Source organism: Prionailurus viverrinus, chromosome B3, assembly GCF_022837055.1.
Source record: "Prionailurus viverrinus isolate Anna chromosome B3, UM_Priviv_1.0, whole genome shotgun sequence".
Taxonomy (NCBI): Eukaryota; Metazoa; Chordata; class Mammalia; order Carnivora; family Felidae; genus Prionailurus; species Prionailurus viverrinus.
In genome coordinates, this window is record NC_062566.1 from 33,822,202 (window position 1) to 33,878,948 (window position 56,747).

The 56,747-nt window shown below is 52.7% G+C and overlaps 1 long non-coding RNA gene across 1 annotated transcript; it reads right to left on the reverse strand.

The window, feature by feature from the left end:
- Nucleotides 1–17,077: 17,077 nt before the first annotated feature.
- LOC125168592 (uncharacterized) lies at nt 17,078–24,805 on the reverse strand. Its single transcript, XR_007153211.1, has 3 exons — nt 23,628–24,805; nt 22,922–23,151; nt 17,078–17,203 (listed from the first exon to the last, which is right to left on the reverse strand). It is a non-coding gene; the product is annotated as an uncharacterized LOC125168592 (long non-coding RNA).
- Between the last annotated feature and the right edge of the window lie 31,942 nt (nt 24,806–56,747).

Here is a 56,747-nt window from a genome sequence, read left to right on the forward strand (position 1 = left end):
TCTTCCTCCTCCTGCTCGTCTTCACCTCCCCTCCCATTAAGCAACAGATGTTCTTAGGTAGGGTAGGTCAGCCCAGGGCATGCATGGAGTGCCGGTCTGGGAGTCAGGAGATACAAAGCTGGTTCCCACCCCTGTCATCAGACCAGTCACTTTCCTCTCCTGGGCCACAATTACCCCGTTGGTAAAATTGAGACAAGGATTGCTGCCCCACCCAGCACATAGGAACTCCCACGCTCTTTCAGGCCTCTGAGCCTTTGCAGGTGCTGTTCCCCCTGCGTGGACTCCCCTTTCCCCAGGCTTCCGGTGGCCAACACCTGCTGTGCTAACTTTTGGGTCCTCAGTACACCTTGCTCACTCAGTCACCCTTGTGCTCAGTTTGAGCGGGGGTGCAGCAACCTCTCGGAGCCCCCCCCCCCCAAACTGCCCTGGGCAGAGAGGTTTACTGTAGAGTTATTTGCAATAGAATAAGATTAGGTTTTAAACGTCCACAACTAGGAAATGGTAATCACAATAATGACGATGTCTAACACTCACTGAGTGCTTGCCGCGCATAGAACGACAATGAACCCTCGCAGGGAACTTACGAAGTAGGCAGGGGGCACTTCACCACTCCTCCGCTTTACGGATGAGGACACAAAGGAAGAGGCTTAGCGAAGCTAGGACATGATACATTCATTTCACGGCATATTGTGTGATCATTTAAAATTACGACGATGTGTTGGTTCAATGCCATGAGGAAATATGTATGCTATAATGTTAAGGGGGGGGTACATGTATATGTATGTAAAAATACACATATAGATATGTAGACAATAGATATATAAAAATAAAATGTAAATTAAAGAAGAAAGGTGAATGGAAAGACACCAAAGCGTTCACAGTGGTTTCCTCTGGGTCACAGGTTATTTCTGTTTTCTTCTTCGTATCTCCCTGTAATTTCCACCTTTTCTACAATAAGCAGACGTTCTTTTAAATCGTGAAACAAGGGGTGCCCGGGTGGCTCAACGGTGAGCGTCCGACTGTTGATCTCGGCTCAGGTCATGGTCTCCTGGTTGGTGAGATCGAGCCCCGCATGGGGCTCTGCGCTAACAGCGTGAGGAGCCTACGTGGGGTTCTCTCTCTCCCTCCCTCTCTCTCTGCCCCTCCCCCACTCATGCATGTGCATTCTCTCTTCCTCTCTAAGTAAATGAATAAACATTTAAAAAGTAAAATAAAATAAATCATGAAATGAAACAGGCATCATATATTGTCTGGGAGCACTTTAAAGACTAGCACTTCTGACCTGAATTGGATCTGAAGAGAAGGCAAAGGACAAAGAAACTTTGATCCTGGAGGTGCTTTTCCAAGCCCCTCTCTGACTTGGTTTCCCAGGCCGAAGGCAATTTTATCCTCACAAGATTCATTGATTCATTGATTCATTCATTCATTCCCTCACTCTTCACTTCCTCATCCATCTGGGGCTCGGCTCGTAGGGAGAGATACAAAGATAATCAGGCTCATTTCTGGGCCTTGCTGAGCTCGGACTGGGAGATGTGAATGGCCTGAGAGGGGCAAGACAGGGGAAGGGTGGTCACTGGGCAACAGAACAGGGGACAGGGGGGCAGGAAAGACAGCACAGGGAGGGGTTGGGGTAGAGAGCGTCCAAGATCAGAACCAGGTTCTAGCTTGGGCAGCACGTGATGGTGGGGCCCCCTTCAGGGACACTCTAGTCACAGCTAGATCTCCAGCTGGATCTCATTCAGATGAATGAGCCACTGGGCTTGAGATGAATAAATGAATGAATGAATGAATGAACAAAAAAGACGAATGACCAACTGAGGAAATACCTGAACCTTTATCACAGACAAGGGATTAATGTCTCCAATTTATAAAGAACTTCTGAAAGCGGAAAGGAGAGAACCGAGGACCTCTTAGAAAAACGGGCTAAAAATACTACCGAACAATCCACGGGAACAGAAAACGCAAATGGCCCTGAACCGTATGAAGGATGATTAACATGCTCACATAAAATAAATGCAAATTGAAACTACTCCGAGATACCACGTCCCACCTATCAGATTGGCAAAAATCCAGAAGTTTGGCAGCGCGTTCTGCAGGGGAGGCTGCGGGGAAACCACGCCTCTCCTACGCAGCTGGTGGGAGCCTGCCGTGGGGGGTAATCCCTCTGCAGGGGCGTTTGGCAAAAGCGAGCGACACTGCGTGCATTGAGCCTGTGACTCAGGAATCCCAAGGCTGTAAATCAACTCTGGCAGGTGTCCTGAAAGACGCAAGCAGAAGGCTGTTTACCGCGATTCTATTCGTAACGGCAAAAGACAGGAAGCGAGGAAGATGTCCCTCGGCGGAGGACTGTGGTCATCAGCCCAGTGGAGGAGTCTGGCTGTGAAGAAGCACAAGGGCATGCAGACGGACACCCGCGGGCGAGATCGCGGGCGAGATGCACCGTGAACGAAGCAAGGTGGATGGAAGTGTGACTGTGTGTTAATGTGGTAACATTCATCTGAGAAAAGGAGGGAGGGATGTGAATATATATGCATAGACACACGTACGATATACAATATGCATGTAGACATCAATGTAAGGAAGACAGCATAATTAAAATATATATGACATTCTTTTAAAAAAATTTTTTTTTGATGTTTATTTTTGAGAGAGAGAGAGACAGAGCATGAGCAGGGGAGGGGCAGAGAGAGAGGGAGACACAGAATCCGAGGCAGGCTCCAGGCTCTGAGCTGTCAGCACAGAGCCCAACGCGGGGCTCGAACTCACCGACCGTGAGACCATGACCTGAGCCGAAGTCGGACGCTCAACTGACTGAGCCACCCAGGCGCCCCTAAAAATTATGACATTCTTAAGGCAAAATTGGGGCAACGTGTGCGCTGGTTAGATATTTGAGGATATTAAGTATGATGATGTTAGGTGTGATAGGGTATCTCGGCTTTAAAGAAAAAGAATCCTTATCTTTTAGAGACAATATTGAACATTGTGAATAAAACAATAAGACCATCTGGAATTTGCTTCAGATATCATTTGGTCAGTGTTGGGCAGAGCCGAGAGCCGCCTCCCCCTCCCCATTGACTGAGGTGCTGCTCTGAGGGTCCTGATCCCAGCGTGTGAGGGGACATGGCGGGGGGGGGGGGGGGGGACATAGAACCTTCCCTGGAGAACCTTTAACCTAATCGCACTCCAAAGAGTTCCCTGGTGGTGGAAACCCAGACTCATTCTTGTGGGTCTTAAGCTTGACCACCTCTGTAATGTTCTAGCTGAGCCTCTCTAAAGTCCTCGTTTCTTGAAGATAAAGTCACAAAAAGCAAATGTCTTTAAACTATGGCTATGTGGAGGAAGGAGAGACAAGGTGGGTCCAAACTTGTGAGGGGAAGGCCCAGATGGGGAAACGGCCGGAGGTTTGGGGTTACAAAGGGGGAAAACACTTTTCAAGAAAAACTTTCTCAATGACCCAGCAGGGCGATTCAATGGCATTGACAGGCTGTAGGGGGCGCTAGAAGAACATAAGCATCCATGGGTGGCAGCAACAGAGCAACTCAAGCCTCGGGGAAGATTTTGGAAGTTCTGAAAGTCTCCCAAAGACATGTATGGCACTTCATCTGTAAAACCAAACGGTGGCCATACCTGCCTCCCGTGGTTATTAGAAAGCGTGATCACATAGATGAAGCAATACAAAGGAGTTACGTGCCAAAAAGAAGCCAGGACAACCAAATATCAGTGGGTCGTTAGACATGTCTCTGTGCTAAGCCCGCTCTTACAATGTAGAAGAAGGGGCACTCGGGTTCAGAGAACTCTCATTTCAATTCTGTCTGCACTACTGCAGGGCTGTGTGGCCTTGGGTAGGTCATGAGTATCAGTTTCCACATCTGCAAAATGGGCACAGCACCTCACGCTGTTGCTGAGGATTCAAGGAGAGAAATTTGTTGATGTGTCTGATACCCCCTAAGCACAGGCCTTGGGAGGGCTCGGTGAGCGAAAGAGAACTGACAGGAAGGTGAGCTGGCCTCTGGGTCCCATGGTGGGGAAGCTGCCAGGAGCTCCAGGCTTTGGGGGGACTCTGAGAGAGCAGACTGACTACAGTCTGGATTATGTTGGCAGAGTTGGGCCTCAACCCCGGGTTGGGGCAGTGCTCAAAAACCATGGGCACCAGTGCTTGGCATTGGCCTGGTTATGCTTCCTACAAACTAGGGGACCCTAGTCAAGTGGTTTTCTCTATACCTCGCTTTCCTCTTCCATAAAGTGGGGGATACCATGCCTGTCTCACAGGGTTCAATGTGTGTCTGCAGCTGGGTCAGTAGTTAGCATGTCCCCAGCAGCCTCTCCCCAAGTCCAGCTTTGCCCCCCCCCCAGTGCCTCCCACTGCAGGGAGACTTTGGGGGTACAGAATCTGAGAGTGGGGAGAAGGTAGAAGCCTTACATAATGAATTAGTTCCTTTCTCCAGGCCAGGGAGGGGAAGGGACCTAACCAAAGTCTCCCAGGAAACTGGAGGCAGAGCCAGGCTGCTTCCTGGAGGGGGTGGCATTCTGGAAAGCAAAGAGCGTCCTTGCACTTATTAGGGATTTGGTGTCTGCGTCGTGTCCTTGAACCTCATTCTAGGACTTCCAGTATGTTTCCCTTACCTTCACCTACAGCGCCTGCATTTCCTGAGTTCCCAGGGAGTAGTGTCTTTGAGGACGTGGGGAGCCTTTATGCCAGACACAGGACAGTCCTGTCATCAAGGGAACAAAAAAGGGGAAGCATCAGGCTGTGGCAAGGTCTGGGAGAAAGCAGGAGCTTCTAATGGAAAGTCAAGGCCAGTGTCCCAAGACCCCAACCTGAGGAGCATCCTGCTAGGAGAGTGCACAGACCCTCAGAAGACTCATCCCAGGGGAGGAAAAGCTAGAAAGCTTTAGGAGAAATCATCCTAAGATCAGGGAACCGACCGCACAGCAATGGGCCCAATAGGGTCAGGGGCCCTCCTCTCTTAAAAGAGCTGCTTGGTGTGCCTGGGTGGCTCAGTCGAATAAAGCGGCCGACTTCGGCTCAGGTCATGATCTCACAGTTGGTGAGTTCGAGCCCCGCGTTGGGCTCTGTGCTGACAGCTCAGAGCCTGGAGCCTGCTTCAGATTCTGTGTCTCTCTCTCTCTCTGGCCCTCCCCCACTTGCGCTCTGTCTCTCTCTGAAATAAACATTAAAACAAACAAAAAAAGAGCTACTTGAAGTCTTTGGGTAAATTCCTGGTGGCTGCAGCTTCAAAATACCTTTCAGTGACACTGACATATTTATGGGTGACATAATATGATATCTGGAATTTGGTTGGAAATAATCCATTTGCCAGGAGGGCTGAAAGGTTTTTCATGAAACAAAATGGGCCATGAGCTAATGATGCTTGAAGAGGGGGATGGGGACATGGGAGTTCCTTGTACTACTCTCTTTACTTTGGTACACTTTTGACGTTTTCCATAACAAAAAGCTCAGATGTCCAGAATCAGCCATTTCTCTCCAACTATCGCTCACTGCCCTGGTACCCTGGCCTGGAGGGCTGTGATAACCTCACAGGTCAGCCCGCTTTTTCGCGGTGCCCCTCCAGCCTATTCTCAACACGGCCACCAGAGGGAGCCTGCCACACCGTGAGAGTCCCCAGCTCAAACCCTCCAGTGTGGCCCCATCTCAAAGTACCAGCCCACAACTGGGCACTCCATCTGCCCCGTGTTACTTCTCAGGCTCTTCTCCAGCCGTGGTGGACTGTCTTCAAGTCTCCCACAGTCTTCTCCATGACCCTTAGGGCCCTATGTGCTGGGAGTGTCGGGGGGAGGTCTGACTTGACCAGACCTCACCCACCCCTCGCCATACTGAAACTTTATAATATTGCATGGGACATAATTATACTTAAAACAATTTATTTGTTGTTTATCTGAAACTGAAGCTTAACTGGACATCCTGTTTTAGATCAGGCAACCCATCCTTAACAGTCAATGAGCTCCTACAAAAGAACTATATCATCATCTTAACATCCCCAATGCCCAGCACACAAAAGGAGGTGACCCTCCTAGCAGTCACTAAAAAAGTGCCCTCTGGGCTGATGCAGTCCCTTGGCCAGTTGCGAGGATTTCAGGTCTGCTTTCTTCAGTGGCAAAGTGTCCTTTTGTAGTGCACAACCTGCCCAACCGTTCATGGCAGTCTCACCAGAGGCCAGAGAGGCAGGTGCTTCTGGAACGACAGAGGCTGAACCCGCCCTCCCAGCTTCTCCTCTCCCCAGCAGTGGGCAGGGACTGGGAGGGAGTGACTATGCCAAGGTCTAGACTGGCAGCCCCTCTGGGTGTTTTTGGATTTGGGCCCATCTGAGATGGTCTGAATCCTCACAGCACCCCGTGCGGGTGGGTAAAGGGGGCCCATGCCAGGCGCCAGCTGCCCCCATGGCCTGAGGGTGCCCACTTGAACCATTCCAAGTAAACATTTGACCAGCCCGGCCCCGGCCATCATCCCACGCCAACACTTGGCCCTTGTTCCCAGACAGGCCCCTCTGTGTCCCGTCCTTTGTGGCTGACATTTCAGCTGGGCCCTGGAGGGGCTGGGGTGACCCCGTGCCCCATCCGCATTCTGCAGAAAGGCCCTAGGGAGGTGGTCCCTGTGAGGCAGGCACTCGGCGGGGGAGTCCCAGCAGACGAGCCGTCGCCAGGCTGGGCCAGCCACCCCCTTGAATGCCCCACGTGGGCCGCAGGCCTGTGGAGCCCATGGGGCCGCCAGGCCTGTGGAGCCATGGGGCCGCCAGCTGACTCGGCTGCTTTGTTCCAGGCCTGGAGTGGTCTGAGCACAGCTGAGGACTGTGGCTCCTTCTTTGCTGAGAAGCCGCAGATAACGCAGGCGACAGGGCCTGATAAAGCGTCTGTCAGAGGCTTCCTCCCAGACAGGCCCCGCTGTTCCCGCCGGCCCCAAGGGCCCCTGTAGCCCAAGCCTGTCTCCAGAGGTCAGCCCCTCTCTGGGGTCTCAGCCTTCCTGCCAGAGGCTGAGGAACAGGCTGGCAGACCCCTCCCCACTCATATCTTCAGTCTGACTCTTGAAAGTTCCTAAGGCCTCTCTCTGGGCCCAAGAACAGAATAAATTAATCCTCTGATTTATTCCCATGAAGAGAATGTCAAGGAATGTGACTCTCTTAATGGAATTCCAGACTGTGGCTCCTGGGGATATAGGGGGGATGGGGTTGGGGGGGGGCACTGGAATCTCTTCCTAGAGCCCTTCAAATGACATCCTGGGTCATCTCTTTCATGTCACAAAAGTCCACTCTATGACAGGCTGTATGATGGGTGTAGGGGGCACAGGAGTAAAGACATGGCTCGTGACCATAGGAGCTTCCAGAAAGAGGGTACAGGAAGATCCACCCCACGCTGACCCACGTGGGCCTGCACCCCAGGCCTACAAAGGAGCCTGGCCTGGAGTAGGAGGTATATAAGGGGGCACCTAGGCAGCCTTGGGGGTATTGGGGTCCTGAGGCGAGACTCGATGTTGACGGGCAGGAGAGTGGAGACCCGAGGCGCCCATGAGCAAGGAGTCTCCAGTCCTATGGAGGCCCTGCCCTGGGGAGGATCAGGTGATGGGGTTCACAGTACCCGACACAGTACCCGGCAGACGGGGTTCACAGTACCCACTCCATGCCAAGCTGATAACAAAAGTACTTCCCCATTAATAATACAGAGTCCTTCCTCTTCAGAGCAGGAGGCCACACAGGAGGCCACTCCGAGCTTTTGCCCAGGAGGAGCCCAGTCCCCATGAGCATGAGAGGGAAGCTTGGCTGGTGGCGCAGGTGGCCCAGGCGTTCAGCCTCCCGTCCTTGTCTCTGCTTGCCTGGCTCGGCTGCAGACTTCCTGTGTGGCTTTGGAGAAGTCGACTGCCCTCTCTGGGCTTGGTGCAGGGTGGAAGGGTGGAAGTGGGGTAGCTGTCCCCAGCCAGTTGATCCTGGGGGCACTTGGATGTGGGTGAATGGGATATAGGGGGCTGGGGCCCTGCCGCTACCTTGCAGGGTGGCCCTGGGGTCCTCACGCCCTGCTCTGGGGACTCTCGCTCATCTCAAAGGGAGGGGGTAGCTCTCAATGCTGTGTCACAGGCTCCAGGCCTGGAAAGCTGAGCATTTCTCACTCCGAGTCTCTACCACACAATAAACCTGGGGACCTGACCTGCAGCTAGTTGCCACATTCCATAATGATAAAGACTATCGTTTTCTCGTCGTGAAGCAAAGCAACAGAAAAAAACAAACTAAAAGGCAAAAAGCAAAAAGAATTGCAATCCCATTCTGTTTCTCAGCTGTCCCCCACAGCATCATCCGGCCCTAAGGGACGTTTGGTCCCTGGTAGGACAGACGAGACAGGGACCTGGACACCAGAGGGCATTCCTTGTCCTGCAGAAAGCACTGGGGAAGTAGGGAATGTTCCCCCGGCGCCTATCCTGAGACAGGCATGACTACATTCTCGCTCTCTTGCTCTTCACCAGCTCTCGAGGCGGTATAGGACTTTTTTTCTTTTTACCTTTTTATTGAAATAGAATATACATATAGCACCATGCACACCGACCTCAAATTCTTCATGGAACCCGAGTTCAATGAACTTTTACATACGCATAAACCTGTGTGACACCAACCAGATCATGATGCAAAACACTTCCACCATGCTAGAAGTTTCCCTGAAGCTCCCTTGCAGTCAGCGTCCCGCACGGGTAACTGCCATCCCAGCCTCTCTCACTGAAGATTGGCTCCGCCTGTTCCTGAACTTTCTAACGGAATAACATGTACTCGTTCTTTGCGCCTGGCTTCTTTCGCCCAACGAAATGCCAGATTCATCCACGTTGTGGCATCTCTCGATGGTTTACATTGTTGTTGTGGGATGTGACAGGGCACAAGGATACCATACCTTTTCCATCCACTCTTCTACAGAGGGACATTGGGGCTGATTCCATTTGGGGCTATCGTGACCAACCCCTAGGAACTCCTAGTGCCTTTAGGACACGCGCGTTTATTTCCCTTGGCTGTGTACCTAGGAGTGTGCCTGCTAGGTCAGAGGGTGGGCATATACTTGTTGTCACAGCTATTTAGACGGTAGGTATATGGAGCCCCATTTTACAGATGGGGAGACGGAGGTTCAGAGAATTTAAGCAGCTGATCCAAGCTCGTGCAATTACCAAGTAGTGAGGACTGGTCTGGAATCCGGAGGTTGTTCTGACTCCAAATTCTTTTTCAGGAGAGGTGAGCGTTCCTGCCAATCTTTTCAGTTCTGCTTTCTAGAACAGGTAAAGGAGGTGCCAGGGTGGAGGGAACCAAATAGAAGGGGAGAGAAAAGGGTGACTCTGCTGGGCTACTTTGTAAATGGCTGCTGGGGATGTCCAGGCTGCCTTGGGAGGGACATCGAGGCAGACACAGAATAAGTGGGGCGACTGTGGAGTCACAAAGGCGGCCACAGCCCACCCCCTCTGCTCCCCAGTCTCATTGCCTCCCTCTCCCTCCCCATCACTCAGCCGCATGGTATTCCTTGCTCTTTCCTGAAAATGCCAAGCATACCCTGCTTCGCGGCCTTTCCACCTCAGCTCCCTCTTTCAGAACCAGACGACCACATGGCGCATCCCCCCCTTGGTTGTGGTCTCTGCTCAGTCACCCAACCTAAGAGAGCGCCCCCATCGCAGGCTGTCCCCTTTTTTAAACTCTATCTTAACTCCCATCTGACCTAACAGCTTGTGTATATTTGCTTTTTTGGGCCTGCCTTCCATCATAGAATGGGAGCTCTACGAGAGAGCCAGACCTCACCACCTTGTTTTGCTGCTCTACCTTCAATGTGCTGAGCAGTCCCGGCACCCAAAAGGCTCTCTGGAAATACTTAGCGAATGAATGAATGAATGAATGAGAAGCCACTAGTGGAGCAGCTAGTGGCAAAAATAGAGGGTATTGTGGGTGCAGACGCAGAGGCTGATGTGCAAGTTCTGAGATAAGGCTCCCAACAGGGCATTGGTCAAGAACCCCTGAGCAGGGTGAGGCAGAACCCAGTCCGATCATGGTGACCTCCAGACACTGCCATGGCCCAACCGTCAAAGCAAGTTCTCACGCGAGCCAGACGGACGAGGGCAACAACAGTGTGCATCTGGGCACCTTCCAGGAGGGTCCTGCAGGATAAGGGGAATTTAGGATCCTTGGGTGAGGAGCAGGTGCCAATGGCCACAGACCTCCTCAAATGCCTTTTTCATTGTGGAGGCTCAGGGATCATCTTTAAAACAGGTGGGGATGGGAATGATACGAAGGATCCAGAAAGGTCCCTATCTCCCCCACAACCCTTGTCTAGAAGATATTCTTCATTCCCCACTGCTACCTGCTGGCCTGGAAAGCCTTTGCTGATTCATGTTATGGCTCTGGGCCTCAGTTTCTTCCTTCTATAAGATGGGCGGAAGTTGGCCATGAAGTACAGTGAAGAAACAGCCCTCGATCAGAGGTCGCTGCCATGAATTCTCATATCCCAGGACTGCTGTGTGTTTCTGGCCAAGTTCTGCCCTCTCTGGGCTTCAGATTCCCCATGTGTCAAATGAGGTAGCGTGTCAGAAGTATCTCTGAGGACTGAAATCCTCCCTCAGGTGTGAGTAAAGTGGCTGACCCCCTGTCCTTTCCCAAGGAGGAGAAAATTTATCCAGGAAGGCAAGGAGACAGAACGGAGAGAAGAGATAAGAGAACATGAAATATGAAATTTGCCAATGTTACAGCTTTGCCCTGACTGGGGCTTGCTGGACGTTTCCTCTCTGAGCCTCACTGATTGCCTGGGCTGAGGCTTGGGCCGTCCAGGCAGGTGGTTGGGGAGCTGCGTTCCACTGCTTCTCTTTCTATACGCGGGGCTCTGAGATGCAGGTTACCAACTTCAGACTGCTAGCTGGGAACCATCGCCCAGAGTCTGTCCAAGCTGCTCACTGTTCTACTACTTGTCTGCCCGTGACACCAAGACGGGGCAAGGGTAAGTCCGCTTTTCACACCAATTCAGAAGGAGACCCATCCACCCATCCCTGGGGTCTTCTCAGGGATCCCACAGACCATTCTTTTGGCCACGCCTTCTGGGTTTATGACATGTAGCACTCGGAAAGATCGAGTGACTCGTGCAAGGTGACTGTTGCTCACACAGCCAGTGAGTAACAGGGCCAGAATTTAAACTCAGGTCTGTCTGACTCCAGAGCTGCCGACTGGTGCAGGAAAGGAGCAGTCTTGTCCTTCAGGAGCCCAGAAGCCTGAGACACTACCTTCTGCTGGCAAGGGGTGGGGGCGAGGAGCCAGGGCCTTTGCACCTGCTGTGTGCTTTATCCAAAGAGGCTTCCCCTAGATAATTAATCCCCTTGCTCACTGCCACACTTCACTCAGGTCTCAGGTCAAAGGGCATTTGACCATGAAGACTTTCTTTCTAGGACCACTGAGCCTAAAATAGAACAACCCCTCCAACTCCCATCGTGCCTCTTCCCTTTACACCATGACACTTATCACTCTCTGAAGCACTATCTTGTCTGCCGTGTCTATTTATTTCTTTATTGTTTATCTCCCCTAAGAATGTGAGATTTTATCTGTCTTACTTATCACTACAACCCGAAGGCCTAACACGGGGCAGGGCACGTAGTAGCTGTGCAATCAATAGTCGCTGATGGAAGGCATGCATGATTGGGTGCCTTTTCCCCTAATAAGTGAAAGAAAATGGAGCATCTATTATCTGCAAGGCGTGGGGGAGAGGACTGACCCGCCCACATCTCATTTCTTCCATAGCTGTTGTTAACCCATTTCACGGATGGGGGAACTGGGGCTCCCTCCAGCATCAAAGACCCCCGGAGGGGGAGTGGCAGAATAAGCAGTCCATCAGGACTGGGGCCTTTGACCCTTGGCGGTCTGTCTCCAAGCCCAGTGTTCCTTCTAAGAGTGGGGGCAGGGCCCAGAAAAGGGGAGGGATGCCTGCGGCCCCCCAGAGCCCTCGCAGAGGGTTGTCCCGAGGTGTGGCCACCAGGCTCTGGCCCGGAGCCTCACAAGCCACACCCCGGGCCGAGCCGCTCCGAATTCCTCCAGCCCCACCCCCGCCCCCGCCTGGCGCCGCCCCCCACCTTTCCCCCCGCCCCCCCGCCCCCTGCCCAGCAAGGCTGCCCCGGAGTAATGACAGGAGAACGGGGCCGCGGGCCGCTCGTGACCCCCCAGGTTCCCCTAGCCCCCGGCCTGCCCGCCCCGAGCCCCCAGACTCGGGGCGCCCGCAGGCCCCGCGGGTCAGCGGGAACCGGCAATTTCCCGGCCGCCCGCCCCGCCGCCCGCTCTGTACTTAGCCTGATGACGGGTTCCCGCGGCCCTAATGGCGGGGCGGGCGGCGGGTTCAGGGCGGGCGAAGCCGGCCCAGCCGGTCCCGTGCTCGGCTCTCAGGCGGCCGCCGGGCCTGTGTCATCCACCAGGAATTTCTGTTTTCCCCTCCGCGGGGCTGGAAGAAAAAACAATAATTAGGTCACTGGGCAGGCGGCAGAGAGGGTGTGGGACAGGCCAGTGGCGCCCTGTTGGGCAGGGAAAGGGTCTGGAAGGACGATGGGGAAGGAGAGGCCCCCACAGTGGCCCCTGTCCCCTTCCTGCCCTCCCCAGGATGCCAGATGATGGAAGCAGAGGCATTCCTGACCTTTTCCAGCATTCACTCGCGGGCCCATTCATCATAGGCATTGACTGGGCACTTCTGTGCACCTAGTTCTGTGTGTGGTAGGCGCTGGCGACTGAGCATTATGAATAAGAAAGAAGGAAGGACTGGGTAGTAAAATCCAATGGGCGGCTTGCACTGATATACAGTGGGAGGCCTGCTGCACAGTGCAGGGGAGTTTTAGGGGACTAAGTTTTGGTGGGGGGGGGCATGGGGCTGCAGGTAGTTAGGGATATTTCTTCCGGGAAGTGGCACCTGCACGGAGACCTCATAGAGGAATAAGGATTGGCCAGGCCAAGTGGAGGAGGAAGCAGGAAAGGAATTTGGGAGTGGAAGGAACAGCATGTGCGAAGGCTCAGAGGTAGAACAGTGCACGTCACAGGACCGCCTGTACAGTAAAGAAGCATCACATGAATGTTTCGTTCTGAATGTGACTTCAGTGATTACAGACACGTATTTTTGGTCCAGTGAGGCCCCTAGACACGAGGCAGCTACTCTGATGCTGAGCTGAAGATACAGCCACTTGTTTCCGCACTGGAGGGAAACCGTTCTGCATTTACTGAGAGGTGGTAGGTACTGGGCTCTGTACCTTTGGGCAGGTTAAAAGATTTTCAAGTGTCATTTGGACTTAGCACATTGCTTGCCTTTCACTGTGACCTTAGGACAGCTCCCTGGACCAGAGTAGGACCAGGGGAGGCCAGAGCAGCCCTGTCCGGCTGCATTGTCCCAAGTATAAGTGATGAGACCAGGGAGGTGGGCAGAATTGGTGCATAGAGGGTCTTATGAGTCATGGTAGCGAATTTAGACTTTATCTCACGGGAAATGGGGAACAATGGTATAAAACAGGGTGGGAGGGGACAGGATCAGATTTCTGAACACTAATAGCTGATAATAACCACCAGTGATTTAGCTCCCATTATGTGCCAGCACAGGGCTAAGTGCGTTACACATAGCATCTCACTAAGCTTGACGACAATCTTGTGAGAACGTTTCTCAGTCCCGTTTTATAGAAGAGGAAACAGCCAGGAAGGTCATTTGCCCCAGGACACCTGCCAGTGAAGGGCAGAACCAACACTGAAACTTGCTAGGCTATGTTCTGGGAGCTCTGGTACGAAAGGCGGAGGCTTTGTCCCTGTTCTCAAGGAGCCTGTCACCTGCTGGGGGGCATGTGTGCGTGATCTACTCGAGCCATGTCAGAGTGGAGGTTACTTCTCTCTCCTGTGATGACCCAGGAGTAGACTGTCCGGGACTGGAGCAGTGGTCCTACTCCAGGAGGTTGTCCGGGCACCCAGGACAACCTTGTTGTCTGCCATCTTGTGTCCAAATTGGCCCCCTCACCACACCCACGTTTTGGGGAGGAGCAGGAGGGAGCATGTCCTTTCTCCTTAGGGGCCTCACCTCTGCATCTTCATCTAAACCTGCACCCGCGTCTGTATCCAAATCTGTACCTACATATAAATCTGTGTCTGTGTGGATAGATCCACCAGTGATGGGTGGAACCACCTCTACCGGTGAAGCATAGAAACAGAAAACATGGCAATGAAGATCATCGTTTCACCTCCTATTCACATCCTAGTGGTAGTTTTCTTTAAAATATTCTTGCACATAACACCCGATGACCTGAACAAAGTAAAATACTTTAAGTATGGTTATCACAAAAGGAAGTTCCTTTTTTTTTTTCGAAAATGGTTCCTTATAAATTGGGGTGTGTCATTTATATCTGTGGGTTTCATGGGTCAGCAAATATGGAAGATGCTTGGCAAATTGTTGCAAAGATGAATAAGACACGACACTGCCCTTTGTGGTTCTTTCAGCCACACCCCACTCCCTCAAAGGAGAGGGTGCCTAGACAGGCACTTGGGGACTCTGCAAATTGCCCTTGGTCCGAGCTTTGGGGCACCATCAGGAAAGCCATTCGGGAGACAGATGGTCTAGAGCACTGGGTCTCAAAGTGTGATCCTCCCCCAGCACCATCGGCACCACTTGGAACTTGTCAGCCGTGCAAAATCTCAGTCCCCACCCAGGCCCGCAGAATGAGAAACTCTGAGGGTGGGGCCCACGTATCTGTGTTTACATAAGCCCTCCAGAAGCTTCTGATACAAGCATACATTTGAGAGGTACTAGCCTAGGGCCCTGTGTACTGCACTGAGAGTCAGAAAACCTTGGTCCTAATCCTGGCCCTGAAGACTAGGCTCTGTGACTTTAGGTAAATGGAGTTCCCTTCCCGGGCCTTTGAGTCTTTAGGTGTTATTGGTGAGCTTGGTCCTGGGAGCTGGAGGCGAGCCAGAGGGTTCTTAAGGTGCTTCCCGGCTCGGACAGTTCACGATGTCCCAGCCCGACTGCTGGGAGTGGGGCCTGGGCCTTGAAGCAGGGAGGGAAGCTTCCTTTGTAGGGAGATTTTCTCGGTCCAAAGCATTCTAGTAACAGGAAGTAGAGTCATGGCAGTCTCCCTTGAGCGTCCTGGCGTGCGGTGACACCCTAATGGACACCGTGCAGTCCTGCCCGACCACGGCTCTCTGTAGGCTGAGAAGCGGGACACAGGTTCCCAGTGGATCTCAGCGTGGATCTGGATCTGATGAGTGCTCTAGTATGTTGTTCATGTTGCCCATCTTTCTGCCTGGGCCCAAGTCCCCCAAATCTGGCATCCCAGATCCCGACTAGAGGTGGAGACAGCCGGGCACCAAATTTGTCCTGGCCCACCACATGGGGCAGAGCCTTTGCTAGTCTTGTCCTGGCTTCTCCAGGTAGGATGTCTGAGAACAGTCAGACCGTGTCCCCCTAGGATCTGAGGATGAACTCTCTCTCTTGAGCCCAAGACTATTCAGGCTTCTGTAGGGTCTGGGCCCGGGTTCAAGGCCACAGGCCCCAAACTTAGATGGCAAAGCTGCTCTCCCAAAGGGTACTTAACCTCGAGCCCTGAGGAAACCAGGCTGAGAATCACTGAAGTCTGTCTTGCGATTCCCATTCCATAGGATTCTGTCTGAGCAGGACTTGCTGGGGAGGCGGGGAGGAAGGCAGCCTGGTGTGTGATATATAAAAATCCTGAACCCTAACTCAAGACCCTGGGTTCTAATTGTGCCTTTGCAACTAATATTCCGTATAACTTGAAACAAGTCAGTCTCCTCTCTGGGCCTCAGTTTCCTCACCTGGCAAATAGAGTCATAATGCCTACCTGAGTATGAAACTCAAGGAGAATGAGACAGGTGAAACCCCTTGTCAAGTTGAAGGTACGATGCCCCTATTTTCCAAGGGGGTTATGGCTGGAGAAGTTGGATTTGGACTGTATTCTGGCTTCATAGCTCTCCAGCCATAAGACCTTGGGCAAGTCACAGAACCTCCTGAGTCTCACTTTCCATGTCTATGAAGTGGGCTGGCCTCCCAGGGGTGGCAGGGGAAAGAATGATGGGAAAGGGGCCAGGCACACTGCAAGCACTTGATTGATGTGTGCTGTATTAGTTATCCAATGCTGCATAACAAATTGCCCCAAAAGTCAGCCACTTAAAACCACACACATTTATTGTCTTAACAGTGTCCATGGGGCAGGAGTCGGCATGGCCCAGCTGGCCCTTTGCCACATGGTCTCTCATAGGCCACAATCAAGCTGGCGGCCAGCACCGCAGTCGTCTGGGCCCGACCAGGGATGGATCTGTGGCCAAGCTCACTCACATGCTTGTTGGCAGGATTTGGGGCCTCGTGGGTTGCTGGACTGCAGACCTGGGTTCCTCACTAACCTCGCTGGCCTCTCTGGCGGCTGGCCAGAGGCCCCACTCAGGTCCTTGCCGTTTGGGCCTCTCTCCTGGGCAGCTTACAACATGGCAGCTGGCTTCATTCAGAGAGAGCAGAAGGGTGCCCAGAATGAAAGCCACGGTCTTCTGGTAACCTGATATCAGAAGTGACGACCCATCACTTTTGCTGTATTCTGTTGCGAGAGGCAGTCACTAAGTCTAGCCCACACCGACCAGGGGATTACACAAGGGCATTAAATCCAGGAGGCAGGACCACTGGGCTCCCCACCACTCCGGGCAAAGCCCTAAGTGGGAGGGAGCTGTGGACGGAGGAAGATCCTGGGAGAGGTCAGAGGACTGCACTTCCCGGCAGAGGGACTCCTAGGACAGGGTCCCCAGTGTCTGCACACCCTGATTTTTATCTTCCCTGCAGGGCCTGTCCCATGGGGAGGGGTTGATATTTGTAGCCAGCGGGAGCTGCATTCCAGGGCCGGGTACTTAACATTCCAGAAGAGCGCTCAGCTAATTATTGCCTTGCCCGGCCTAGGCCTGGACCACCCCGGCCCCCCCAAGCTTCCATGGCTCAGCCAGAAGACTCTAGTAGCTTAGTTCTTGGGTCATATTGAGAGGCCCAGAGGTGGGCCGGACTTAAACGGGGTCACATGGCAGTGAGTCAGTGACAGTGTCAGGGCTGGAGCCTGGGGCCTTTTACCCGTGACTTGTGGACAAGGGGGCCAATGAAACGCAGCAGGAGCCGTGGCGCTGAGCCTTCGGAAGAGGTGGACGAAAGCAGGCCTCGGACAAATGGCTACTTCTCCGAGCTTCCATTTCCTTGCCTGTAAAAAGGGGAATTTTCTCAAAATCCTCTAACACGTGACAAAGACTCTTTCCTTGACCAAATTTCAGACAGGCTCCTTGGAGGCCTCTTTTTGACCAGGCCTCATCCTTGGGCCTTGTCTTTGGCCTGCCCAGCCCAGTTTTAGCAAGAATCCTGCTAAATCAGTTTAGCAAGGTGCCCCACCCTTGACATCCCATCCCCCTTTCCTGCCTTCAACAAGAATCCTGTCAAGTCGGTTTAGTAAGAAGCCCCTACCCTTGATGGCAACTCTTCCTGATTTTCCATCCATTGCCCCCCTCACCCTGCTCCTTGTCTATAAAGCCCCAGCTCTCTTCGCTGTATTCAGGGTGGAGCCCGACCCCTCTCCCCTACTGTGGTAGTCCTCCTACCTCTCCCAATGTTCCTGAATAAAGTCTTCCTTACCTACCCTTTTAACCATTTTAGCTAGTGGCAAAAATAACTTTTCTTTAGGGGCACCTGGGCGGCTCAGTCGGTAGAGCGTCTGACTCTTGGTTTTCGCTCAGGTCGTGATCTCACCGTTTGTGGGTTCGAGCCCGGCTTCAGGCTCTGTGCTGACAGCGTGGAGGCTGCTTGGGATTCTCTCTCTCTCTCTCTCTCTCTCTCTCTCTCTCCCCCGCCCTTTCTCTCCCCCTCGCCGCCTCATTCTCTCCCTCTCTCTCTAAGAATAAATTTTTTTTTAAATTTTTTTTTCAACATTTATTTATTTTTGGGACAGAGAGAGACAGAGCATGAACGGGGAGGGGCAGAGAGAGAGGGAGACACAGAATCGGAAACAAGCTCCAGGCTCTGAGCCATCAGCCCAGAGCCCGACGCGGGGCTCGAACTCACGGACCGCGAGATCGTGACCTGGCTGAAGTTGGACGCTTAGCCGACTGCGCCACCCAGGCGCCCCTCTAAGAATAAATTTTAAAAAATAAAGCATAAAATATGCTCAAACGTTCACATGCACATGGCACAGGTGTAAAACTTCATACTCCCTCTCTGTCTCCCCAGCTCCCCTTCTCCTTCCTGGGACAGCCTTTGCGAGTACCACATATATACTTTTCTTCTTACACAAATAGTAGCTTTCTACATTCACGACCGTGCACCTTGCTTCTTTCACTTATTATTATATCTCAGGTTGCTCCATACCAATCTATGTCATTCTTTTGACGCCTGCATTGTATTCTATTATATGAATACACCAGCATGTATTTAGTCTCCAAAACGGCAGCAGATTCGTACTGGCAACCCATACTTTGGTCAACAAACATACGTAAAGCATCTGCCAGGGCTCAGGCATTGAGTGTGTCCTAGAGATAATGGGGGTTGCAGTCCGGGCTGTGCAAATTGGAGCCTCCAAGGCTCATGAAGGCAACAGAGTGACGAGGGCATTGCAGAGCGGAATTAACAGGAAAAGTGTCACTCCAGGAAAGGATGCTTCTTCATTGGGCTGGGAGAGGGGTGGGTCTCTGAACACTTCAGAGGGCTTTCTTTGAAGGGTAATTTGGATGTAGGTGCTAGGAAAAGGAAGGATAGCATTCTAGGCCAAGAGGACTGTGTGAGCAAATTAGAAGGGAGAGGACAGCCCATGGCAAATGAATGAGGACCCGGGACCTGTGGATGGAGGTGGAATGAGGCTATTTGGAGCCTGAGTCTGGGGAAGCCTTGACTTTCAGGGGAAGGCCACGGGCTGATTCCTGCTATTCTCCCAGAGTCTCCATGGTGGCCACCTCTTCTGGAAAAGGGGCCTCTGGGGGGGGGGGGATTGGAAAGAAAAGGGGCCTTTTAGGGAGGAGGCAGGGCAGAGGCCGCTCTAGGCTGGATGAAGCAGTGGCTTGCGATTACCGATTATAGATTATCAAGATCTGCCCTGTGCTGGGCATTTAATTAATTTAACTGAACTTAATTTTTGCTGCATTTACTTTATCTATATTTTACATATTTTATTTATATTTATTTAATTTAGGAGAAGTAGTTGCAGACATCATGGTATTTTCCCCTAAGTATTTCAGCAACTATTTCTTTTTTTTTTTTTTTTTTAATTTTTTTTTTTTTCAACGTTTATTTATTTTTGGGACAGAGAGAGACAGAGCATGAACGGGGGAGGGGCAGAGAGAGAGGGAGACACAGAATCGGAAACAGGCTCCAGGCTCTGAGCCATCAGCCCAGAGCCCGACGCGGGGCTCGAGCTCACGGACCGCGAGATCGTGACCTGGCTGAAGTCGGACGCCTAACCGACTGCGCCACCCAGGCGCCCCTTTCAGCAACTATTTCTTAAGGATGAGGACATTTTCCCACAATCCCTATATAGTGATGGCACTCAGGAAACTTAACATCCTCATACTCTTATCTAATGTCCTGTCTGTAGGCAAATGTGCCCAGTTGTCCCAATAATGTCCTTTATAGCTTCCCTGTCCTACCCAGGATCTGATCAAGGACCACCCTTGGCATCTCCTTTAATCCGGAATCATTCTCCAGAACTTTATTCGCTTTCTTTCATCTTTTCATGCCACTGGCCTTTTGGAAAGGTCCAGGCCAGATGCTTTGCAGAGTGTCTCTCAATTTGATTTGTGTGATGTTTCCTCATGACTAGATCCAGGCTCAATATTTTCAGCAGGAACCCTGGTGCTGTATGCTTCTCAGGTGAATTGGCCCCATAACTAGTGGTATTAAATATGATCCCTGGGTGGGGTCCGACAAGGAGCCTGCACTTTATTTTGCAGATGAATAACCTGAAGCTCAGAGAGGTCACGTGACTTGCCACCCTGCGCGCGCGCGCGCGCACACACACACACACACACAGCTAGAATGAAGGAAGACCAGCCCCATTCTGACCCTTTTTATTTTTTTTTAATGTTTATTTTTGAGAGAGAGGGGGGAGAGGGGCAGAGAGAGAGGGAGACACAGAACTGGAAGCAGGCTTCAGCCTCCAAGTTGTCAGCACAGAGCCTGACGTGAGGCTCGAACCCACTAACCTAATGCGATCGTGACCTGAGCCGGAGTCAGATGCTTAACCGACTGAGCCACTCAGGCGCTCCCCCCAACCCATTCTGGCTCTTAAACACTGCTCTGTGCTGCCCTTCCACAAGTAATACATAATCATTATGGGAAAATTAGAATACACACATATGAGTACATGTTTATTTTTATAAAAATGGGGCCATCTTGTTGTCCAAGCTGCTGTTTTCATTTAATACGATACAGCCCGAGAGAGGGAGGCACGGGGCCGTGTTTGTCACCTGTTCTCCCTGTCACCGCCTGTTCAAGCTTGCCCCAGAGGTGCCAGAAACTCAACATGCTCTTGAAGGAGCCAAGGAGAGGGCTGGAGCCAGTGGGCTTGCCCTGATGTGGCTCCCAGACTCCTTAGCGACAGGGACCCTAAGAGGCTGCAGGTGGAGGGGCAGGGACACATGTGCCAAGCCTGTCCTCTCTATGTCTCCACAGCCGGCAGGTCCACACACCGGGCAGCCTGGACATGTTCCCCCATTTGGGTCTCCCTCCAGTTACCCAAGGTTGCAACTCAACCCTCTATGCTCTCAGCACCTCCTGGATGTCATGGGGGCAAAAACCAGGCCAAGCGGTTGCCTGGAGAAGTGGGCGGGGCCCCACACGATGTGGGTAGAGACGCGGGCTCTGGTCTGGACTCTGCCAATGATCGCAGAGTAACCTTGGACAAGTCACGTTCCTCTGCTTTCCTCATTCCTTCACTTCACAGTCCGTTCTGCATGCCCGGCCAGGCAGGCTGCTGGGGAGTCAAGGTGGCACAAGGATTAAAATCCAGGGGGGACATGCTGAAGTAGAGTCAGGGGAGGGTCCAGGTGTGGGGCCTGAGGCTGGTACAACTCAAGGACCGTTTGTAAGAAAAAGAACACCAACTTATGAATATAGAACTGGTCATAGAGACTTGCAGGAGGCCTCCAGGGAGTGGACTTGCCCCGGAGGCCTCTGGGAACCAGCTTCTCCCCAACACTGCCCTTGGGCCCCTGGGTCTCTAGCTGGGACAACATGGTCTAACACTTGTGGTGGACCCTGGAGCCTTGTCTGCTCTGGACTTTTTAATTTTTTTTAACATTTTTACTTATTTTTGAGAGACAGAGAGGGACAGGGTATAAGCAGAGGAGGGGCAGAGAGAGAAGCAGACGCACAATCCGAAGCAGGCTCCAGGCTCTGAGCTGTCAGCACAGAGCCTGACATGGGGCTCGAACTCAAAACCATGAGATCATGACCTGAGCAGAAGTTGGACACTTAACCAACTGAGCCACCCAGGCACCCCCCCCCACCTTTTGCTAATATTTTACTTAGAATTCTTAGATCTACATTCACAATGAAACCAGTCCTGAGTTTTCCCTGAGCTGTTCAGTCTATAGACTGTCAGGCAACTACTAACAAGAATAACTCAGGCCTCTGTTCATTTGGAAGAATGTCCGTAATCTATTCAGTGGGGTAAAAAACAAATTATTTATGTCATAGAGCATGATTCCACTTCTTCTGAAAACTGTACTTTCATAGAATTCAAATAAGTTAACTTCTAAAAGATTTTCAAAGAGCAGGGATGGCTGGTCCCGTCTCTGGAGAGCCTACCTGTCTGCACACGGCTAGGAGTATACCTAGAGTCTTCCCAGAGCCTCCCGAGCGGCCAGGTCTCCCGCTACCTCTCCTAGGAACCCCTCGCATCCTAGGACCCAGCCAATGTTAGGTCTTCTCTATCTGACCCTCTAAGGGCAACCACTCACCCCTGGGGAGGAGGGGAGCCAAGCCTATTACAGAGGCCAGCTTTGTCCTACATGGTGGTTCAGCAGAAAAGCCCAAACAAGGGCTCCTGAGTCCTGAGGTGGGGCCATGGCAAACGGAGTGTGAGGGAGAACAGAGAAAATGTCACACCACCTGAGCCCTGAAAGGTTTCCCAGAGGGGCTGGCTTAGGTTTGGGGTCTGGGGGAGGACCATTTCTGCCCCAGGCGGCCCAGGTCCATGACTCACAGGCAGGCCTCAGAGCTGTGGTAGGATGTGATATCAGCCTTCTCTGGTAGCCAGCCTGGTCTAGGGCTGGGCCGGGCTCTACCTGGGCTCCCCAAGGAGGCGGCCCCCAGCCCAGTACTGAAAACGTAAAGCCTAACCAGCATGGCTCTTTCTCGAGATGCACAAATATAGTTACTAGAACAGAGTCAAATAAGCCCAGAGAATCATGGACTGTGTGTGTGAGGTCCAGCACAACTCCCAGGCCAGTGACTTTCAAACACAACCCCTAACAGCAGGGTGGGTCGTAAGTGCCCAGATGGAGTTCCACTTGGCCCCTAGAATCAGCCAGCCCAGACTCAAGTGCCTGTCAGCTGCGTGACTCTAGGCACGTCACCTAGTCTCTCTGAGCCTCAGTGTTCTCATCTGTCTAGTGGAAAGAACAACACCTGCCTCCCAGTCATCATAAGGAATTAACCAGATAATGCAAGTGAAGCTGCGGGCTCAGTGAGTCACATGCAAGGAGATCGCACTGTGCTTTTCTTTATATCGGTAGGATTATTTTGATTGCAACAGAAACTCACCCAAGCTAGCTAAGGCAAGAAAAAGCAAACAGGGGGCAGGGGCAGGGAAGTTCCCGAAAGGAGGCCCGGGGGTGTCTCCTGGAATCCCGGAGCAGGACCCAGTCGGGGTCGGGAAAGGGTGCCGTTGGGGCTGAGAGCCCCGTGGGTGCCCAGCAGGGCCCCCTCCCTCTCTTACCTTGCCGCTGTCCCCTGGCTCTGCTCACGCCTCCGGTCGGTAGCGGAAAGCACAGCTGTCAACAGCTCCCGGCTCGACGTGGCCTCTAGATGTGAAGCCAGGTGGCCTCAGCTGAAGTCTTTGGGTCCTGATTGCAAATTCCCTGCAGAAGACGCCGATTGGCTCGGCGTGGGTCACGTGCGCGCCACCTGGGGCGAAGAAACTCGGAAAATCCCGCTGGAAACGTGTGGCTGATGATGACGCGGAGCAGTGCCAGCAAAGGGGCAACACCAGGCAAAGAAAAAGAAAACAAGAAAGAAAGAAAGTCTTGTAGGCTCCACGTTCTATCTACCCAATCAGACCCTGGGCTCCCACCGGCCTTCCACCCCCAGACGCAAAGCAGGTGGCCACTTCTCCCAGACCGACTGATGTCGCCGGTTCGGTTCGGGGGGAAAAACAGACCCTCCCTTCCCGCGAACCGTACGCAGCAGACACTGCGCTCGGGAAAGCCCATCACGAAGCCTCTGATTTGCGGTTCTGCTTTCCAGTGCGTTGGAAGGACCAAGGTGCGTTGAGGACCGTGTATAAAGACCCTGCGTTTGGACCGGGTGGGCACATGCTTCCCGGCGTGGCACAGGCCACGCGCCCGGAGGCCGCCACCCTCTGACCCGCTCTCCACACTGGCTGCCTGCCTGGTCCCTGTGGGCGTGCGAGGGACGAGTCCTACCTGAGTAGGACCGGCGCTTGGGCTCGCAGGCTCTCCAGGCCACCTCTGCTTTCGTCCCAGGTGCATGGAATCCCGGCCTGCCGCCCTGGGGCCGGGCTGCTGGCTGCTGGCTGCACCCAGAGCGCTGCCCGAGGGGATGTGAGAGGCTGGGAGGTGAGGAAGGGGTGCGCTAGTGCGGGGTGGGGGCGGGTGGATCCCTGAGAACCTGGGGCCCAGCCGGGCCTCCTAGGCAGTAGGCGGGCAGTACTGTCTGTTGAAAGCCCCGCGCCTGTGATGGTGTGGAAGAGAGGCTGCCCTGGGGGAGGCCTTCCTTCAGAGGTCTCTGCACTAACACGTGTGTCTGCAGGGCACGTGAGCTCTTGCCAAGGCCTTTCTCACCCATCATCTGGAGCCCTCATTATGCCCTTCAGTGGACCCCCACTTTACAGATGGGAAAATTGAGGCTTCACGTCACCCAGCATGTCCGAGGCAGAACTGGAGTTCCATGCCCACACCTCGGCCGTGTGAATCTCCTGCTCTCCTGCCTCCTGGCCCCGAGTGGGGGCTGTGCTTCCTAGCGCTTGCTCCAAGACGCCATCCTCTGTGGCTCCCTTTCTTCTCCACCAGCACTGGCTCCCTGGTCCCAAACTGCCACGACCAGCATACATGTGATGTCATCTGTAGGGACAAGGACTCTCATCCCTCAAGCATGTGGCCGTTGAGGCCTCAGACCTCCAGAACTAGCAGGACAGCTCTCCTCAAGGGTCACCTAGGAGCCCTAAGAGCTGCCTCCTGGCCTTTCTTTTCAGCATTCCCCTGGCCCAGGGGGCCCTCTCAGCCACTTAGTCTGGCTGTCCAGGCCTAGGTCAGAGGTCTGATGGGGGCTCTGGCCCTTCTCTCTGCAGCCCCTCCACTCAACAGCTCTGTCTCCTCGGTGAACGCAAGCTCCTTAAGGGCATCTCGGTGTCTCCCGTGATGCACTGGGTGGGAGGGAGCTTCCAGAGCAACAGGAGAGTGGGGAGTGGGTGTGTCTGGCTGGCAGGACGCTGATCTAAGTGCAAGTCCACAGGCCGGCCTGTGATGAACCAGTGAGCATCTCAGCAGAAAAGGAGTGAGGATCCTTGAAGGCCCTGTGAAGACAGAACCAGCCGTGTGCTCCAAGTACACAGGCCTTTGCATGTACCATTCTTTTTTTTAAATTTTTTTTAATTTTTTTTAACGTTTATTTATTTTTGGCACAGAGAGAGACAGAGCATGAACGGGGGTGGGGCAGAGAGAGAGGGAGACACAGAATCGGAAACAGGCTCCAGGCTCTGAGCCATCAGCCCAGAGCCTGACGCGGGGCTCGAACTCACGGACCACGAGATCGTGACCTGGCTGAAGTCGGATGCTTAACCGACTGCACCACCCAGGCGCCCCTTTGTGCCATTCTTTCTAGTGGGAACCTAGACCTCCAGTGTCTGCTCCCCAAGTCCTCCTCAGTAATGGGGTACCCAGTTCTTAGCCAGCTGGCCACAGGCCACCCAGAATAAAGAACATGTTCTCAGTCTCCCTTGCAATTAGGTTGGCCGTGGGATGAAGCCTTGCCAACAGCTTGTAAATACGGTGTACAAAATCTAGGAATGTTCTTAAAGAGCCCGACTGCCGGAGCTCTGGCAGCCACCTTGCACCAGGAGGAGAGCAATGGACACCCTAGGGGCCCTGGGCCTTCCGCCACCAGATTTCTACTGGAGTCAGACAGAAACTTCTATCTTGTTGAAGCTACTGTTATTTTTGCGTTTCCGTTTTTGTTTGGCAGTGGCGGTGGTGGTCGCTTTGACTCAGAGCCAAGCGTAAACTGATAAAGCCAGCAAACTGGGTTCGGTCGTCAAAACCCAGCTCGATGGTTACCTCCCTTAGGAAGTCTTCTTAATTCCCAGGTACAATAAACCACTCCCAGACTCGATCATTCTCTTGTTTTTATTTTCACCCCTTTGTATTGTAACTTACCTGTTCAGGCGTCAGCTCTACTTGGAGTCGGTGAGACTGTGGGCTCCTTCAGGTCAAGAACACTGAAATATCCAGCTCAGAAGCCCTGGAAACTCCTCCTCCTATTACTAGTAGCAGCAGCCTCAATAGTAGCAATAAAACAGTAGATGATATTTATCGAGGGCTTATGATGAGTCAGGCACTATTTTAAGAGCTTGGATATATTACCTTATTTAATCCACATAGGAATCTAATACCTCATTTTACAGATAAAGAAACTGAGGCACAGAGCGGTTATGTAGATTGCCCAAGGTCAGTCACACAGCTAGAAATTGGCAGAGCTGGGACTTAAATCCCGGGAGTCTGACCCCAGAGTCCAAGCTCATAGCGTGTCATTCTTATCTAGGAGTTCCATTAGCTGGTCACAGGAGCGCCTTCAAAATGGGATGTGGGGAAACCACACAACTCCCCTCACCCTCCCTAGCAGGAAGGAAACAGGAGAAAAGCCCTCGCCAGTTGTCTGCGAACAGAGCTCAGGGCTCTAGAGGAGGTTAGATGTCCCAGAGACTCCCAGAAACTAGCATCTGCCAGGCCACCTGTCTCAGTGATCTCTGCTGGGTAACAAAACACCCCACCACTCAGTGCTTGAAATCACACTGGGTTACTCCCCGCTCAGAGCTCTGCAGGTCAGCTGGGCAGATCCCGGGCTCCACGTGGGATCGGCGTGGCTGTGTCCAGCCAGGGGCTCAGCTGGCCCAGAATGTCCAAGAAGCCTTCTCCACACACCTGTGCTGGGGTTTCCAGCTCTCCTCCATGTGACCTTGCCTTCCGCATGCATGGTTCCTCATCCCTGTCTTGTCTGCCCGAGTTTCTTTCCATGGCGGCTGACTTCCAAAAGAAAGAGGGAACACAGAGGGCCCCAGGCCATTTAAGGCTAGGCCTGGAACGGGCACAGAGTCACTTCTGCCATATTCTGTTCATCAAAGAAAGTCACAAAGCCAGTCGAGATTCAAGGGGAGGGGACACAGGCCCTCCTCTTTCTGGGAGGAGCACCATATACGCTCAGGCAAGGAGAAACCGGTGGCAGCTGCCTTTCAGGTAGTCCAGTCTCACTCCCACATTGCCTCCATGTAGCAGCCCTACTGGGTGACTTGCCATTCCTTGGACAAGTGTAAGTGCGCACCTCCATGCCTGTGTCTGTGTCATCTGCTGGGCCACCTGTTTTTTTCCTCCTTCAAGATTCAGCTCCGTGTCACTGTTCGATGGCTCGTTCCCTGACCTCTCAGCTCAGAATTTTTCCTTCCTCCCCTGCTGTGTAGCGACCTCCAGCCTTGCTCATCATCTGCAATCTACAGTCATATTGGCTTCATACACATCAGTATCCGTCAACAATTGCCATCATGCTGCGTAACAAACGAGCCAAACCCCAGGGGCAAACATTCGTTTAGCTCATGAGTGTGTGGGGTCCAGCCGATCTTGGCTGGGGTCTCTCACGTGGATGTCTGACCTACAATGGCCTGGGCTGGGATGCCAGGGGTACCTTGGTTCAGGGCCACAGGCCTACTCATTCGGCAAGCCAGTCGGCACGTTCTCGTGACACTGGCAGAGAAGAAACGTAGGAGGGGAAATGTGCAAGTGCTTTGTGGAGCCTCGGCTTGCAACAAGTCTGCTAAGATCCCATCAGCCACAGCAAATCGCAGGACTGAGCCCAGAGCCAGGGCCTGCAGAACATTCTACCCTGGGTAAGAGAGCACTGCAGATTTACTGAGCAAAGCATGTGAATACAGGGAGGGGTGAAAAATTGTGAGGCCATAAATACAATTGAGCTTCCAGTTGTAAGTGGTTGATTTATCTCCACTGGGGGAAAAATTCTGTCCCAAGTTGGTTGGAGGAGATGAGCCAGGGAACTCAGCCATTCCAGCTCTGTGACCTTGAGAAAAACATTTGACTTCAGCTAAAGTCTTGGTTTCTTCAGTTGTGGAAAAGGGAAGAGGGAGGGCTGCCCTCCCACGGCACAGAATTAGGATAAACGACTGAGATCTTGGGTCCGCCCAGTTTCCTCACCCGTAGGATGGTGATGACAGTGGCACACAGGGACGTGGCAAGGATCCAGCAAGTCCACATCAAGGACTTAGGTCACTGCCAGACACACGGCAAGGACTGACCTTTGGGAGGAGGGGGCCCTTGTTAGGTGCTCTGCCGACACCCCGTTCTTTTCCTTCCCGGCACCTGTTAAGTGTGAATTTTGTACCGATGTGTACGACTCATTGTTTAAGGTCTTTCTCCCCACCTAGACCGAAAGCTCCATGAGGGCAGGCATTATACTCAGAGTGGTATCCCCAGCGCCAGAAACAAAGAGGGTGCTCGTGGAGTACGCATCACGAATGCGTGAATGAATGAGAGGGAGGGTGGGGGGCATGGATGGAGACACATTGGAGGGTTTGGCAAGACTAGAAAAGGCTTCATTGTGTCGATTTCAAGGTCTGTTACCAAGCACAATCTCTTTCCTTCCACAAATCTTAAGTTTACAGGGAAACTGCTGCACCCACACTCTTAGACCCCACCCCTGGTTGATGCCCTGAGCCTGAGGTCTCTCCCCACGACAGTAGGAAGGATCATATGACTAAACCACTGACCACTCTCCCTACCCTCATAACATCGTCCCCCCCCCACACACACCAGGGAGCTCACATGGCTGGCTGCTGTCCCCGTTTCACTTGCTGAGTGACCAAGCAATTCAGTCCTGCGCCCTGCAGAAATGGCCAAGGAAGCAGCCCAGAGCACCCAGGTGAGTGGGCACTGAGCAGAAGCTCGAGGATCCACTGCCCTGCCTGAACCTTCACTCCTGGGGAGAAAGAGCCTCGGGCTGGAAGGGCTGACAGAGATGGCCTCAGCCCTGGGTCCTGCCCGTAAGAGTCACGATGGGGCCGCGTGTGGGCAGTTTCAAAGTGCCTGCCCCAGCACTCCAGCCCGGAGATGCTACCCTCATGAAGCCCAGCTGACTGGCCACCTCGGCTCCGACCGCAGCCACCCCTGGGGGTGTCTCTGTTACTTCTGCCAGCCACAGTGCTGATGGGCAGTGACGATGGTCTCGGAATATTTAGAAACAGGAGAGGAGGATTAATCCAGGTCATTTGGGAGTAACAGTGACTCACCTCCACTGAGCCTCTGTGAGGCTCCTTTATGAGCATCCTATAGCCCCCATCTCCAAGGTGAGGCTTATTATTTCCACGGGGCAAATGAGAATCTGGGGCTGGAGATAGTAAGATATTGGCCCAAAGTGACCCAACTAGGCAGTGGTCGAAGCTGGGGCGTCTTAACAGGCAGTGACTTTGGAATCACTTCCCACTCGTTGGTGCAAATCCGGTTGCTTGGTCCGTCCCAGGGAGGAGGAGGGAGAGGCGGCCATTCCCTCTCCATGGAATTTTTCTTCTTTGACGAGGGGTCTGGCAAACATGAAAACTTTCAATATATGCGCTCTCACGGCGGGGGTGACATGAGGCAGAATGAATGGTTCCTGGGTGGATGTCCGGTCCTCATAGGGGACTCCAGTTCCTCTCTAGAGGCCCCTGGCCTTTGCCGCCATCCTCAAGGATTAGGGAACCCAGCATCTCCAAGATCAGATGCCGGACTTGCCCTCCTTGGGGCTCCCAGACCCCATCCTATAAGGAGGGAAGCAAAACTGTTCCCCCAGAGAGCCAGCGGCCTCCAACTTGTGTCTCTTTCTCTGAGGCCAGTCGCCTCTCTCCTCCCAGGGAGATCAGATGTGCTCGCGTAATGGAGCTGTGGTTTCCACTCTGGGCTCCAAAGCCAAACTCCATGGCGTTTCAAATATCCCCAAGGCCTCCGCGGAGGAAGGCCGCCGAGCATGTCCCGGGAAAGGGTTGCATCTGGTCTGCGTTAACCAGTAGCTGCCGGTGCCTCGAACCCTGTCAGGGAGCAGGGCCGGATGTGGGGGAGACCACGAGGGAGGGCCTGGCAGGAGAGAGCTCAGCTCCAGCCCTTCCCTTAGGACCCCGAAGCCGAGAAGGCCCTTTGTGACATTCAGGCCAGATGTCCCGTTTCTCAGGGCGGTAGCTGAATCCGGGGTTGGCACAGGCAGTTGCGCGGCAGGTCCGTGAAGCATCCGGGGCTCCCGACACCAGTCAAGAGCTCTTTCCACCGCCTCACGCCAGATGCCTGAAACCTGGCAAGTCCAGGGCAGGGCCTTGTCCCCGGAGGGGGACCCTCGGCCTCTGTGTCTGTCCCTTACACTGCCTCAGAACAGCACGGACGGGCAGGCGGCTGTTGGCGGCCAGCCCAAGAGGAGGCAGAAACTGGCACGGGGGGTTCACATGACTTCAACACGAGGTGGGGAAAACAGCAATGCTGTAAGAAGAAGTGATTCACAGAAGGCAGAAGGCATGAGGCTCCCAAGCCAAGAACAGAGCAAGGGTTTCTCCAAACACATGCTTTTTGACCTGCAAAAGCTTCCCCACACCCCAGGCCCATCTTCACAGACCGGGTTCAGCCCGCACTGCCGGAGCGCCTGGCCCAACCCGGTCCTCCCTCCCACCGGGCCCACGGGTGTCCCGGCGGGTTCTCCCCGCGGCCCCATTTCAAAGAGGAGGGAACTGGGGGCTCCCCTCTCTGAGCGCGGACACTATGTTGGGGTGGGAGGAGTCTGGCCACTCCCTCCAATTGCTTGTCTCCACTTGGGAGCCTGAGCTGGGGCACGTGGGCCCCCCTCCTGGGTGTGCTGGCTCTGCTTCTGGGTGCTCCCCAGACCTTTGTCCTGGGGCTCCACCCAGGGTCCAGCTGAGCAAGGGGCAGAGAGCAGGATGGTTACGACCTGATTTTGTTTGTGTGCTTGTTCTTTGGCCCCGAAGAAGCCTTCAGAACAAAGTTTTATATAAGTAAGAAAGACGGGGGGGGGGGGGGGGGGTGTTTTGGGAGCTGAGTTTTCTCACACCTCCCCATCCACACCCCAACAGCCTAATGATTTAATCTTTTTTTTAAGTACAATAAGTTTAAATAGTGCTGGAAAAATGTAAACAATGCTCGCTCTTTATCCTCACTGTCTGGCGAGAAGAAAGAAAGTGAGAGAGAGAGAGAGAGAGGAAGAAAAGAGGGAAGGAAGAAAAAAGGAGGAAGGGAGGGGAGGGAGGGAGGAGAATAAAAATGAAAACGTCTCCAAACTCAGGAAAGCACAGATTACAAAACAGGGGCATCAGGAAATGTCGACATTGTGCCCTTCAGATTCCATCCTGGGAGTACAGAATCATGTGGCCTCCCTGCTGCACCAAAGAATCTTTAGGTGAAGATTCAGGGCACAGAGCCCGGTCTGACATTAATTCTCTAAACCATTGGCTACATAGTTTTTAATTTTTCCCCATTACACTTCTGAAACGAAACTAGAAATATCGAGAAAATTAGCAAAGTGCCAATATTCCTGCCATCATAGTGCAAATATACACACATGTGCGCCCTAGCGTATACGTGCGCATATACACAATTCAGTACATTCCTTTTTTCCCTTTATAAAAGACCAACAGGCCTGCATTTGTTATTTGTTTTTTTAATGCTTGTTTAATTTGAGAGAGGGCATGCAGAGGGCAGGGAGACAGAGAGGGATAGAGGGTCCGAAGAGGGCTCCGTGCCGACAGCAGAAAGCCCAATGTGGGGCTCGAACTCACGAACCGTGAGCTCATGGCCTGAGCCGAAGTCAGATGCTTAACTGACTGAGCCACCCAGGTATCCCAGTAGACCTGCATTTCTTTTTTCTTTTCTTTTTTTTTTTTTCAAAAAATTTTTTTTAACGTTTATTTATTTTTGGGACAGAGAGAGACAGAGCATGAACGGGGGAGGGGCAGAGAGAGAGAGGGAGACACAGAACCGGAAGCAGGCTCCAGGCTCTGAGCCGTCAGCTCAGAGCCCGACGCGGGGCTCGAACTCACGGATCGCTAGATCGTGACCTGTGCTGAAGTCGGACGCTTAACCGACTGAGCCACCCAGGCGCCCCTAGACCTGCATTTAAATCCCAGCTCTGGCCAAGCCACTTCAGCCCCCTGCACCCAGGTTTCTTCATTTATAAAATGAGGCAATCAGTGCTACCGTGCAGAGCACAGGAGATGATGTATGGGGAGCGTCTGGCCATAAGTGCGTGGCTCTGTGATGGTTGCTCTTACTACTGCCGATGAGCTAGGTGCTGCCTCCCCAGGCCCCCTGAGTGCCAGGGGACCCAGAGGGCCCCCACGCATTTATTCATTCCATAGCCACTTAGACAGTGTGTGCTGTAGGCCAGGCCCTATGCTGGGTGACAAGGGCACAGAAATGAACGTGACTAGGTCTTGTCCTCAGTCCAGAGCTCAGTCCGGGAAAGGGGGCAGATACATACACTGGCAAGTGAGAACCCGGGTGACGACAGCGATGGCGGCCTTACAGATGGATGCCGTGAGGCTCTGCACAGAAGTTGATGGAGCAGCCAGCTCACAAAAGAAGAGGGTGTGTGTGTAAAACACCTGGGAGGGCATTTCAGGCAGAGGACAAAGCATGTGCAAAGGCCCGGAGGCCCCAGAGAACATGGCCCGTCCTGGGATTAGCAAGTTTCCAACTCTGACTAGGACAGTGGATATTAACAAGGAACACGGCTGCGGGGGTCTGAGCCTGGCATGACGTGGGAAAGATCTGGGGCCCATCCTTACACCAACAAGAAGGCTTTCAGTGGCAAAGAGCAGAACACTCTGATGCAGCCGGCTTAGCAAAAAAGCGATATAAGAGCTCATGTGTCAAGGAGATGAGAGGAATGGCATCTGGGTTTCGTCCATCCAGGCAGCTCAACCGCATCTTCAAGGACCCCATCAATTCCTGCCTCCGCTCTGCCACCTTCAGTGTGTCAGACTATCCTGAGACTTGTCCCCTCACGCACTAAGGTGGCTGCCTTCGTTCCAACATCACACGCAGACGCCACAGTGTCCAGAGGGGCTCCACGCCGCTCCCACTCACCCCCCTTCCCTCTCTCAACCCATCAAATTCCTTCCAGAATTCCCCTAGCTTCCCTCCACCATGACAGGCCAGAAGGCATCCCATTTCTCGAAAGAGGCGAGGACCGCCATGCTTGGCTGAGACCCATGAAGAGCCTCCCCTGGGGAGCTCCAGTTGTGGGGGAAAAGGAGACAGAGGACAGCGTTGCTGCCATGCCAGCAAGGGAGAAGTTCAAGAGTGGATGTGGAAGAGGCATCCAGCACTGTCTGGTAAAATCCCGAACGCACTGGGGAGTCGTTACTTACCCTCTCTGTGCCTCGGTTTCCTCAACTATAAAATGGGAATAATAGTTTCTGCCTTACAGGGTTACTTTTGAGGGTAAAATCCCACACCTCCCATAGTGCCTGACACATATTAATCTGTCATAAATATCAGTCATCACTAAACCATCCTTCTCCCTAATCAAAACTCTCATTCTCTAAGGTCCCAGGTGAAAACACATCTAGCAGCATAACAACTGGAGGGTCTCTTCAGCCCTCCCTGGGCCTCAGCTTCCTCATCTCCAAAATGAGAAATTTGGGCCAACTAACCTCTGTACCCTGAACTTTTCAGCCACGAGCCTTTCGGGGGTCCACGATCCGTACCAGATTGCTCACCCGTTCTGGAACACACCCTGCTTCCGCTTGCTCTGGCCGTGTTCTCAGTTTGGAACGGACACCCGTGTTTTGGAGGCTACCTCAAAGGCTCCGGGTCGGAAACCCTTCGCATTCTGCTCTCGAATTCAGCTGAGCTCCACCTGCCTCACACTCAAGTCCTGGGAGCAGGTGTGAGCCCTGGAGGGGAGCCCGTGTTTGAGGGCTGAGTCCCCCGGTGACCAGCAGGGGGCAGTGCACAGCAAGGGCTCTGGTACCATGTTCCTTCCTTCTTACTAACACCACGAGGGATCAGGGAATATTTATTGAGGCCTTACCTTGAGCTGAAGAAGGCTTAAATCACCTTCCATGGAATGTCTTATTTCATCCTTGTAACGTCCTACCCATGAGGTAGTTATTGTTATCATCCCCACCCTACAGATGAAGGACCTGGGGCTCAGAGAGATGAAGTGACTGGCCCAAGGTCACAAGGAAGGTGAATGATGGAGCCAGAAACACACCCCGTGCCTGTCGGACTCCAGAGGCCTTGTTCCCTAAACAATAACTTGGTGTCTTAGGAAAGAGAACCAAATGCCCACCCCCTAGAACATTACCCAGATGTTGTTCTTTTCCGTTTAAGGTGGGTTATGTGGCCCAGTACGTGATCTATCTTGGTGAACGTTCCGTGCGAACTTGAGAAGAATATGTATTCTGCCGTTGTTGGATGACACATTCTATACATTAAATCCAGTTGATTGATGGTGCTGTTTAGTCCAACTGTGTCCTTACTGATGTCCTTCCCGCTGGATCTGCCCATTGCTGATGGAGGGGTGTGAAGTCCCCAGTGACAAGAGTGGTTTGTCTATTTCTCCTTGCAGCTTTTTGAGTGTTTGTCCTCGTGATGTTCCCTTCCTAGGTGCGTACACGTTAAGGATTATTATATCTCCTTGAAGAATTCGTCTCTTTATCATTATGCAATGCCCATTTTATCCCTGATTGCTTTTCTTGTTTTGAAGCCTGCTTTGTGTGAATTACTGTAGCTGTTCCAGCTTTCTCTGATCAGTGTTAGCACGGTATATCTTTTTCCATCCCCTTCCTTTTCACTTATCTGTGTCTTTATTTTTAGAGCAGGCTTCTTGTAGACAACAGATAGTTGAGTCTTGTTTTTTGTTTTTTTTTTCTTTTTTTATCCCTCTGACAGTCTCTGTTTTTTAACTGGTATATTTATACCATTCATATTTCGGGTGATACTAATAAAGTTGGATTAATATTGACCATGCTTATAACTGTTTTCTGTCTATTGCACTTGTTTCTTTTCTTAATCTTCCCATCTATTTCTGCCTTACCTGGTTTTATGTGCTTCCATTTTCTCCCCCCTCTTAATATATCAGTTAAATTTCTTTTTTTTTTTTAATATTTTTAACATTTATTTTTGAGACAGAGAGAGAGCATGAACAGGGGAGGGTCAGAGAAAGAGGGAGACACAGAATCTGAAACAGGCTCCAGGCTCTGAGCTGTCAGCACAGAGCCCGACGCGGGGCTCGAACTCATGGACCGCGAGATCATGACCTGAGCCGAAGTCGGCCGCTTAACCGACTGAGCCACCCAGGCGCCCCCAAACAACTTCTTTTAACATTGCTCGGAAGGCAGGCCTACCAGTGGCAGATGTCATTGATTTTGGTGACGGGGTGTTCCCAACACACACAGGTTACACCTGTTGCGATTGTCCCACGGTTCTTGGATATTCTGTTTCTTTTCTTTTCTGCCCCCATTCCTTTATCTCCTTATGTTTCATTTTTAGAATTTCCTTGTTTGTTTGCTTCCTGCCCTGTTGTCTTTGGGTTTCCCTAAGAACTCCTTCTGAAAGAGAGTCTGAGTCTTGTAGCTCTTTTGGTCGTAAACCACCCTTAGCATACGGGAGACCAGCCGCACTGGTGGTAAGATGTTGGGGAGGGGAAGCATCCTGTACTCTTTTATCATTAAATCTCCGATTTTTTCGTTGGCCTGACCCCCTGGGCTGTGACCTTCAGAAGCACATCTCGGCCCTCTTTTGCTCCCCTTAAATGTGATGGGAAGGCTAGAAAGGGTCAGAAGCGTCTAACTGTCTTCCCCCAGCCAGGAAAGGCTCTGGGAAAGCAGTTTCTTCTGAAGGGTAGGTCTTTGTTATGGAAAAAGCTCTGGGCATATTGCAAAGTGTTTATTTTTTCTGCTCCAAACAGAAGGGGTTTTTACTCTAATCTTCATCGTATGAACTGGGTAGGGCTCCTGGGGGTGAAGCCCATAAAAGTCCGGGCGTCCCTAGGAGGGGACCACGTTTGTAACTTGCAATCCAGTCCACACCCAGCTTCCATCAGGCCCTCACAATCACCATCTAATAGCAACAACACAATAATAATAATGCATTAATAAAGAGAACGGGAGAAAACCTTTGGAGATAACGGGGATGTTCATGGCGTAGTCGATGCTGATGGTTTCACAGATGCACGCTTAGGTACACGCTCGTCAAGTCGTATACGCTAAATATCTACAGCTTACTGTATGTCAATCACACCTTAAAAATGTGTTTTTAGGACTGCCACGGCGCGGGGTGGCGGGGGGCGGTGGGAGGGTATAGAAATTACCATTTAAGTAATCGTAAGAGTTACTGGTTCTGGTGGCTTCTGCCCCCGATGAGCTGATCCTGGTCGTGCTTCTGCATATTCCCCCTTCTCTCCAGGTTTCAGGTTGGCAGTTTGCCCATTGGCCCTCCTTCTCTGCTGGACCTAAAAGTTGTGGACTTTGGGGGCACCTGGGTGGCGTCAAGGGTCCGACTTCGGCCCAGGTCATGACCTCACAGTCCATGCGTTTGAGCCCCGCGTCGGGCTCTGCGCTGACAGTGCAGAGCCCGCTTGGGGTTCTCTCTCTTTCCCTCTCTCTCTGCCCTCCCCCCCTCACGCTTCCTCTCTCTCTTAAAAATAAACTTTAAAAAATAAATAAATAAAAGGTGTTGACGTTTAGCTTGTTCAGCTTTCTCTTGTTGTGACGATGGGAGTGGCAGGTTCCCAGCTCTTCACGCATCCGAGCTGAAACCAGAAGTAACCCCCTTGGCTGGCATTTTAACACATCTGCCAAAGGCCTGCCCTCCCATCACGGGACAGAGGGACAGGCTATGTTGGCAGAGTAAATCCAGGAGCAGCTCAACCCACTACCGGTCCACTCAGCAAACCTGCCCTGCTCCCTGCAAGGAGGAGGCACCACCCTGGGGAAACTGAGGCCCTAGGGAAAGAGCCATGAACCGTGTCCCAAGGGCCCATCAGCCTCCCCATTCCTCTGCCGGCTCTCGCCTTCTGAATCCCTCTATCTCCTCCAGGGGCCAGACCAGGCTATACTAGAGGTAGAAGCGAGGGGTCGTGTGAAATGGGTGTGAGACTGAGGTCAGGCTAGCCAGGCAGGCCCACCACGCACAAGCTCCGCCTTTCACCGACTGACCTTCTACGGCTTCAATCCCTTGTAAGCTTCGAAAGGAACAGTACTTTCCAACTGCGGAGGCGACGGAAGTGCTTGGCACTGAGCCTGGCATATCACAGGTATCCCACAAACACATTTCCTTCTTTCCCCCCAGGAGCCCCTGTCACCTCCGGAATCCAATCCGGTAGCCCTGCCTTGGCGCTGAGTGTTCCCCGGTCGGCACCGCCTTTCCGCCATCCCCCGCCCGGCCCAAGGGCTACCCAGAGGATGGAACGAAGGAAGTCTGAAAGCAAGTAACAGGGCTAATAGAGTTACATGCCAAGTACTGCTCTAAGTACTTGATGTGGATCCGCTGATTTGATCTGCACACACGCAAAATGTATGATCTAGGAAATACCGGCATTCTAATTTTACCGGTACCGGTAGAAGTACCGAGAATCGCAGCAAGAATCATAGCCAGTAAATGGCAGAGCCTGGGCTTGAACCCGGGAAGAGAGGGTAGAGGAAGTAAAGATCCCTGACCTTGGGAGGAGGACGCTAGGCAGAGGTCGAGTCCCTCGCACTATACTGGGTTTAGTTGTGTAGTTTAAGGACTCAAGTCTTCCTCCAGGGCGTTCGGGCTCCAGGGTTCACTGAGGGGATGTTAGTGCTAACGGGGGATTGGGAGCCCCGAGGGAGCTGGACCAACCCTGTGAGACAGGAAGGGGCTTGGGGATGTGCCCCTGTGCCCCACCCAGGGCTTTCCTTGTGTTTCTGCTGCTTCTCAAGCTTGAATAAGCACAGGAACCCCCTCAAGGATCTTGTTAAAATGTAGCTTCGGATTTAGTAGGTTTGGGGTGGGGCTCAAGATTCCGAATGCCTAACAGCCTCCTGGGGGATGTTGCCGCTGCTGGTCTAAGGACCACCCTTGGACAAACAAGATTCTGGAAGCCCCACATGTCTCCAGCCCAGCTTCCTTCTGTCGCTTCTTGCTTCTCTCACTCCTCCTGCCTGTTTCCTTCTGTATCGCTGGCTCTGGAATGAGAGTTCTCGCCATGCCGCTTCCCAGGTGGCAGGGCAGCCTCTGAAGCGCACTCCAGAAAAGCTACCCAGCTACCCGGGGAAGGGTCAGCCACATAAACCAGTTACCCAGCACGGGCCAAGTGTGCACGTTGGGCCCAGCACCTTCCATCACCTCTAGATCCCAGAACGCTGGCTTCTGGCTCCAAAGCAGCACTTATGTCACCTGTAGAATGGAGACATGATCACAGAACCTGCCCTCACGGAGTTGGCGGGGGGAATCGAATGTGTTGGCAGTGTAACGAAGGCAGCCGGGTAACTGACACCCAGTAAGCACCACTTGAGCAGCCTCTAATTTTTTCGAACGTCAGAATCGCCCGTGGGGTTTGTTAAAACACGGGTCTCTGGACCCTACCCCCGGAACTTCTGATTTAGTAGGTCTCAGGGGGGGACCTGAGAATCTGCATTTGTGACCGGTTCCCAGGTGATGCTGATGCTGTCGCTCCAGGGGCCGATGTCGAGAACTGGGGGGAACTGCTCTGGGGGAACGCCTGCCCCTGCCCGATGAGGAGGAGCCTGGAAGCCAGAGCTGGCAGGGCTAGGCCGGGTCACACCAGGAGGTAGGAGCTCCAGGGACACCAGCGAGGGGCTCTTCTGAGACTGGAGGCCCCTCCGCAGGCCTCTCCTCCAAGCCTGCCCCCTCTTGTCTGGCCCAGCGCCACAGCCCTCAGAAGGCCCCTTCACCCACCTTTGTTTGCATTCCCGGAGCCTGCGTCAGCCCGGGCAGTGGGCATGTCTATGCGGGCAGCCTGGCGCGGTCCTGGAGGCTGGCCCTGTGCTCCAGGCCTCCTGGGCTGGTGCCGTAGTGGCCACGCAGGGCTCACTTAGCAGGCCAGTGACTCATGCTTCCTCCTGGATTCCGGGAAATGCTTCCCTGCTGCTGCCGCCTTTTTCTTGTTAAATGAGAACTTCATTGCAGACTTCCATGGAAACTTCAGGATGGGGAGGCAGGGGAAAAGATGGACAAATCCAGTCCCCAGAGGGGACCCAAGAATTCCCATCTCTCTCTCTCTCTCGCTCCCTCTCTTTCTCTCCTACACACACACACACACACACACACACACACAGAGTCTCACACACACACACACACACACACACTCCCACCCTCTTGCCAGCCCTGGCCTGAGCCCCCAACCCACCACGGAGCTTTGGTCCAGCAGGGCCAGCCCCAGAAATGCTTGCTTTTATTAAAAAGGAATGGCCTCACAAAGGCACGACTGTAGGAAAGGTTGTAATTTGCCCAAATAAAACTTAATTTGATCCATGAAATAGCTGTGGTTTATTGTGTAATAGATGTGCTATGTGTTTCAATTTAATAGAAGCCAATATAATAGGGGGCCAGCTGGGGCCTCCAGAGTCCCCCTCTTTCCCACCACGCACAGTAGGGCCACACCGCCCTCCCTGATGGCAGGACCCTCCACCAGGAGAGGATGGAGAAGGGTTGGCCACAGACTCCTGGCCCAGACCGGGGAGGCCCGTGGGAGAAAGAGACAAGTAAGAGTGCTTGAAGGGAAAAAAAAAAAAAAAAAAAAGGAAAGAAATGAAAACCACTCTTTTTCCAAAGCAAGGCTGTGAGTGTGTGAGTCTGAGGAGGGGGCTGGGGAGCTGAGTCACTTTCCTGTCCCCTGCCGGAGTGGGCGGGCCCCTGCCAGGGGCTGTGGGAGAAAGCAAAATGGTATGTCACCTGGAATGTGGGGGGTGTCCCTCTGGAACAGAGGGTGTCCCTTTTTCCAGAGGGAAAAGCCTTCAGGGGCAGTCCCTGGGATAGTGGGCGGCTGCCTTCGCCCCCAGAGCCTCTGTGTGAAGGCTGGCTGTCGCCAGGCTCAGCTTGAAGGCAAGTACAGGCTGGGGGAGAGAGCCGGGGGTGGCAGGGGGGGCTCACTCAGATATGGTGAGGCTCCCAGAGAGAGTCCAGTCAGCACCCCCTGACCCCAGCCCGGGCCCAGAGAGGGCCCGTGAGCCGCACAAGGTCAAATAGCCAGGGAGCGGCTTGGCTGGCTGTCTTACAGCCCGTCAGGAGCGTTGACCAACTGACAGAGACCAGCAGGGGAGAGAAGGTGGATAGGAGTAGCGAGACCTCACATTTGTCAGGTGTCTCCTGTGAGGCTGGTAATCGCCCTAAGCATGTCCTGTGCATTACCTCATTTAACCCTCACGACAACACTACAGGGTAGGCAGTCGTGACCGGGGGCGGTGGCTCGTCCAAAGCCATAGTTGCCCCTGGACCTTCTGCTGCCTCCTGTAGGTGGAGACGGTGTCCCACCAGCAGCCCCGCCCATCCCCCAATCTTGCCCTGCTCTGGTGGCTCCGATCCTGGGGCCAGGTTGCTCCTGACTCATTCTCCCCATGAAGCTGCCATTAAAAGGCCTTTATTTGGCTCAGAGTAATGTTGGGCAAACCTCTGAGTCCCAGTTTTCCCATTTGTAAAATGACAGTAAGTACACATACCCCGCAGAGGCTGCTCTGGAGAGGAAGTGAGATACCATGCAAGAGCATTTAAGCCAGGGCTTGGCACTCAGTAGATGCTCATTAAATCCATCTGTTTTGAACAACTCGCACTGAGAATGCCATATGCCAGGTACGTTCTGGACATCAGTTTGGGAGAGAGAACCATCTGGATTTGAATCCCAGCTCTGCCAGTTGCTTTGCGGGAATCTGGACAGATTATTTCACCTGAGCCTTAGTCTCACCACCTAAAAAATGGGCAGAACACTATCTACTCCACAAGGATGATGGGATAATGCAATGAGATCATAGATGGCATGTATAATAAGTGCTCAATAAATGATAGTTGTTTTATTATTTATTATCATCATTATTATTCTCTTTCTTTTTTTTAAAAAAATTTTTTTTCAACGTTTATTTATTTTTGGGACAGAGAGAGACAGAGCATGAACGGGGGAGGGGCAGAGAGAGAGGGAGACACAGAATCGGAAACAGGCTCCAGGCTCTGAGCCACCAGCCCAGAGCCTGATGCGGGGCTCGAACTCACCGACCGCGAGATCGTGACCTGGCTGAAGTCGGATGCTTAACCGACTGCGCCACCCAGGCGCCCCAATCTCTTTCTGAACTCTATTCCATGGCCTGACCGCCAGCGGATATGACCAATCTGTCTAGTGTACTGCTATTCTCCTCTGGCCTCCAAGGATTTCTTAGTCTGTGAACTGGAGTTTCTGTGCTGAGGCTCAGAGAATTCTCTGTATCCCAAGAACCCCAAAACAAATCACACATGAATCCAAAGATGGAAAGAATGGAAAGCAGTTACCCTAGAAGCATCCGCAGGGCATGATCTTCTGTTCTTTCCAGAAAATGTCACCTGTCTGCCAAACCCACTACTGGGCTGGACACAGGTGGGTCTGTGGGGCACCTGGAAGGGCAGGGGCCTCATCAGGCAGGGCGGGGTCTTCTCTGAGAGCCAAACGAGGGGGAGATGCACCCCATCACCTCCTGTGCACAGTGGCCATTCTCCTCTCCTCCCCTCCTGCCTTGGCAACTCCCACTGCTGCCTCCTGGGCCACGGGGAGGCCAGGAAGCCCAGTTAGGGAGCCACGCTGTGTCCTGGGATGGGGCGTAGAAAGGATTGGAATCCTGCAGGACCGTGACTTTGCTCAAGGTCCAGCCAGTGTGTGTGTGTGTGTGTGTGTGTGTGTGTGTATGTGTGTGTGTGCGTTTTTTTCCCATTGTATTTTGTTGAGTTCCCTTAATCTCAGTGCCTTGCAGGGTGCCACAAGGGCCAAGAGAGGCAGTCATGTGTGGAAGCACGCCATTAGCCGACGCACATGGGAGGGACCACTTACTGTCGTTTCACACAGTCCAATTTCAATTAAGCCGATCACTGGCAGCTAGAAATGTTTAATTTAGACTCAGTCCCGAATCCCTTTTGGTTCAACATTTACTGTGGAGAATCTGTTTGTGTGATTGCATGATTTATGACAAAGTTGAACGTGACATAATAAAGCTAACACACACTCGTTGTAGAAAATTTGAAAACTACGGGCAAGTATAAAACAGGATGTGAAAATCACCCCTAACGACACAACCCGGAAGTGGTCAGAGTTATAGCTTATCTATATCTGCATCAATATCATAAAAGCAATATGTGTGCAGACATTCAGTGCTTTGTACGTGCCAGGGACTGCATTCGGTGCTTTCTGCTCTATCCATGTATATAAGTAAATGAAGAATCATAGTAGCTACATGTAGGGTTAGCACCTGCTTTTTTTTCCATTTGGCCTCATCACATGAAAACTTTCCCAAATAACTAAAAATATTCTAGGGCCGCCTGGGAGGCTCAGCCAGTGAAGCGTCCGACTCTCGGTTTCAGCTCAGGTCATGATCTCACAGTTTGTGAGTTCGAGCCCCGTATTGGGCTCTGTGCTGACAGCACGGAGCCTGCTTGGGATTCTCTCTCTCCTTCTCTCTCTGCCCCTTCTCCACACTCAAGCACTCTCTCTCTCTCTCTCAAAAACAAATAAACTTTTAAAAAAAATTAATATTCTCAAACATGATCTTTCCCTTAATAAAAATAACGCACACTTACGGTAAGGTAAACAGTCCAGAAAAATAGAAAGTGGAAGGAAAACAAACTTCAGTTGTACCTTGACCTCACCTCCCATCCTCCCGGGTGCAATTGCCATTAGCAGTGAAGCATGGATTTTATTATTTATTTATTTATTTATTTTTAATGTTTTTTTTTTTTTTTGAGAGAGAGAGAGACTGCAAGTGGGGGAGGGGCAGAGAGAGAAGGAGACACAGAATCCAAAGCAGGTTCCAGGCTCTAAGCTGTCAGCATAGAGCCCGACGTGGGGTTCGAGCCCATGAACCGTGAGATCATGACAGAGCCAAAGTCGGACGCTTAACTGACTGAGTCACCCAGGCGCCCCATTAAGCATGGATTTTAAAGGCTCCATAATATTTTGTCACACAGATGTGCCATCATTTCTGTGATTCCATGTTATCGGATATTTAGACTGTTTTAGAGTTCTTGCTGTTACATAAAAAAAAAAGAATATTTCTCAGGAAAGATCCCCAGAGGCAGAATTGCTGGAACAAAGGGCATAAACATTTTTAAGGCTTTTGATCCATATTGAGAAACTGATTTCCTGAAAGCCGCCCTGTTTAGAGTGTCATCTGCACAGAAGAACAGTGGTCTTGCCCATCTCACTTTATCTCAGCCCCACCAAGCGTTATGTATTATATATAAATAGTTGGGGTAAAGTGGTAAGTAAAAAATACCATCTCCCTATTTCAACTGAATCTTTTGTTTCCTAATGAGGTCACACATATTCGTACTAAATAAAAAAAGAAGTTTATTTATTTTGAGGGAGGGGGAGGGGCAGAGAGAGAGGGAGAGAGAGAATCCTGAGTGGGGTTCAAACTCATGAACCCCAAGGTCATGACCTGAGCTGAAATCAAGAGTTGGACGCTTAACCGACTGAGCCACCCAGGTGCCCCCTTAGTTACCTACTTTTAAATATTTTTTTAAGTAGGTTCCATCCCCAGTGTGGGGCTTGAACTCCCAACCCTGAGATCAAAAGTCAGATGCTCTACCAAATGAGCCAGCCAGGCACCCCCTTAGCAACGTACTTTTAAACAAACATAAACTTAGTCACTTACACTTTCCCTCTTGTTAGTTTTCTTTTCAGGTCCACTGCCTAATTGTTTTTTCTATTGAGGTTTTTAAGTTTTTTTCTTTTTGATTTGCAAGTGCTCTTTACGTATGCATTTTTATTTTCATTCTATTTATGATATGTTTGGATGTACAGAAGTTCCCAGTTCAAGTTAGGCGGATATATACATCTTTTCCATGATAATTTCTTCTTTACTGCTGTGCTTAGAGAGGCCCATCCCGTCCAGAGATCAAAATCATGCACATTTTATTCTAGTCGTTTCATGGTTTCATTGTGTTCACATTTTATGGTCTCATCCGTCTGGAATTTGTTCTGCTCCGTAGTGCAAGGTGAAGAAGTCTGCCCCCACCCCCCACCATTTCCTGTTTCCCCAGCACCATTTATTTGAGCCAACCTTCCTTTCTGGGGGACCCTGTGAAGGGTAGCAACCTCAGGCATTCTACCATCATCCCCTGAAGACACACGCTTGTGCAATACCTTCGGCTTATACTCCTCATGCACCAGGGCCCTCTGCCTCCCACTGGGGACACAGAAACGGACACAACACAGTTGCCACCCTCAAGCAGCTCCCAAGACGGCCAGTCAATAGACAAGCGCCATAAAATGTGCGAAAGGCTCGAATGGGAGGGAAGTCGGGTGCTGTGTGAGACTCAGCTGTCACGGTTCACCTGGGCTGGGTGAGAGGATAGCTGGTAGGAGATGGGTCCCAGAGGAAAGGACAGGTGAGCTGAAGCATGGAGGGGGTGAAGATATTAAAGGGTACGAAGGCACCCAACAGACGGGTAACCCACAGGGCTCTGGGTGGGTGGGGCCTGGGTGGGAGGAGACAATTCTCACTCTATGCCATTTTGTACCACGTGCATGTAACTCCTATAAAAACACGAAATAGGGGCGCCTGGGTGGCTCAGTCGGTTGGGCGGCTGACTTCGGCTCAGGTCATGATCTCGCAGTTCGTGAGTTCGAGCCCCGCGTCAGGCTCTGTGCTGACTGCTCAGAGCCTGGAGCCTGTTTCAGATTCTGTGTCTCCCTCTCTCTCTGACCCTCCCCCGTTCATGCTGTCTCTCTCTGTCTCAAATATAAATAAACGTTAAAAAATTAAAAAAAAAAACACGAAATATTCCTAAGGATTACTACTTAAAATGAATAGAAAGGAGTTTGACAATTAAAGTGCTGGCGTGGGTGAAGGGCATCCAGGAAGAGGGAACAGCATAAGCAAAGGCTTGGAGTCACAAATCGGTCCCACTTATTTAGGGAACATTCTGATTTAGGGAACGGGTTCAGGCTAGAGAGAATGGGGGGCTGCAGACCAAGGAGGGCCTTATATGTCCCATAAGGAGCTGGACTTCTGTGGACAGTCAACAGACAGCTTTACGTAGGGGAATGACTTGGCCGGGGCTGTATGCTAAGAAGATCGGTCCGGCTGCGGTCTAGAGGGGAACAGAAGGAGCTTCTGGAGGCCTGTGGAGGGACCCATCATGAGACAGCCGTGGCAATGAAAGATTATGATGTGCCCAGAGCCGTTGTGGTCTGGGACTGCCCCGTCCAGCCTCTCCTTGAAGATAAGTTCAGCCTGTGGGCACCTGGCCACGAATCACTTTGGAATCCCACCCACAGGGGAGGATTCTGGGCCCCCCTCCGTCCAGGCCCCAGTCTCAGAGTGCTTGGCTTCTCTGGGGGTGAAAGCCAAGAGTATAAAAAAACCAACGAGCCCAAAGGCAACCAGACTCTGAATCAAGAGCGATCTCAGTCCAAACGCTGGCTCAGTCTCCGTGAGACCTTAGACAAATTACTGAGCTTCTCTGAGTCCCATTTTTCCCGGATCTGTACAATGGGGCAGATAGACCTGTAAAGACGGTTAGCGAGCATGCAGTGGGAATATATCCCTTAGATAATGTATGCAAGTTGCCCACATGTGGGAGGGGCTCGGGCTATGTAAGCACCGTACCACTGCTGTAAAGGGAATGAGTGTGGTAAAGGGAGAGTTTAGAAAAGGCACCGCTTACCCCAGAGGAGGAATGCCCAGGATTTCAGGCACAGGAAGGTAGGTAGCATCAGAGATGACAAACAGCAGCTCATAAGGGAACCCTGGCCCAGGCCCTGTGTCTGAGTGGCCCTTTCTGCTTTCTTCCCATCCCAGGCCTTCTCCCAAGCCCTTCATTCCCTCCTCCTGGGCCATGTCTCAGACCACATCAATATTCACATCAGTACTTCCCAGAGCCCTGCTCCTGAGTTCATTTGTTCTTTGCAACCAGTCTGCTGAAGCAGATCTTCGACCCGTTTCTACAGATGAAGAAACTGAGACCGCCCCCCCCCCCATATGGGGAGGCCGTAGTAGGGAGCCCACTGCCTGCTCCACATGCTCCCCCAGCTTGCTAAACCTCCCGACCACGATGTCCGTGAACACAAGCCGAGGAGGGCAGGAAATTCTACAGACCAGGGTCTGTGAGGCACGGGGAAAAAACCCCGGCACCTCAGATGAGGGAAAGCTAGTGAGGTGGAACTTGGAAAGCACGGGAATAAGGGTCACGCAGACCTGGTCACAGCCACCACTTGGCTGTGTGACCTCAGGCAACGGCTTGACTTCTCCGCACTTTTGCTTCTCACCGCAAGGCAGGCAGCATCCCGCAGATGCCGAACCATGTCTGTGAGCGTGAAACAAGAGAAGCTATGGTGCCTTCGCTACTTACTGCCGCGTAACTAATTACCTTGCTTTTAGAGAGACGACCTCCCAAGGCTAGTCAGCGTGATGTGTCCTGTCCGTCAACACCGGGTGCCAGGTGGCACGCATCAGCCCCATGGGATGTCGGAGTGACAGGGGTGGCCTGGGGCAGACTCCTGGAGGAGCTGGAGTTGGGACCATCTTACGCTGTTTTCTCCTAACTTCTCGGTTTGGGAGGAAGGTTAAGGAAAACGTCTATCAGATCACGGTCAGAGCTGCCTGGCCGGGTGTGGCTAACACAGCAGTCAGTGAACCGAATGCACTGGCACCCGGGTGGGGGCGGGAGGCCTGCTCAGGGCCCCGTCCCCTGTGAGGCAGGTCCTGACGTCTAAGGTGCTCCCTTCCCAGGTGCTGGCTTGTTGGTCTTCCTCCACGGCCAGTGAGCTCTACTCCAGTGTTTTCACTCCACCTGTTCCCAGTCATCCCTATTTGTGCCCAGACCTTTGTCCCAGAAGGACCCGGTGCAACAGTGACAGGGCATTTTTTTTTTTTTTCCAACGTTTATTTATTTTTGGGACAGAGAGAGACAGAGCATGAACGGGGGTGGGGCAGAGAGAGAGAGAGAGACACAGAATCGGAAACAGGCTCCAGGCTCTGAGCCATCAGCCCAGAGTCCGACGCGGGGCTTGAACTCACAGACAGCGAGATCGTGACCTGGCTGAAGTCGGACGCTTAACCGACTGCGCCACCCAGGCGCCCCCGGGGCATTTTTATAAAATTGAGCCAGACGACCAAACACGGGCTGCGTTAACTAAGGTGGCCGCTCAGGGAGCATAAGAAGTAGCATGCCCGAGAATGGCTTGGGCCAAATGGCAAATTCTCAGAAAAGGTCTCTCTGTAACTCCCTACCCTTCTCATTCCCCAGGAGGCGGCTGAGTAGATGGTCCCCTTCTGGGGACGGCCACCATCAATGACCAAACCGCTTGAGTCAGGAGTTTGGACCGAGAGAAGGTGAGGGAAATTGACTTAGGAACTTTGACTCGCCAAGACCGTCCCTGTGAATGGCAGGGAGCAGGAAAGGTCATCGAGCACCATGTCTGTCGGCACTTTGTGGCGTGCCTGCTGGGGTAGAAGGCACACTGTTGTCACCCCGTAAAGGGCCCAGAAAGCTGGAAACGTGACACGATTGGTTTCAAGGCCCACCATGTTGTGGCTGGAACTGGCTGACCAATCGGACTGGAACACCACCACCATAACCTGGACAAGTGTCAACAGCGAGGAGATGCCCGCCCACAGCCCTAAGGCGGGGTCAAAGGTTCAAGGCGGGGAATCTGCCTCAAGCAGGCAGGAGCCGTGCCCATCCTGAGACAGTCTGGTCAGCTTTTGGCGAGCGTTCCAGGCTTGGTGTGCGGCGTAGAAACACAGAGCGGGGCGCCTGGGTGGCTCAGTGTCTGACTTCGGCTCAGATTGTGATCTCACGGTTCGTGAGTTCGAGCCCCACATCAGGCTCTGTGCTGACAGCTCGGAGCCTGGAGCCTGCTTCGGATTCTGTGTCTCCCTCTTTCTCTGACCCTCCCCGGCTTGCACTCTGTCTCTCTCGAAAATAAATAATAGAAGGGTCAAAAGTTAAAAAAGAAAGGAAAAAAGAGTCCCTTACTTGTACAGGTCTCAGGGGGGTAGGAGTCTAGCCACACGTTGTAGGATGATCGGTCCAGGCAGCAGTGGGGGGCAGTCTGGACAGGGCAGGCACGGGGTCAGTGGCAGCAGAAAACACGCCCTCACCGTGGGCATCTACGGGAGTGACCCACAGGGCTCCCATCAGTAGCTCCCACAGTTTGTGACCCCACGGAGGGTGTCTTCAATCTACCAGCCTGTCAGGGCTGGAGCTTCGAGAACCGTCTTGACTTCCACCCACTGGGCAGGGGGACGGTGCCCATTTTGCGTTCTGCAGAGCTGGCACCAAGGTTCTACAGTGGACCCCACCTGGACAAACCCAGCCTCAGAGCCCTAATACAAGTCCATTCTTCACCTTTGGTTTCCTCTGGGCGTTTGTCTTGGGGCCATTTCCCCAAGGTCAAAATCCCGTTAAGGCAGCAGGACGACCTTTTGTTGTTGTCTGAATGGATCTGCAGTGGGCACGAAGGACCGCGGGAGGGGCCGAATCTCATGTTCCCTTAGCCAGCGTGACGTGCCCACCCTCTTGTCTCCAAGTGAGCCAGCCAAAGTTCTAAGAATCCCTGTGGTTTCTGCTCACAGCCGTCGTGGACGTCCCCCCACCTGCGCCCGGTGTGAGTGCCCATCCGTAACCACCATCTGAAAGACAGCAGCTCCTCTCCGCCCCCCACCCCCACCCACCCTGGCTGTTCCCATGGGGGGAAGTGAGACTGGCCAGTGACTCGTGAGGAGGTCCCACCAGCCGGAGAAGAGTCGGCCGCATCCAGGGCACGGTTTGGGCCACTCTCTGCACCTCTTCCCAGTGCTCAGCCTGCAAACGCCCCCAATTCCTCCTCATCAAAAGGCAATAAAATAGAGGGTCATTTATTGCCCACTTGGCCATACAATCTGGTCAACGTATTTGCTCCCGATTTTCATGGACTTGTCTCAGAATCCCATGAAGTGTCTTGCGAAGTCCCCATCTTTCCTCTTCCAGCACCCCCCACCCCCATCATCACTGTCAAGAACCGTGAGGATCTAAGATTTTACCCTCTTCGCCACCTAACGTGTTGGCTTGCCCCATTTCCTGGATGCCGGCAGAGGACTCAAGATTCCGGAGTCAGAGACTACGGGCTGCTATTACTCATGGCACATCATGCCTTGGTTTCCTTGTGCAAAGAGAGAAGGTGACGCCCGCAAGCTCAGTGGGGTGCTTTATGGGGAGGAACCCTGAGCTTCGGGAACCCCGAACTTTTATTACAGTGGGCAGTCAACATACCTGCCCTTCGCACAAAGGGGCATCTTGTAAGGCCGTTGCCTAACGTACGTCCTTGAGGAGATAATCTAGAACAAAGGCCGTCGGTGCCTTTGCGCGCACGATTCTCGGAGAGTCCCATGGAGAACTGTCTCGCAACACTACGCGCTTCCTGTTTGGGTCCCCACGCGGTAGAGGATGCCGTCTGCATTTCACGTATAAGAAAACCAAAGCCCAGAGGAAACACGCGAAACGCCCAAGTTCACAGAGATTGGAGGATGGTGGAAGCGGATTCAAACTTCTGTCAAGAGGCTTTCACGTCTCCCCGAAGCTGGCCCTCCATCCTCAACAGCAGCACCTCTGGCGTAAGGCTTGATGGAGAAGGTGGCGAAACGTCTATGTTTAAAGACGGTCTTCGGTGGCTCCGTGGGCCTCGGATCCCAAGCCTCTCCTCCTTCCCCAACTTGGCAAATTCAAGAGCAGCCTTACTTCAAAGGCCTGTGGCTTCTTCTGGTCACTTGGGAGCCCACCCCCAAGGCCTAGAAACTGTCAGAAGATGTCTACTGACACTGCCTGCTCGGACCGGAGCCAGGCCAGCCACAGCCCTCCCCTAGCGGAGCACCCCTGGGACTCTCCAGGCCCGGACTCAGAATGGGATTCCAAATATGCGAGCTGACAAGTCCTCAACTTAAAACCCTGTGTGGCTCAAGCTGGTTCTTCTTCCCTGCAAGCCATGGCAGGGACACTTTTCAGCATGGCTGGGACATGGCAGAGATCCTGCACTCTGGGCCCAGATGAGGCCAAGTGGCCCCAGGGGTCAGACCTCAGCCCCCTAGAGCCCCAGAGTGAGGAGAGCCTAGGAGCCAGCCAAGGCCTGTCACCAAGGCAGACCCGGAGTCGCTTGGCTTTCTGGGGATCTGATGTGGTTTTTGATGTAAGCTGACATTATGTTTGGGGCAGCACAAAGCAGAGGATTCTTAACGAGTCAAAACAGCTGCTGTTAGGGCCGGGAATGGAACGGTCCCGGCTCCATGGGTAGAGAAGGAAAGGAAACAGGGAGTGAGGTGGGGTCACCATTTCCAAAGGGTCCACGTCCTATACACGTACTTAGAAAACACCCAAATCCTGCCCGTTTGAGACAATGTAAGGAACTTGGCCAACACTGAACGACCCATGGAAGAGCCTTTTTTTCTGTCCTCTACAGAAGATCATGCATAGACGTGTTTTTGCTAAAACAATAAGGAAAGTGCATATCGGGCTGTGGGCACGCACGCAGTGTTGAGCTCGCACGTGTGTTTTCTAGGCAATCCTAAAGCTACGTTTTGTTCCTTGCTTGATGATGAGAAATAGCGAAACCCTGAAAAATAAACATTTCCAATTTGCCGGTTCGGACAAAACTGACACACACACACAAAAAGCTGGCGACAAACGTTAACGTTTTAAACATCCAACAAATGCTAAATGTCACGACAAGCAGGCCCTGTTCTAACTGCTTCACAAATATAAACTTATTTTTCAATCTCCCTAACCTGTAAGGTGGGTACCATTCTTAGGTCCATTCTAAGAAATGAAGAAACAGGCTCAGAGACTTTGAGTGCCTTGCCCGAGGTCACTCGGCTGGAGGCAGAGCTCGGCCTGGAGCCCCAGCAGTTGCCTTGAAAGCCTGCATCTGTGGGAAGTCAAGTTCAGAAGTTGTGCCACCAGCAGGGCCAGGGGTAGGAACACCAGCTCTGGAACCAGAGAGATCAAGGTGGGAAGCCTAGCTCTGATTCATACTAGCTGTGTGACCTTGGGCAACTTACTTAACTTCTCTGAGCCTCATCTATAAAATAAGGATAAGGACTGGATGAGATGATACAAAGTGCATAGTACACAGCACATCCCTCGGTAAATAATAAAATTATTGTCACTGTTACCAAACAAAATAAGTGTTCTGTTACTAGCAACTGTCCCCGCTCCTTTTAGCGGGTCCAGTCTGAAAGTCTGCCCCAACTGCCTCTCTTGGGACATAAGATTTTGAGGGATGAGCAGAAGGAGCTCTCTGGAAGCACCATCAAGCCATCTAGTTTAGACCTTTGCTTTTCGAAGGGAAACTGAGGCCCAAAGAGAGAGGGGGCCCCCTCACAGTATCACTCAGCCAGGTCTCCTCCAGTCCAGGGAGGTCACATTAAAAACCATCTATTGGGGGGCGCCTGGGTGGCTCAGTCGGTTAAGTGTCCGACTTCAGCTCGGGTCATGATCTCGCGGTCCGTGAGTTCGAGCCCCGCGTCGGGCTCTGTGCTGACAGCTCAGAGCCTGGAGCCTGTTTCAGATTCTGTGTCTCCCTGTCTCTCTGACCCTCCCCCGTTCATGCTCTGTCTCTCTCTGTCTCAAAAATAAATAAACGTTAAAAAAAATTAAAAAAAAAACAAACATCTATTGGGACACCTGGGTGTCTTAGTCCGTTAAGTGACTGACTTCAGCTCAGGTTCACCTCGTCGGGCTCTGTGCAGACAGCTCAGAGCCTGGAGCCTGCTTCGGATTCTGTGTCTCCCTCTCTCTCTGCCCCTCCTCTGCTCACGCTCTGTCTCTCTCAAAAATAAGTAAACATTAAAAAGAATTAAAAAAGAAATCTATCTCCTCCGCTTAGCCCATGGTCTCCTGGTCTCACATTCAGAAATTCTAAGGCTTTTATCTACACTCCACTAACTTCACCATGAGCTGCTCTGGAAACAGTCAGCAAGGCTGGCGAGGCAATTCTAGTCAATATCCCTGGTGACGGTCAGCCTAGACTGCACAGCTCCTTCCCCAGCACCTTCCTTCGGCAGACTCCCCGGACTGGGCCAAGGTGGCACACAGCTTCCTCTGGGTAATCTGTCTGCCAGAAGCCAGCAAAGGCCTCAAAATCCCAGGGTGGAGAATTTTAAAACTTAGTCTTCATTTGCCTTTTATTAAAAAGCGTAGGGAACACCTCAATGAGAATACACTCAATGCCGCAGCGCTGAACGCCTAAAAATGATTAAAATGGCAAATTTTATGTTATGCTTACTTTACCACAATAACTTAAAAAAAGAGCATGGGGAAGATGAAGACATTTTAGAAATGGATGGTGGTACAATAATGCAAATGTACTTAATGCCACTGAACCGTATACTTAAAAACGGTTAAACTAGTCAGTTTTATGCTATCTATATTTTTCCACAATCAAAAACAAATAAAACCCCGGGGCGCCTGGGTGGCTCGGTCTGTCAAGCGTCTGACTCTGGCTCAGGTCATGATCTCATGGTTCATGGTTTCGAGCCCCACGTCGGGCTCTGGGCTGACAGCTCAGAGCCTGGAGCCTGCTTCGGATTCTGTGTCTCCCTCTCTCTCTGCCCCTCCCCTGCTTGCACTCTGTCTCTCTCTCAAAAATAAATAAACATTAAAAAAATTAAAAAAACAACAACAAAACCCCCGATCTGTACCCCTACCGTTCTTGCCTCTCAACTGCAGCATCGCAGAGGGGCCAGCTCTGGAAGGAGCTCCAAGTCAGGGGTTTTGGCCCCCGTCGGCCACGGTCTTGCGGTGTGACCCTGGTTAGCGCCCTGCCCCTCTCTGGGTCTCAATTCTGTAATAGTGATGGGACTAGATGCACTTGAAGGGGCTTTCCAGCTTAGATGTTCTTTGAGTCTACATTCTAAGCCATCAAAGGGTTGCCCCCAAACCAGGAATTTTATACCACGCCCTTGAGAGGGTAGAATAAGGCTGCAGGACATTAGCCCCCAGAACCTGGGGCCTCAGGATAAGGGAGGGAGTGAGGGTTCTCAGGGGCCTGTAAGGAGAAGCCAGCTGGAGTTGTCATGGAGACACGTGATAATAATAAACACACACCCCTCTGGATGCCCACTTGGTCCTTTGGAGTTTATAAAACACGCCCACATCCATTGCCTCTGTGACCCTTTTATTTCACAAACACCCGGGGAGTCCATCTGTCCTCTGTGCCCGGCATTGGGCTGACTCAGGGCCATGGGGGCAAATGGGAAATGAGACATCTCTGGCTTCCAGGAGACTCCGGGAAAGAGAAAAGGGGCAGCCGTGTGGCCAGAGCTTGGACTGGGCAGACGGGGTCATGGTCAGGAGGAGGAGACAGCTTGGGCGAAGGCCCAGGAGAAAGAGAGAGGTCTGGAGTGTGCTGTTTGAAGAGGCTGGCCAGGTAGAGATGGGGGGAGGGCAGGTTCCCTCAAGGCCTCCCAGGCCACTCGAAGAGGGAATTCTCTGTCCTGAGGGTACAGGGAGTCATCAGAGGGGTCACCGTCCTGCGGAAGGGGGGGGCACTGCCAGATTCGGGTGCACAGCATCACTCTGGGTAGAGAGTAGGTTGGAGGCCCAGTTAAGAGGCCACAGCAGCTGGCCAGGGGACACCCTGGTGGCCCCGACTACAAATGTCCCAGCGGATCATGGATTTCCTTTCTCACTGAAGAAACAGAGGTTCACACAGGTCAGGTGACTGGTTGCTCAACGCCAACAGCAAGTTAAGGACTCTGGATTTGAGTTCTTAACACTTGCTCAGTCCCCAACCAAAGCTTTTCTTACCAACCTGAGCTACCTTCCAGCCCGCAAATTATACTAGTGAGTATAGTTTGTGAGTACACCTGCCAAGAGCTCAATACCCGTCAGTTCTGAGTGCCCAACATGCACTCATTCCTATATCCTCCCAACGACTCTAGGAGGTGAATACTCATTAGTATTCAGATGGGGAAACTGAGGCACTGGGAGGTTAAGTAACTTGCCTCAACGCACATAACTGGTAAGCGGCAGAGTCAGGATTATAGCAAGACAGCTACAGCCACTAAGCCTCCTGAACTACGGGGGTGGGGGGCAGGGAACGGGAGCTCCCGGGACAGGGGTAAGAGGGCATGAGTTCTCGGAGGGGAGCAGAGGTGTGTCAATGCTCTCCAGAGCATTGACGGAATCTGCCTGAACTCAGAGGGAGCAGTTAGACCAGGAGTCCTGAAACTGGAGGTGTAGGGTCAGCTCTGCCCTGAATTTGCTGTGTGACCTCAGACTACTCACACCCTTCTCTGGGCCTTGGGTTTTGTCACCTGAAGCGTGAAACAAGATCTCCAGCCCCCCCCCCCCCCCCTCCCAGTTCTGCTTCTCTCACACCTAGATCAACCCCTCCACCCCCACACCGCCACACCCCCAGATACTCCTAGAGGCTAAGGCAGGGGTGGGACTGGAGATGGGGGGAGGGGGCAGTGGAGGGACCCACCCTCCTCCAAAAGCCTAGTCATTGCAGGAAATTCCCGCCCCGCCCCCCCCCCCCCCCCCTTCCAGGCCTGAGCTTGGGTTGGGAGGCAGTGAGCCCCACCCACCTCGTTTCCCAGGGCCTGCAGGGACCAGGCTCCCACCACACTCTCCAGAGACCCGGCCTTGTTTAGAAAGTGTCTCCTTTGGAGCCTGAGTCACTGGATCCCTGGGTGGTCTGGGGGAAACCGCAGAGTTATTGCGAGTCCCGAGTACCGTGACTGGGAGAGGGGGGAGGGTGGCAGGTCCTGCTGCCACTTCGTGACCTCGGCCACTCAGTCTCTTCTGTCTGGGACTCGGTTTCCCCACCTGTGAACCGAGGGGCTGGCACGGGAGTCTCAGACCCCCATGAAGAACGGCCACTACAGGGCCTCTCCCTGACACTCGAAGCCACCCAAGAACCTCAGGAGGGGGGCAGGCCTGGGAGCAAGACAGCTGTAGGGTTGACGCCCCGGGGCCCCAGGACTCAGCCCCTCATGCTGGCAGACTATCCCCGAGGGACAGGCCCACCTCCACAAAGCCAATCACAACTGGCACCCAGGGGGAGCCCCCAGCCGGCATCCAACACAGAGGGCTTGTTCCTTCCCCCAGGGACCTCGGACAAAGGGGCACACGGGTGTAAGCCTGGTTTCTCCATCTGAAAAGGGGCAACAATTGAGACCATCGCTGCAGGGGTTCTCCTGGACTCGAGGTGTGTAAACAATTCTTTGCGTGTAGCAAGGGCTGGCAAACAGTGACTGCTTGAAAATGCTCGAGAGGAAGACCAACGCCTGGACGGTACAGGGCGGCAGGGGGACGTGGGCGCAGGCCCGAGAGTGGCAGCAGGGAATGAAAGGACCTGGGCTAGAGGGGGGCCAGGAGAAAGCACAGCCTATGAGGCTTAACTCCGGAATTGATGCCATCTGCCTCCGCGGGGACCCCGAGAATCTAGAAGATGGCGAAAGGATGTCCCTTGCCGGTCCGCACAGAATACACCCTCTTGGGGGGAAGTAGGCGACCCAGGTCATATCCAAACATCCATGGTTATATAGGATTGAGGTAAACACTTCCCTGCTCTGGGCCTCAGTTTCCTCATCTATGAAAAAGGAGTGTCGATCCCCTGTGCCTCCTGCTCCCTGATGAAGGGGGACTGTGATCATAACTTCCACCCCCAGGCACTGCGGGGTGACTGGCTGCTTCCTCTGAGAGCAAAGAGCCCCTCTTGAGAGACTGGCTTTGGTGAACACGAGGAGCTGGGGAGCCAGGGCTCGGCCCACTGGTTCCTGCCTGCAGCCTGCGCATTCCTCCCGCTGGGAAGTCCCTACAAAGAGCTTCCTGAAGGCCTGCACTGAGCACCTCCCCGGCCCACACAGAAACCAGCTCCTTCCCCCGCCCCCCAAAAGTCACCCCAGCTCCTCGTCCTGACATCTGAGGGCCCCAGCCTCCCTTTCCAGTCCCGGCCCTGTGTTACCAATAGCTGATACGCACTGATGATGGGCCAGGAACTGTGTGATGTCCTGATTTCTCCCAAACCTACTTCTCAGGTAGGAACATTTTTTATCCCCATCTCATACCACCTTATGGTAATAATAGCAGGGCACATTGGGAAGTCTCTGGTGTATCCTGTAATGGCAGACACAGAATTTGAACTCAGGCACCCTGGCTGCAGAGCACGAGGGTCTGAAGGTTACCCTTCTGCTGACTTCTAGGGGTTCCATGCAACGGATGCCTCTTGGTTTCTGCCACTCCCATGGTGTCTCCCCTCTGCTCCTGTCCCCTCCGCCACCCCCAACCTGTGGCTTGCCTGTGAGGACCAGAGCCATAACATGCCCACAAAAGTGGCTCCTTATTCCATCTGGCACTCCGCTAACTGCCTGAGCCCAAAGTGACCCCCACACTGACCCCACACCAATACCCAGTAAGACCAGCATCCCGATGGGCATCTTCAGGGCAGGGCTTCAGGGTGGGGTGCCCTGGTGTGTCCAGCACCTGACAATGGTGCCAGTATGCCCTGCTACAGGGACAGGATTAGCAGGGGTGGGGAGAGTCCATTGGTAAATAACTTTGGGAAACAAAGCACAATGGTCTATTTCTTAGAGGATATGGTGGCCATGATCCCCACCTCCTGACATCCAGATTCTCATGCCGTCCCTCCCACGTCATTAGCAAGAATGGTTCGTGTGATCCGTAGAACGTGGCGAAGTGATTGCAGATCACTTCCGAGATAAGGTGAGCAAGGATGAGAGCTTCGCGCATGTTCTCTCCCTCATCTGGATCCTTTGCTATGGGGGAAGCCACGTCACGAGTAGCCCGGTGGAGAGGCCTGTGTGGTGAGGAACCGAGGCCTGCGGCCAACAGCCACATGAGTGAGCTTGGAAGTGGGTCGGCCCGCTCCAGACAAGCCTCAGATGACTGCAGCCCTGGCCGACAGCTTGACTACAACCTCACGAGACCCTGAACCAGAACCACCCAGCTGAGTCGCTCCTGCATTCTTGAAACACAGAAACTGCGAGAGATAAGAAACGTTAGTTTCAAGCTGCTACGTTTTAGGATAATTTATTACGCAGCAATGGATAATACACACTTCTCAGAGCATTTAATATGCTAATGTAAATCTCCAAGAAAGAAGAT